This window comes from Orycteropus afer, unplaced genomic scaffold (genome assembly GCF_000298275.1).
Source record: "Orycteropus afer afer isolate SDZICR_OR568_19922 unplaced genomic scaffold, OryAfe1.0 scaffold00193, whole genome shotgun sequence".
In the NCBI taxonomy this organism is placed as follows: Eukaryota; Metazoa; Chordata; class Mammalia; order Tubulidentata; family Orycteropodidae; genus Orycteropus; species Orycteropus afer.
The window spans coordinates 544,854-611,459 of NW_006921780.1; the positions used below are offsets into that span (position 1 = coordinate 544,854).

At 39.5% G+C, this 66,606-nt stretch overlaps 1 protein-coding gene across 1 annotated transcript; it reads right to left on the reverse strand.

Moving 5' to 3' along the window:
• Positions 1 to 30,434: 30,434 nt before the first annotated feature.
• LOC103202742 (Fc receptor-like protein 1) lies at positions 30,435 to 45,019 on the reverse strand. Its single transcript, XM_042781901.1, has 11 exons — positions 44,989 to 45,019; positions 40,976 to 40,996; positions 38,780 to 39,052; positions 36,638 to 36,925; positions 36,195 to 36,473; positions 35,751 to 35,867; positions 34,318 to 34,345; positions 32,698 to 32,780; positions 32,402 to 32,473; positions 31,775 to 31,803; positions 30,435 to 30,506 (listed from the first exon to the last, which is right to left on the reverse strand). Exons 1-11 carry the CDS (start codon positions 45,017 to 45,019, stop codon positions 30,435 to 30,437), a joined length of 1,293 nt encoding a protein of 430 aa, XP_042637835.1.
• Positions 45,020 to 66,606: the final 21,587 nt, after the last annotated feature.

Consider the following 66,606-nt stretch of genomic DNA (forward strand, 5'->3'; position numbering starts at 1 on the left):
GTAGGCATTGCTTCATTATTTCAATAGCAAATTAAACCAAATGGAATCAAATACCTGGGGATTAAATAAAGAAATCTTCCTTGGATAAAGAAAGAAGACAAAAGGATATACAAGTTTAAAGAAAATGTAATAACTATTGATTGAGGAGACATATTACCTAAAAGAAGGAGAAAGAGGAAAGGAACAGGAAGAAGAAGGAAGAGGAGGGGGAGTGGAAGGAAAGGAGAAGAAGAGGAAGGAGAAAAGAAGGGGAAGGAGAAAGAGGAGGGAAAAAAACAGAGAAGTAATATAGCAAAAAAAAGTAATAAAACATGATAGAAGAAAATTCCTCTGGGCTGAAGAAATACTTGTATCTTCAGAATTAAAGGGCTTACCTCATTCCAGTAGTCATATTCTAGTAACTCCTATTTATATATATATTTTTTTCTTATAAGACAAGACTAAAACATGTCTGGAAACAAAAAGATGCAGAAAGTATGTCATCCAAATATTTTTATTGCAAACAAGCAAACAAACAAAAAGACAAACTTCACAGATATACTTCAGCAACCCAAGAAAATAAAATAAAAGAATAAGGAAGATGCAGGACATAGAAATCAGTATAACTTATAGAAAGTTCAAATAATTGTTGATAATGCAAGAAAGATGTTAAATATAATTGATAAGGAAAATATTTTTTAAATAGAGGTATAGAGGCAAGGGGAGTAAAAGCTACAATGCCATGCCTTTTTAAAGAAAGATTACAGATATTAATTCTTGATATTGATAGAAGTGTATCCATTTTAAAAAAATTATTGACACTCTTGAGTAAAATAGAAAGAAGACATAGAATTTCCATCTACTATGCAAAACCGAAATAGAATGAAGCAATAAATCAATCAAGTAAAATTCAGATTATTTTTAAAGAAAACATAGTAAAAATAACAAACTAGCCCAACAGAAAAAAGAAAAAGCAAACATTATTAACAACTTATCTCACTTGAATACGTCTATAAATAGCAGAAATTATTGGTTTAAAACACCCAAAAACACAAAATGCTTCATCAAAATGTAAAATTTGGGGGCATCAACAGAATTTATCAACAAAATTAAAACATAATCTAAAGACTGGCAGAAAATTGGAGCTCCTGGATAGAGTGGGAAGAAAAATGTGGAAGAAAATTCAAAACCACAATAATGACCAGAATTATTGGTTGGATGGAGTCTGGTGAGATCCCCCAAGAGTGTGGCCCTGGGATACACTTCAGGCCTGGGATAAGACTCACTTCCAAGGACTGGCTCTCAGCCCAACAATAGAAACACTTACATGTAAAACACCCAACCCGGGGCGATGTATCCACCTACTCTACAGAGATACACCCCTTGGAGCAATCGGCCATGAGGCACCACCAGAGGTGCAACGTTCACATGGAGGGAAAGCGGGACAGACAGGAGCACATAACTAAGAAAGGTACAGGGAGGGGGGGTCATAGGGAAGGGAGGGGAAAGAGTGGGTTAGGGTTGGGGATGGTAATCGGGGAGTGAAACCAAATGTACACAAATTGTTAAATGCAAAATAAATTCTGCTCTGTAAATTTGCACCCAAAGCACAATGGGGGTGGGGAGAAAGAAAGAATGGCAGAAAATATTTGGGAACCACATACCTGTGAGTGTTTAATATCCAGAATATGTGAAGTACTCTTACAACAAAACAATAATAAAAAAAAAGAATCTAATTTAAAAATAGACAAAGACTAAAATAGATCATCACCATCAAAGAAGATATGCAAATAGCCAATAAACAGATGAAAAAATGTTCAACATCATTAGTCATCAGGGAAATGCAAATCAAAATCACAACCACATACCACTTCATGCCTCCTCACACATTAGGCTGGCTGTAATAAGATAAACAAAATAACAAATTGGAACCCTCATCCATTGCTGGTGGGGTTGTAAAATGGTGCAGCTGCTGTGGACAAGAGAATGGTGGTTCCCAAAAAAGTTAAACATAAAACAGCCATAAAACCAAACCAGTTACCATTGAGTAATTCATGGTGTGTCAGAGTAGAACTGTGCTCAGTAGGGCTTTCAATGCTGATTTGTAAAAGTAGATCTTCAAGCTCTTCTTCTAAGGCACCATTGGCTGGGCTCAACTCACCAACATCTTGGTTAACAGAGAGCAAGTTAACCATTCATACCACCCAAGGACTCCAGAACTACCATGTTGTTGTTATGAGTCAGCAATTCCACTCTTAGGTATGTCGTTGTTGCTGTCAGGTGCCATCAAGTTGGCTCTGCCATAAAGTCATCTCTGACTCATAGTGACCCTACATACAAAAGAATGAAACATTGCCTGGTCATGCGCCACCCTTACAATCTCTGCTATATTAGAGTACACCGTTGCAGCCATTGTGTCAATCCATCTAATGGTCCCTTCTGACAACATGACCAAAGTAGGTGAGACAAAGTATGGCCATTCTTGCTTCCAACGAACATTCCAGCTGCACTTCTCCAGGACAGATTTGTTCATTCTTCTGAAAGTCCATGGTATTTTCAGTATTCTTTGGCAACACCATAACTCAAAAGCATCAACTCTTCTTCAGTCTTCATTATTCATTGTCCAGCTTCCACAAGTATATGAGGTGATTGAAAATGCCATGGCTTGGGTTAGGCGCATCTTAGTTTTCAAAGTGACATCTTTGCCCTTCAACACTTTAAAGAGGTCTTTTGCAATAGATTTGACCAGTGCAATATGACATCTGACTTCTTGACCACTACTTCCATGAGTGTTGATCATGGATCCAAGTAAAATGAAATTGCTGACAACTTCAATCTCTTCTCCATTTATTTTGATGTTCCTTACTGACCCAACTGTGAGGATTTTTGTTTTCTTTATGTTGAGGTATAATCCATACATCAGTAAGTGCTTCAAGCCATCTTCATTTTTAGCAAGCAAGTTTGTTCATCTGCATATTGCAGGTTGTTAATGAGTCTTCCTCCAATCCTGGTGCCAAGTTCTTCATATAGTTCAGCTTCTCAGATTTTTGCTCAGCATACAGATTGAATAAGTATGATGAAAGGACACAACACTGACACACACCCTTCCTGATTTTAAAACATGCAGTATCCCCTTGTTCTGTTTGAATGACAGTCTTTTGGTCTATGTACAGATTCCTAATGAACACAATGAAGTGTTCTGGAATTCCCATTCTTTGCAACGTTATCCATAATTTTTATGATCCACACAGTCAAATGCTTTTGCATAGTCAATAAAACACAGGTAAATATCCTTCTGGTATTCTTTTCTTTCAGCCAAATCCATCTGACATCAGCAATGATATCCCTTTTTCCACACCCTCATCTGAATCCGGTTTGAATTTCTGGCAGTTCCCTGTCAGTAAACTGCAGCAACCATTTTTTAATTATCTTCAGCAAAATTTTACTTGTTGTTGTTGTTGTTGTTATGTGCCGTCGAGTCGGCCCCGACTCATAGCGACCCCTCCTTGGGTTTCCGAGGCAGTATCACTACGGAAGTAGGAATGCCCAACCTTCCTTTACTTATGTGTAATATTAATGATACTGTTTGTTAATTTCCATATTCTATTGGTCATCTTTCTTTGGAATGGCCATAAATATAAATCTCTTTCAGTCAGTTGGCCAGGTAGCTGTCTCCCAAATTTCTTGGCATAGATAAGTAAGTGCCTCTAGTACAGCATCCATTTGTCAAAACATCTCAATCGGTATTCTGTCAATTCCTGGAGCCTTGTTTTTCACCAATTCCTTATGCGCAGCTTGGAATTCTCCTTTCAATGCCATTGGTACTTGATCATATGCTACCTCCTGAAATGGTTGAACATTAATTCTTTTTGGCACAGTGACTGTGTATTCCATCTTCTTTTGATGCTTCCTGCATTGTTCAATATTTTGCCCATAGAATCTTTCAATATTGCAATTAGAGACTTAAATTTTTTCTTCAATTCTTTCATCTTGAGAAATGCCTAGCTTGTTATTCCTTTTTGGTTTTCTAACTCCAGGTCTTTGCATATTTCATTATAATACTTCTCAAGCTGCCCTTTGAAGTCTTCTGTTCAGCTCTTTTATCTCATCATTTCTTCCATTCACTTTAGTTACTCTCCATTAAGAAGGAAGTTTCAGAGTCTCTTCTGTCATCCATTTTATTTTCTTCCTTTCTTGTCTTTTTAATGACTGTTTGCTTTCTTCATGTATGATGCTCTTGATGTCATCTTACAATTCATCTGGTTTTTAGTCATTGGTCTTAAATGGGTCAAATCTATTCTTCAGGTGGTCTCTAAATTCAAGAAGAATGTAATCAAGGTCATATTTTGGCTCTCATGGACTTTTAATTTTCTTCAACTTCATATTAAACTTGCATATGAACAATTGATGGTTTGTTCCACAGTTAACTCCTGGCCTTGTTTTTGCTGAAGATATTGAGCTTCTCCATCATCTCTCTCCACAGATGTAGTTGATCTGATTCCTGTGCATTCCATCTGGTGAGGTCCATGTGTATGGCCACTGTTTATGTTGTTGAAGAAAGGTACTTGCAATGAATAAGTCATTGGTCTTGCACAATTCTATCATGTGATCTCCAGCATCATTTCTATCACCAAGGCCATATTTTCCAACTACCAATGATTCTTCTTTCTTTGCAACTTTCACATTCCAATCATCAGTAATTATCAATTCATCTTGATTGCATATCTGATCAATTTCAGACTATAGAAGTTGGTAAAAATCTTCTATTTCTTCATCTTTGGCTTTAGTGGTTGGTGTGTAAATTTGAATAATAGTAGTATTAACTGGTCTTCCTTGTAGGCATATGGATATTATCTTATCATTGACAGCATTATACTTCAGGACAGATCTTGAAACATTGTTTGTGATTATGAATGCAACACTGTTCCTCTTCAATTTGTCATTCCTGGCATAGTAAGTCATATGATTGTCTGAGTCAAAATGGCCAAAACCAGTCCATTTCAGCTCACTGATGCTTAGAATATCAATTTTTTGTGTTTCATTTCATTTTTGACAACTTCCAATTTTCCAAGATTCATACTTTGTACATCCCACATTCCTATTATTAATTGAAAATGGAGGCTAAAACAGATACTTGTACATCAATGTTCATTGCAGCATTATTTACAATAGCCAAAAGGTAAAAACAACCCATGTGTTCACCAACAGATAAATGGATAAGTAAAATGTGGTATATCCTTACAATTAAATATTATTCACCCATAAAAAGAAACGAAGTTCTGATTTCTATTATGATATGGATGAAACTTGAAAACATTATGCTGAGATAAACCAGATGCAATAGGACAAATATGGTATCATCCCATTTATACGAAATATTCCAAGTAGATAAATGCAGAGAGACAGAAAGTAGATTAGTGTTTACCATGGTTGGAGGAAGGAGCTGTAAAATAAAATTTTAAATTTTGTTTCAGGAAAACAGAGAGGGTTCTCTTTCCCATGACACTAAAGGTCGTCTTATTAAGTGTTAGAAACCAATGTGTTGTATAATCATATGTATATAATTTTAAAGAAGCAGTCTGTCTAGTTTCACATAATTGTGCTTAGGTGATCAGGCTCACTGAAACACTTAAAACTTGTTCTTTCAAAAAACAATAAAAGATTAATGGATATGTCCTGTTTCTAAGACTCTAGAGCCCTCATGGCTTACTGATCTTGCAATTGTTTTAGCAAGATTTCTACTTTTCTTGCATTTAAAATGTTTGATTGTATATATTTATCTTACAACGGTCTTGTAAGATTTATAGTGCTCTGTCTTCCTCCTGAGGAGTGGCTATGTGTTTGAACTCACCCACCTTCTGGTTAGCAGTCAGATGCCTTAGGCACTATGCCACCAGAACTCCCAAGATTTATGTGTTCTGACACAATTGTCAACCAATCAAACATTTTTTTAAGTTTTTGATGAAATCATATATAAGTACCCTGAAAATCATAATTAATCAGAGCACTGATTTACTTGGTAATGATGTTCTATCTAGCTTTAAAGATGGCTATTAAACCTACATAGCAATATGGTAATGGTGTTATGAGTTGTTTATTTTTGATAGAGTACATAGAAAAATATTGCTTAATGGGTACAGAGTTTCTCTTTTGGGTGTTGAAAATATCTTGAAAACATGTGTAGAAATTGTTGAGTTGGTGGTTGTTTTATATTTTCAACAACAAAAGCAAATCATTAGAAAAGGACAGAGTGACAGGATTAGGGAAAATACACCAGGAAATAAAAATCAAACTAAAAGACTCAAAAAAAAAAAAATTTTTTTTTTGGAAATACATATAAAAAAAGTTTTGCACAACATAGTGAATGTAATTAATATCTCCAGATTGTCCACTTATAAATGGTTAAAATGGCAAATTTATGCTATACATGTATTTCATCATAAAAGAAAACAAGGACTGTGAAGTCCAGTGAATCTTGATTTCTTTTTGAACTTTTATTGTACATAACATATATGCACAAATATGTTATGTACCATACACACAAATCATAATGTACAGCTCAATGAATTTTCCACAAAGAGAATATATTCACAATCACCCATATAAATAGCCAGAATTAGTAGTACCCAGAAGTGCCTCCCATTTCCATTTCCAAAACTAACCACCCGAGGATAATCACCATTTTCATTTCTAAGACAATTTGTTATTTTTGCTTACTTTTGAATTTTATAAAATTAGAGTTATATAGCATGAACTCATTGTGTGGGGCATCTTTTGCATGAGTTAATTACATGTTGTTGTTTATGGTTATGGTTCCTTCATTGTCATTGCTATTTAATATTTCATTGTATGATTGTCTCCCAATTTATTTTTCTGTTTCACTGTTGATTGGCATTTGGAGACTTTCTGGTTTGGGGCTATCAGTGGCATCACCAGGGTAGGTGTCACCCATTGCAATACCTCATGGTATCAACTTCCACCCCACACCATGGACCTCCTCCCATAATAGACCATACAGATTCCTTAGTAATGTTTATTATAAATTTTAATCATTGAATAATATGTGGCAAATATAGTTGTAAATTGCTTAAATATAATATTTTCTAGATTATGTATATGAGTTCTAACAAAATTATTTTATAAAATCTTTCTACATTGAATTACATTACTGGTTGCAACATTATTCCTGATAGGAAGCCTCTTTGATTTTTCTCCTTTTAATAACTACTTCATTCTCAAAAAAGTTGCTGATGTAGGTTCACATACCTACATCATCACAAATACTACTTACCACGATATTGTAGTAACACATCTGAAAACTTGACAAAATAAGTGACTGTACAAATGCCGACAGCAAAAAAAATGCATGCTTGTAGCATGTGCTGATGGAACCACGTGATTCAGTGTCATTGTAATTGAGTAATAATGACAACTCTGACAAGAACATATTACCAACTCAAAAACCAAACTCACTGTGGTTGAGTCGATTCCCACTCATAGTGACCCCTTCTTGGGTTTCAGAGGCAGTATCTCTATGGAAGTAGATGGCCCAACTTTCCTTCCAAGGAGTGGCTGGTGGATTTGAACTGCGCCTTCTGGTTAGCTGTCTAATGCCTCAGGCACCATGCCACCAGAGCTCCCATTAGATGGTTCAAAAGTAAATTAGCATAGAGTTTTAGCCTTGTAGGTATATCCATGCATGTGAGCTGGGCTTACAAAGAATTTTGTTATAACTACAGTAATATTTTGTAAAAAAAAAAAAAAATAGTATATTTCTACTGAAACACTGCACAAAAATCATATAAACAGTTATTTTTGTGTCACTCTCTCTGACAATGCCACTGATGTGGTCTGTACCTCTCGCACTCCCTAGTGACAGCACTAGGGGGTATTACAAATAGTGCTGCTAAGAGTTTAGTTGTACATTTCTTCTAGTGAATTTAGTTATGCACTTGGCTGCTTACAGAAAGGTTGGAGGTTCAAGTTCACACAGAGGTGTCCCAGAGGAAATGCCTGGCAATCTACTTCTGAAAATTCAGCCATTAAAAACCCTATGGAGCACAGCTCTACTCTGATACATTGGGTTACCATGAGTTGGAGTTGACTTCACAGCAACTAGTTATATAACTAGGAGTGGAATTGATGTGCCAAACAGTACACATATTTTCATTTAAATAAGATCCTGCCAAAAATTTTCCAAAGATGTTGTTCCAGTTTATACTACCATCAGCAATAAGTGAGATTTTCCATCCTTTAAAGGTCAAACCTCAGGACTAGGGAGAAAGTTTCCTTCTTCAATATCCTGAACCCTCACTTCCTATTCTAGGATTTGCCTCTTTCTAGTGTGACTAATTACAGGTGTGTCTGTATCGTTCAGTGAAAACTCCATCTTCACTCAGAGGTGCTGGTCTTGGCCCATGTTCCTACAGAGACTCACTACTGATTGGCATCTCCACCTATCTCAAAGTTGGGGTTATATCATCACAAGTGGGAATCATTAGTTCAGCTAAAGCAGGTCTACACAAGTTCAGTGGAATTTTTTTGGTCTCTTCATATCATGAGTTCCAGAATACTTGGAGCTAATTCTTCTCAAGCACTCACTTATATATGTAATTATAGACACTTGCATAGAGCATTGCTTCCACACTCCAATCTTCTTGATTGTCCTCCTCAGAAGTTCAGGTGGACAATGATTATCTGACCATTGTGACTGCCTAGTGATGGCAGTGGGTAGGCACATTTACCATGCCCTTCATGTTCCAATACCTTCTATGTCTCCCAGGGTTAACAGCATAGTTGAGATTACCCCCACCTTGCAACTAACCCCATGGGGCATTCCAATTTTCAGTTCCTGATACTCAGAGCTTAGAAGTTAGAAGGTCATATCAAGGATGCTGTCCATTTAATTATACATGATCTTAGCCAAAAGGTTGAGGAGCAATATGTCCACTCAATTACTAGGTTGATCCTTCCTAGACACACTCATAGATATTTCCATTTATTTGGTTCCATCTACATAATATCTCATAGAATTCCTGTTTTCTGCATGTATGTACTGATCAGATTTCCCAAAATTTCTGTTTCTTTGGTCTTCTTAATGGTTATATGAGAAGAAATGAAATTTTGCATGAGGTTAAAAAATATCGCCATATGGATTTGTGGTATTTTCTTTATTATTTGTCAAATGTACATAAATGTCCTGTTTTCTGTTTTTGTTTTTTTTCTTTTCAACTGACTATTCTCAACTGTAATTCAACTGCAATTCTATTCCATTATTTTGGTCTGGAGTTCCTGGGTGGCAGACATGATTAACACACTTGGCTGCTAACCACAAGTTTACAGGTTCTACCCAGAGGTGCCTGGGAAGAAATGCCTAGGAGTGGAAATGGTGGGCCATACAGTACACATACTTCCAAAATGTCAGCCATTGAAAACCCTATGGAGCATGTTTCTATGGTGACACACATGGGGTCACCATGAGTCAGAGTCAACTTGAGGGTAACTGATGTGGTTTGTATTTTGGTCTATCTATTTCTGACCACTGGAGTCCCTGGTGGTGCAAATATTTAACCCATTCTGCTGTTAACTAAAAGGTTGGAAGTTTGAGTTCACTCAGAGGTGCCTTAGAAGAAAGGATTGGTGTTCTACTTCTCAAAGTTCATAGCCTTCCAAATGTTATGGAGTATAAGTCTACTATGACACACATGGGGTCACCATGAATCAAAATCAACTCAACAACAACTGTTGCTGGTTTTTCTTGGCAATTTTCATGCTGCTTTCATTTTGAGATTTCAAAATCTGTTACTATAGTATTATTTCATAGTTAAACCAATTCTGAGAAAAAAAAGAATAAAGGGGAAGGTTTTATTCTTCCTGATGTTAAAGATCACTACACGGCTGCAATAATTAAAACTGCATTACTAGTGGAGAAATACACACAAGACTGGTAGGGGGTGGAGTTGGGACATCATTCCAGGTAGTTGTCTCTAGAGGCCATATTCTTTTTTTTCTTTTTTCCTAATTGTGATTTGAGTGAAAGTTTATAGAGCAAATTGGTTTACCTTTCAACAGTCCATACACATTCTGTTTTGTGACATTTATTGCAATACCCACATTATAACAGTATTATTTCCTCTTCCTCCATGTGCCCATCCCTTCCCTTCTTCCTTCCTTCCTATCCTCTCCCCACTTCATAAGTCTATTCCTCGGCAAATGCTGTACTCTTGATCTCATATGCTTGATTGTATTAATGAGTACATAGCCTCCTGATATCACTGTTTACTGTATAGGTCTGTCTATCATTGGGTTGACAGTTGAATTACAGGAGTTATGTTCAGTTTCTATTTTGAAAAGTGTCTCGGGGTTCCACCAGTCTACCTTAGACAAGTAAGCCTGGTCATTTTTTTTTTTTTTTTAATGATTTTGAGTTTTGTTCTACATTTTCCCCACTCTATCCAGGATCTCTTATTGTGATTCCTTTCAGAACAGTCAGCAGTGATAGCTGGGCACCACCTAGTTCTTCTGGTCTCAGGGTCATGGAGGCTGGGGTTCATGTGCTCTATTAGTTCTTTGATATTCTTCACTCTTCTTTGCTCCAGATAGGGAGAGGCCAATAATTGCACCTTAGATGGCCACTCAGATGCTTTAAAGAGCCCGGTCACTACTCACCAAAGTAGAATGTAGAACTTTGTCTTTGTGGGCTATGTTATGTTAATTGACCTCAGTGTCATCTGAGACTGTGATCCTGAGCCTCCATACCCAGCAACTCATTCCCTCAAGGTGTTTGGTTATGACTGAGGCATTTTCTTAACTTTGTCCCCTGTATGCTCTACTACATTCATGTATATATTTGCAGCACTTATAAACACATAGGTAGAGATTAGAGGCTGTATTCTTAATCCTTCTCCTAAGCTGCCAAACCACGTGAGGACATTTTGCATCACAAAAATATATAGAGAAGACCTTGTTAATTTAAGTTGATGTAAACATACTAATACCTGGACAACATGACAAGCTAACTCAGGCTGCTGTTTCCTCCTTCAAATCCAACTGTAAAGTTCTCACAAAAGTAAGAGGGGGTACAATTCATTTCAGAAGATAGTTTTAAAACTTTAAGGTCTCTAGGGAAATGAAATATAACTGATTTTTTTTTTCACTTTTATTGTGGTGAAAACATATACAAACAAAGACATTCACCAACATAACAACTTCCCCATTTATAGTTCAGGGATAATATTGATGACTTTTTTTTCATGTTGTGCCATCATTACAGCTATCCTTTTCCAAAATATTCTACTACAATTATAATAAACTCAATTGCCCTTGCCCTTTCCCACCTCCCTCCTACCCTTGGTAGTCACTAATAATCTTTGGTTTCTCTCTATATATATATATCTTTCTTTTTATATATATTATTCAACCTATCTAGGAATTTAGCCTCCCCTCCTCTCACATCCCTGATAACCAACAGGGAAAGTTTACTTCTATGTATAAACTTTCCTTGATTTTTTATAATAGTGAACTAAGACAATACTTGCCTTCTGTGATTGACTTATTTCACTCAGTATAATGTCCTCCAAGTTCATCCATGTTTCGCAGATTCTACATTACTCTTCAGGGTTGCATAGTACTCCATTGTGTGTATGTACCACTGTTTGCCCATTCCTCTGTTAATGGGCACTTAGGTTTTTTCCATCTCTTTGGTATTATGAATAGTGCTGCAAAATGACTGATTCTCTGTGTGAGAGGAAAAAAGTAGCCCAGAAATGGATTCTGTTCTCATTACTTCAAAGTAGGTGATTACAGGTTCTTCTTCAATTCAGGGAATTCCTTCTGATTCAATACTCCTCCATCAACTTTAGATATTCTCTCTCTTGCCTGATTTCCCTTCTTTTGTCTTGTATCCCAAATTCTCTCCAATTTTCTAGTTACATCAAAATGGAGACTCAATTGACCATTTGCCTTTTTTTAAAAAAATTCAGCTTCTCTACAAGAACCTGCCTCCAGAAATCTCCTGTTCCTATTTAGACCCACAGATTTCACATCAAGGACAAGAGATGTGATGAAGTCTGTATTGCACACACAACACCACAGGACAGACAGCTTCCACTTTTCTGGGAAGAAGCATCTGACAGGAACCGTTTTGCAGTTTCTCACCTGAGCCTTCTGTCTCCTGGATATTCTATACCTGGCAATAAACTACATCCATATTTCCAGCATCCATTAGAGGGAGAAGACAAGAATTCACAGATGTCATGGCCAATGGCTCAAATTTCAAACATATCTAACCAGTTCTCTATTTCATAATTAATCTCTCAATCTAAACATGGTCCTGAAGAATTAACTGGGACTCCTGATGGTTGGGTGGCTAGGAAACCAATCTAAGGATCATTTCCCCTACTCCCTCTTCCCTCCCAGGCTAAGCCCAGAGTCCCTTCCAATGGGGAGACTGGCTGCAGCCCCTCCATAGCTGTGAGTGGGCTAGAGGAAGTATACTCTTGAGGTCCTGGGCTGAAAAGACTTCTGTGAAAAAGTCAAATGACTACATGATAATCCCAAGGACAATGAGTGAAAACAGAAATGAGAGAGACTTGGAAGAGAGGGTGTAAGAAGCCAGGTAGCATTCACTCTCCTTGGGTGATATTATGGCCGTTTATATGAACTATCAGTGTGTGGTTTCCATGGTCTCCCAAGATGACACCAAGGTGGTTGGTGTATTTTTTTTTTTTCTTGTAATGATAACTTTATTTTGTAAGATCATTTTTATTACATTTATTGTTAGTAGTAGTAGTAGTAATTTTATTTATTTTGTTGTTGTTAAACAAAGTGTTTTCTTAATGGGATAACTACTCTAGTTTAGCAGAAATTTTCTGTTCCTCCTCTTTGGCTTTTTCAAAAGCTATAAATAGGCAATGATATTGCCCCAGTGTTCTGGTTACCTAGTGCTGCTCTGACAGGAAAACACCACAAATGGGATGGCTTGAACAAACAGGAGTTTATTCTCTCACAGTTTGGAGTCTAGAAGTCCAAGTTCAAAGTGCCAGGCTCTAGGGGCTGGGTGAAAGCCCCTCAACCTTGGGCTTCAGCTCTGCCTCTTGCTCCTGGACCACTGAAACCACAAAAGTTTTCAATAAGGCATTTGGATATGCAGCATAAGAAGGTAAAGGTCAGTCATATGAGAGATGTGATGCCTCCTAAATAGCACTGCAGTGTCACAGGGTGAAGGCTTGTGGAATTTTGAATTACAATTTGTGGGATGATACAAGGTTTGCTGATTAAGACATTAATCCTAATACTCCTTTTCCCAAGTATCACCAACCCATTTATGACATTTAAGTGTTACCACTTGACTGTGCTGAGCCCCCAGGGTATTGTGGGTCTCAAAGGAATACATCCTAGAGAGGTCTGCTGTCAGAAGATGCCGAGCTGTTCCCCAGGGTGACATGTTTGTGATTGAACTGGTACAGGATTAGGGAAGAGCCTCTCTCTCACAGTAAAGCTCCACCACATTCCCCACTATAGCCTGGGCCCCAGGAACCCCAAGGGTAGGGATAGGGTAAAACAATGGAACTGAGAGATGCAAAGGGACTGTTAGAGAGGATTTCTGATGCTGCAATGGACTCATAAACCCCCATACTGGGGTCTTAGCAAAGGGCCTAGCCCTTTGATCATGCTGCATTCTTTCCATTCTCACTTCCCCATTAAAATAATCAGAGGTAATTTTCTCAGAGGTGTTTTAGGAACCCACAGGAGTACTGAGAGACTGCCTAGGACATGGCCATTTTTTGTTCTCATCTTATTTTTTTCTCATGCCAATCCAGACTTCTTTATGTTCCACAAAAAGAAAAACATCAGCAGTTTAACTTGCAAGGATCACTTATCCTCACATTGCTATTGGTTCTCCACAGCACTAATCCCTAGCACCTCCTGGAATTTTCTCCTGACTCTTACGTACCATGACTTCAGTTTTGGAATTTCCACCTGAGATGGATGAGAGTAAGGAGCTCTGGTAGCGTAGTGCCTAAGGCACTTGACTGCTAACCAGAAGGCTGGTGGTTCAAACCCACCAGTCACTCCTGGGAAGGAAGGTTGGGCAATCTACTTCTGTAGTGATATCACCTTGGAAACCCAAGGAAGGGTCACTGTAAGTCAGGTCCGACTCGATGGCACATAACAACAACAATGGATGACAGTGGAACTCACTTCTCACAGTGATGTTCACTTCACTCTGGATGGGATTGTGGCTCTTGTCAGCTCTAGTTATAGTTACCAGCCTCAGTCTTCTTCACAGCTGGGATCTCCAGTCTGCTGACAAGGAAGCTTGGGTCTTCTTTCCCAGACTGTTTTTTTTTTTTTTTTTCTTCCTCTCTTTACCAGGAGAATATGATGTTTCCTGTGACCTCCAACACAGCAGGGGAAGACCAGCTTCCCTCCTTCAATCCCTGCCCCCTAAGGGGTTGGATCTCTAAACTTCGTATAGAGACTGGTGTCCTGAGTAGATATAAGATAATATGTGAAAACCCTGACTAGGAAAACTCTGGGATCAGGGCAAAGACTGATTCCACTCCCTACTGCAAGGAGTGACAATATAGGAGTATACATGTAACACATTATAAGTATTCCTACAAATATGTGGAATCCATTGTAATTAGTCTTGAAGAATGTGGGTACAGATACTTGCATGTCCCAACTTTGATTCTGGCTAATTTTGTGGCGGAGATCACTAAAGAATTTGTGGTGAACCATCTACTCCATAAGACAGGAAACTTTTTTCGGTTGAGTCACTGTGCCGGTTGGTGCCCTTTACATAGAATGAAGAGGGACACTGGCAGCATCAGCCCCACCTTGGAAAATACATTATTCCTGATAACAATCCCAATAACAATTCTTCCTTCATTTGCAACTTCAAGGCTCAACCCCAGTCACAACCCCTTCATCCCAAAATGTTCTCTGACCATTCAAATCCACTCTGGTTTCTTCTTTTCCTATACTTCCTTTAGTCCCATACACTGTAGCATTGTATTGCCTTCTAATAAGTCAAAGCATGTGGCAATCCCAGCAGTTCAGCCATTTGGTCACAGGAACCTTGCCTTTCTAAGTTGCTGGCCCACTACTAAGTGCCATGTACACAGTCAGTGATCAATGAATATTTGATTATTTGACTGATAAAGAAAAGACTGATTACAGGGAGCTGAATCCATTTCTGATTCTTACAAATAAAGATGCCAACAGCAATTTGGAAAGCTTCTCCAACTTAGTTCCCACTTTCCACAGGACAGAAGTTGCAGAAAGAAACAAAAAGACAAGTAGCCCCAGCTGAAGCTACAGCATACCTCTCTTGTCTTCCCAGAATCAGCTCTACTGATACTTACTCTGCACAATAATATGAGATCAGAGGTGCTGCTTTTCTACCCTGTAAGTCAATGTCTGTTCCTCACACAGTAAGACCCTGAGTCTTGCCTCCACACAGTGGAGATCTGGAGCTCTGGGGACTTGCATCAGCCTGCACCCAGGCCCTGGCTTTCTCTGAAGAAGCAAAATCGAAGCTTAATGTCTGACCTCTGCGGAGGAAGCCAGTCCTCACAGGTCAGAGTCACCGGGATCCCTTGGTGGTGTAGGAGGGGCTGGCTATCAGCACAGGAAGTGGAAATAAGTCTAGAGAGAAGGGTCACACCAATCTCCAGAGCAGTGAGATTCAGAGTTCCTGCAGAAAAGGACCAGGTGCATCCACTTGGAAGTGGACATATCTAGGAGATCCTTGATGGAGAGAGGGAACAAAACTCAAAATCATTTGGAGCAAAAAAGGGGGGGTGCCAGGTTTGCTGGTCTTATAGAGCCTGGTGGAACCGCTGAGACTATGGCCCCTAGCTGCCCCTTCAGGTCTGGAATTGAACCCATGCCTGTGGTTTCCAGCCAAACAAAGTACAGGCATGGGAGTTAAACATTTACCTCAAGTAGACACACGCCCTGGAAAGAACAATCATGGGAGAAGGAAGGGCTGCTTATGCACAGGGAGATAGCTCAGGGGGCAGGAGAGTATGGAGGGATGAACACTGGGAAGAGGTAACTATGGGGAGGAAGTGGGAGGGGAGCTGTTGCATTGTGGTAAACTGTGGTCAATGTCATGAGACAAAGTGTATGTGAACTGCTGTATGGAAAGTGAATTTGCTCTGTAAATCTTCACCCAAATCACAATAAAAAAGAAGAAGAAGAAGAAGAAGAAGAAAAAGAAAAGGACCTGGTGAGAAGCAATCCACCAAACAGGACACTCAGAGCAAGAGTCATCTTCCTCGTATGATCAAACCACCAACATTCCAGCTCATGCTTGGTCCATGGGTGGCTTTCCCCAGCCAAGTACCCACTCCTGCTCTACTGCCACAGATTCCTGCCCAGCCCACAGGAGTGAAGATTTTACCTTGCACTTTGATCACTATTCCTTTTAAAATCTTTTCCCAATGCAAAGAATACTTTCCAGAAAGAGTACAGTAGTACTGGGCACTATCACTGAAAACTGCACTTTGGATAAGGAAGCTTGAGACACTATTTAATAAAAATAGCTTTCTTCCATCCTTGTAGTAAGTTATGCTTTTGATTTTCTCATCCTGTTTTACCTGGCATCTCAGAAACACACTATCTCTTTCAAAGTCAGAAGAGGGGACCAGAAAAGAGAGAGGAAGAGAAATTGGATTTACTTTTTCTTCAGAGAACTCAAGTATCTGACCTGCTCCCTTGCTGATGAGTGGTGAGATAGTGTCAATAATTGCCTCCATACCTTTAGATGAGACAGAAGTTCTAACCCATGTCTTAATTACTCGAGGTTATATCCAATTTTTCCAAAAAGGAAAGGGAATACTAACATAACCATAACTTTTTACATAGATGAGAGAGTGTTCTGCTAAAGATCCTACCTTTACCTCTCTCCACTAGTGACATCACACAGGAGGCCACCTTCCCTAATGCGGACACTTTTCCCATCCCCCATGCATTCATCCATCAGTTGAAATAAACTTGACAGTAACTAACAACAACATGCTCTCATCCAGCTCTCAACATCCAAAATAGTGGACTTCAAGTCTGTGAGATTGGTGAACTGGGGCACCAGAGGATATGATAATAAAATCAAAACCCTTGGGAACAATGACCTAGGGAGTAGACATAAATAGTCCACAGCTTCTACTAGAGAACCCCAAAAAGTCAGTATAGATGTTATTGTGAAGAAGGTAGGAAGCCTCCAAGGTTGCAATCTGCGTAACAAAAACTGGTTGCTGCTGAGTCAGTTCTAATTCATGGTGACTTCATCTGTGTCAGAGTAGAACTATGCTCTGCAGAGTTTTCAAATGGCTGATTTTTCAGAAGATCGCCAAGTCTTTCTTCCAATGTGCCTCTGGGTGAACTCAAACCTCTAACCTTTCAGTTAGCAGTTGAGCACATTAACTGCTTTTACCACCCATGGGCTCCAATCTGTATCCAACATCTCTTAATCTTCCAAAAGGAATCATAGATTCTAGAACAGCAAAGAGAAGAAGCTTTAATACTGATTAATTTATCTTCAAGCCCCCTCAAAAAAAAAAAAAAAAAATTACCTTTGAGTCTATTCTGCCTGTCTTCAGGGAGTTCCAAATCCTCTTAGAACTAGCTTTGATCGAGAAAAGCCAAAGAGAGAGAGGCAGGTTGAAGCAGGCACCTACAAAGTCACCTAAAGACATTCCTCTGAACTCAGAGAATAAAGAAGAGATTGTACTGAGAAGGCTATGGTAAAAGACAGGGAAAATATTGGTTGTGAAAGGAGGAATTTGGTGGTGGGGCAAATAAAAAGGACCATGGGAAACAAGAAAGAAAACTGCCGTGAGGAAAGGGTGGAGAGAGAAAGATATTTTCAGGTACTACTAAGTAAGTAGCATTTCACACTGTGCAGGGGAGTGCAATCTTCTTCATATAAGACTTTTCACTGGAGATAAAATGGAGGTTCTGGGAGGCCAAGTGACTGCTCAGGTTACAGAGCTGGAATATAGCAAAGCCAGGATTTAAATCTGGTCATTCATCCCATAGAGCTACTGCTGAGTCCATGAGTGCTGCTCATCTACTAACCAAAAGTTGGAGGTTTCTGTCCACCTAGAGTTGTTCCAAAAAATAAGCTTGATGATCTGCTTCTGAAAAATCAGCCATAGAAAGCTCTGTGTAGCCCAGTTCTACTCAGACATACGTGGAGTCCCCATGAGTTAGAATCAACTAGATGGTGAGTTGTTCTTTTCGCTAGATCATGCTGAACAGAATTTCCTTTTACCTATTCTTTTTTGAAGGGAAAAATCTCGAAGTCCTGAGAAGCCATTCAGTTTACTGAGAAGCTCTTGATCAGGGAAGGAAAAGAGTATAATAACATGGCTATTGCCCTGTTCTCTGAATGGTTGTGGGTAAGTCATTACATGGAATGAATGTGCCTGTTAATCACTGTGAGACTGAGCAATAGAGTGGATACCATTTATGGCCAGAAACCACCTGGGTTGACTGAAGTTTCCTCTAATTTCCACCTAAACAGAAAGTGAGTGATGAGTATCACAGAGTAGGCACAGAGACCACACATGGACCAGAATAAACACAAGAGATGAGAATTGCTCTGAACAAGCTCCAGGCCAGGATCTCCATAGGTGTTCCTGGACATAACTGGTCCATTAGGGTGAGATAAGTATCTTCTTAGACAAGCAAAGTTCCTTAGAGCACAAAGACCTCTGTCCCACTTGGCAATTAGCATTGAATAGACAATGAAGTAAGCCTCTCATTAGATTTAGTCTTAGCTTTTGTGGAGATTCTGTATATAGAGTGAATTATTTTTCTCTTTACTTCCTTGGTTGAGTACAGCTGGAAGTCAGGAATAGTGAGATGGAATTAGTTCTAGTCACATAACTTTAGTAAAGTAACACGTGTATAAAAAAATTGCAAGTAAATAATGGGACAGCCCCCAGGTGACAGGGAGCAGTGGCAGACAGGGCTGGCAGGAACAGGTAGAGGGTAGTCCAGGAGGTGAGCAGAGTAGTTGGAACAACTAAAGGAGATGAACTTTTCTGTAGGTTTATTGTACTGTGGTGGCTTGGGTGTTGCTGTGAGGCAAGAGGCTGTGCCAGCAGGGGTGTCTATGGTGGACCTGTTTTGGTGGAGCTTCCAGACTGAGACAGACTGGGAAGGAGGAAGAGGCGATCATCCACTTCTCAAAGAATTGGCCAGTGAAAACTTTATGAATAATAGTGAAACACTGTCTGATGTATTACTGTAAAGTTTTATGAATAGCCCTGAAACATTATCCAATACAGTGCCTGAAGATGAGTCTCTCAGGTTGGAAGGCACTCAAAATATGACTGGGAAAGAGCTGCCTCATCAGAGTAGAGCCTACCTTAATGATATGGATAAAGTAGAACTTTTGGGCCCTCCATTTGCTGAAGTGGAATGACTCAATATGAGAAGAAACAGCTGCAAACATCCATTGGCAATCGGAACATGGAATGTACGAAGTATGAATCTAGGGAGATTGGAAGTTCTCAAAAATGAAATGGGACACATAAATATTGATATCCTAGGCATTACTGAGCTGAAATGGACCAGTTTTGGCCATTTTGAATCAGAGAACCATATGATCTACTATGCCAGGAATGACAAATTGAAGAGGAATGGTGTGGTATTATTCATCATCACAAAGAATGTTTCAAGATCTGTCCTGAAGTACAATGCTGTCAGTGATAGAATAATATCCATACACCTACAAGGAAAGCTAGTTAATACTACTATTATTCAAATTTATGCTCCAATCACCAAAGCCAAAGAAGAGGAAATTGCAGATTATTACCAACCTCTGCACTCTGAAATTGACCAAACATGCAATCAAGATGTGCTGATTATCACTGATGACTGGAATGCAAAAGTTAGAAACAAAGAAGAATCACTAGTAGCTGGAAAATTTGGCCTTAGAGATAGAAAAAACACTGGAGATTACATGATAGAATTTTGCAAGACAAACGACTTATTCATTGTAAATACCTCTTTTCAACAACACAAATGGCAGCTATACAGGTGGACTTTGCCAGGTGGAGTACACAGGAATCAGATTGATTAAATCTGTGGCAAAAGGCAATGGAAAAGCTCAATATCTTCAGCTAAAACAAGACCAGGAGCTGATTGTGGAATAGACCATCAACTGCTCATATGCAAATTCAACTTGAAGTTGAAGACAATTAACACAAGTCCATGAGAGCCAAAATACAACCTTGAATATATCCCTCCTGAATTTAGAGACCATTTAAAGAATAGATTTGATGCATTGAACACCAATGACCAAAAACCAGAGGAATTGTGGGATGACATCAAGAACATCATCCATGAAGAAAGCAAAAGGTCATTAAAAAGACAGGAACAGAAGAAAAGACCAAAATGGATGTCAGAAGAGACTCTGAAACTTGCCCTTGAATGGAGAGTAGTTAAAGCAAATGGAAGTTATGACAAGACAAAAGAACTAAACTGAGATTCCAAAGAGCAACTCAAGAAGGCAAAGACAATTATTATAATGAAATGGGCAAAGACATGGAATTGGAAAAACAAAAGGGAAGAACATGCTTGGCATTTCTCAAGCTGAAAAAACTGAAGAGGAAATTTAAGACTTGAGTTGCAATATTGAAAGATTCTATGGGCAATATATTGAATGATGCAGGAAACATCAAAAGAAGATGGAAGGAATACACAGAGTCACTGTACCAAAAAGAATTGGTTGATGTTCATCCATTTCAGGAGGTAGCATATGATCAAGAAACAATGGTATTGAAGGAAGAAGTCAAAGTTGCACTGAGGGAAGTGGCAAAAAACAAGGCTCCAGGAATTGGAGGGATACCCATTGAGATGTTTCAATAAATGGATGCCACACTAGAGGCACTCACTCTGCTACACCAGGAGATTTTGAAGAAAACTACCTGGCCAATGACTGGAAAAGATCTGTACTTGTACCCATTCCAAAGAAAGGTGATCCCACAGAATGTGGAAATTATTGAACAATATCATTAACATCTCATGCAAGTAAAATCTTCCTGAAGATAATTAAAACATGATTACAGCTGTATATTGACAGAGAACTTCCAGAAATGCAAGTGGGATTCAGAAGAGGATGTGGAACAAGGGATACATTGTTGATGTCAGATGGAGCTTGGCTCAAAGCAAAGAATATCAGAAAGATGTTTACTTGTGTTTTATTGACTATTCAAAGACATTTGATTGTGTAGATCATAATAAATTATGGATAACATTGAGAACAATGGGAATTCCAGAACACTTAATTGTGCTCATGAGGAACTTGTACATAGACCAGGAGGCTATCATTCGAACAGAAGAAGGGGACACTGCATGGTTTAAAATCAAGAAGGAAATATGTCAAGATTGAATCTTTTCACCATACTTACTCAATCTGTGTGTGAACAAATAATCCAAGAAGTTGGACTATATGAAGAAGAATGTGGCATCAGGATTAGAAGAAGAATCATTAACAACCTGCATTATGTGGACAACACAACTTTGCTTGCTGAAAATGAAGATGACTTGAAACACTTACTGATGAAGACTGAAGACTACAGTCTGCAGTGTGGATTACACTCAATATAAAGAAAACAAAAATCTTTACAACTGGACCAATAAGCAGCATCCTGATAAATGGAGAAAAGATTGAAATTGTCAAAGACTTCATATTACTTGGTTCTACAATCGACACCAATGGAAGCAGCAGTCAAGATATCAGATGTTGTACAGCATTGGGCAAATCTGCTGCAAAGGACCTCTTTCAAGTGCTGAAGAGCAAAGATGTTTCCTTGAAGACTAAGGTGGGATTGACACAAACCATGCTATTTTCAGTCACCTCATATGCATGTGAGGGCTGGATAATGAATAAGGAAGACTGAAGAAGAGTCGATGCTTTTTGAGTTGTGGTGTTGGTGGAGAATGCTGAAAGTACCATGGATTGCTAAAAGAACTAACAGATCTGTCCTGGAATAAGACCAGCCAGAATGCTCCTTGGAAGTGAGAATGGCCAGACTTTGTCTCATATACTTTGGTCATGTTGTCAGAAGGGACCATTCTCTGGAGAAGGATATCATGCTTGGCAAAGTGGAGGGACAATGAAAAAGGGGAAAGCCGTCAATGAGATGGATTGACACAGTGACTGCACCAATGGGGTCAGGTGTGGCAAGGATCATGGGGCTGGCACAGGATCGGGGAGTGTTTCGTTCTGCTGTACACGAGGTCACTATGAGTCAGAGATGACTTGATGGAACCTAACAACAATAACAGGAGCTCTGGTAGCATAGTGCCTAAGGTACTTGACTGCTCACCAGAAGACTGGCAGTTCAAACCCACCAACCACTCCTCGGAAGAAAGGTTGGGCAATCCTACTTCCGTAGTGATACTGCCTCGGAAACCCAAGGAGGGGTCTCTATGAGTTGGGGCCAACTCAACGGCAAACAACAACAACAACAACAATAACAATATCCTGATGGGAATTACTGTCCAGCATCAGGATACTAACATGAAAAAGGAAAAGCACTCCTGTGTCATGTGCTGTAGTGGAGTTCTGTACAGCATTAAAATAGTACACTGAAGAATGAGGAATGGTGAGGAAAGAATTCCAGAAGAAATGAATCTTGAGAGATGTGCAGGTTTTCATCAAATAAATAAGAGGAAAAGTGGGAGGGGGGGACTCCAGGACTAGTGAGCAGCATGAGCAATGTAAGAAGGCAGGGACCAGCTAGGGCTACTCAAGGATCCACAGACTTTAGAATGGTAGACACGCAGCTTCAAAGAGGAGCATCACAAGATATAATGCCCAAAGATAGGCAGGCAAGATCAGGGAGCATATTTTATGCCATGCTAAAAATCTGGGGAGAATACTTATTTAATCCACCCCTCACATTTTCATGGAATGGAGGAGACATCTTCTCTGTTCCCCAAGAATGAATAGTATTAGATAAAACACTCTGGTCCTTTTACCACTGCTCCCTCATCCCTAACACTTGTTCCTCTTCACGGGAGCAGAGGCTTTCCTGATTGGTGACTTGGGGTGATGGTTCCAGCTCATGGCCCCTTGCTCTCTATGCTTCACTTGTCCTCAAGGAGAGATTGGTCCTTTCTGCTCTCCCTCCCATGTAGAATTATTTCAGTGAACTTTCAGAGGAGCCCAGATCCTTTGTTTGCTAGCTGGATCCCTTAACAGATGTGTCCCAAAATCTATTGAGAGAAAACTAGAGACAGCTCCCACTTGGCCCAAATCCAAGCCACGTAATCCAATCTGGTTTTCCTACTAAAAATTTCATATTTTGTCTCTGTAACATAGTGTCAGGATCTGTCTATATTCAGGAGAAGAGATGAGAATTAGGGTTGGTACAAAGCTAATTCCATTGAGGTGGAAGTCAGATATACCTCCAAATCTGCAACTTTTTCACCATCTCTGCCACCAGCTCTCCCTACTGCCTCATGCCATGCATTATCTACTTTTCTGTTGGGTTTGATCATTCAATGCAATTGCCACACAGAACTCTCAGAGTATACTCACAATTATGTGGTTTATTAAAGTAACAAGATACAACTTGGGATCAGGATCTACTTGGAAGTGACAGAATACAATTTAGGAGCCAGAATCCACTTCATCAATCATACAGTTTCCAACCAGGACAACTATCAGCTCCTTCACCACCGTGCCCACTAGCTGGGCCCTTCTCTCAGCCTCTGCCTTACTCGGGCAAGTGTTACAGATCTTTAGCTCCACCAGCAAGCTTGAAGATACTCAGCTTTCTTTCTCGCCATAGGCAGACAAGTCCACTGCATCCCCCTCTCACTGTGGGCTGGCAAGCCCACTGTACTATCTCACATCACTCTCCTGGTTCCCACCGCTGGTAGTGTTACCACCGCTTCTCTGTCACTGAGCTCTGCTGTGCTTGCTGCCATTTCTCACTGTCTCATGAAACTTCAACGTTACAACTGTCTGCTCTGAGTCTATGATATTCTCCAGACACTTTTTGATGGTAATGAGGTCCCTACTCAACATTTTTGGGAATTGGTCCTTATATAAGCCTAGTAGGATGACAAAACTAACCAATGCCTAAGTTGGAACACAAGGTAGTCAATTCTACTGAGTGGTTTCATGCACCCTATTTGCATAGTAAATCAACAAATCCCTGAAAGTTGTGTAAATTAGACCAATCACAGGACAGACTGTGGCCAAACCAATCATTTTTGGCATAATTGTAAACCCAAGACCAGAAAAGCCATATTTAAGGAGAAACTCATTGCATTGCATTCTCCCATGTGACTTTTATTTCTCAACTTAGTTCAGAATATAGAGGGAAGATGTGGAGTTGGAAGTACCCATAAACCCCTAAATAGTCCAAGACAAATGAGAGCATTTTAACCACGATTGTAACTCATTTTGCATTTTGAGAGCAGAGGATATGGTGGACTGGAGGAGGTACAATCCAAGAGAGGAGAACAGGTGAGTGGCCACTGATAAAGTACAGGCTGGAAAAGATAAAGGCTTGAATTAAGGCAGTGGCAGTGGAAATGGAGAGGACAGAATAAATACAAGAGAAGACAGAAAGTCAATATCTATAGACTTAGTAACTGATGAGATGTGGGGAGTGAGAAGAAAGGTAGAATCCAGGCATCTTCTCAGGTTTCTGGATTTTTTTTTTTACTGAGTTACTAATATGCTTTGCCTTTATTTAAGGCAGCTTACTCTGCCTCCCTTGATTGAGGTAGTTTTTGTTTGTTTGTTTGTTTTTCATTTTCTTCACCCCCTACATTCTGTTTCTATTATTTCCTCATTAGGCAGGGAGTCCAGAGTTGAAACCAGGAGAAACCAAAGGATAGGATATTGGGTGAGTTCTAGAGCTCCCATCTAACCTTTTCATAGTCTCTGCATAATTGAAATTAGTGTTTCCCTGTAGTGTTTTCTGGTTAATTAAATATTCTTCTCTTTAATGTGTCATCACCAGAAGGCTGGCAGTTCAAACCCACCAGCCACTCCTCCAAAGGAAGGTTGGGCAATCTACTTCCATAGTGATACTGCCTCAGAAACCCAAGGAGGGGTCGCTATCAGTCAGGTCGGACTCAACGGCACATAACAACAACAACAACAAGGAGAAAAAGAAGATACAAAATATGACTATGGGATTACTAGAAACAGTACTGGAAGGGTGGTAAAAGTTTAGCTGCAAGAAAAATACAATCATAGAATTATAAAACCCTAGGAATACAGAGAATTTTGGGGGTCATCAATATTGTCAGAAAGTTTCTGTCCACAGCCACCAGTATTCTTAGAGTTACTGTTATGTTAAATATGATATGCATGTTTTCCATTAGAAAAGTAATTAACAATACAAAATGGTCAACTGAGCACTGGTATTTAAATGTCCTTACTCTCAAAATCCTATTAAAATAATAGAAACATTTAAAAATCAAAATAAAATCACACTCCCATTGAAGCGGGAAAATTCACGTTGGCAAGTGCAATAGACTTAAAAATCTAAAACTTCTCCCATTATAAATACTTATAAATGCTAGATGAATAGTATAACTTTTTAAATGTACAACTAAACGTGAAAGAAAGAGGGGAAATTCTTTTTCACAAAAAAGGGAAATGAAAATGGTATTGTTAAAATTGTTTCAGCCCTTGCTGATCCCCTGGTGAAAGGTGATGAAGTAAACAGAACACTGTAACATTTCAATAAGCTTGGCATTTAGAGCCCTTGGTGGAGCTAGGAAATAAGACTTTGTGCCTACAACTGTGACAGAGATTTGAATCTTAAACCCCTGCATAAATTTGGACCCTCAAGAGACTTCCCTTTTAATAAATGTGCTGTTGGTGGGGAAAAACAAAATATACCCACCAGCTTAGACAGATCACTGAGAAACATTTTTTTTGGTATCTGCTCTGGAAGAATTGGAAAGTTTCCCTGAAATAACAAAACCCCAGGACCATGTCACACTTTTTTCTCTTGAAAACCTCAAATAAGGGATTACTATAAAAATAGGCCCTCTGACCAGTGACACCTCCAATGTTTGGAAGAAACAATGTAAAATTGCTTCTGAAGAACACAGTTAGAAGCTGAGGCACATGGAATTTCCATACTACAAAGAAACTGCTCAGCCTAAAATCACAAACATCTACCAAACAATCTACCATAAGCAAGATTCGAAATAGTTTGTTATTTTTGTGCAGCTAAATTTCTCAATTTTTTTCTTCTTGGCTTTTGAGTTTCTTGGCTTTCTGCTATCATCTTTCTTTCAGACCATATCATAAAAGTATCCTGCTATGTTTTCTGATCATGCTTTCATAGTTTTGTTTTATATTCACTCAATATACATATATTTGGTGAGAAGTAGGAATCTAACTTTTGCTGTTTTGATTTCTATATTTATTTTTTGGAATTTTTTAGTTATGTGAGGTAGAGTTGTACCTTTCTTTTTAAAAACAGATATAAATTGTCTACTTTTACTTATTAAATAAAGGAGCCCTGATAGCACATATGGTTAAGCACTTGCCTGCTAACTGTTGGTGGTTCAAAGTCACCCAGACAGAAGAAGACCTGGAAATTTTCTTCTATAAAGATTATAGCCAAGAAACCCTATGAGGGAGTTCTACCTTGTCACATGTGGTCTCTGAGTCAAAATTGACTTGATGGCACCTAAAAACAACAATAAAATTTATTAAACAGTCTATTCTTTCTCTTTCTGTTTTAATGCTACTTTTATCTCATCTAAATTAAATATAAGTCTGGCTTTGGACTCTGTATTTAATACTCCAGATTTCCCTACCACTCTTCCCTTATATAGTTCACTTCAACTATGTTAGCATTGGTGTTTCTCGGATACATCAAATACAGAACCACCTCAGGACCTCTCAACTTGCTATTTCCTATACCTTGAATGTTCTGCTTCCTGATATCCTTGTTCTATTTCCTTCAGTCACAATTTCAATTTAAATGTTTTTAATTAATTTTCTGTGCCTGGCCCATGGAAAAAATTATTTTAGGACAACCGTTTATATTTTGTTTGCCACCAGTATATTTGGAACTCAGGGAGAACCTCAAAGGATGAAATTGAATCACCATGTTAACCAGAAGTTTGAATTTCTTTGTATGATCATTATTCTTCTATGGTATTAGTACAATGATAGATAAACAGACCAGTGGAATAGAATCAAAAACTCAGAAATAGACCCATCTATCTATGGACAGCTGCTATTTGACAAAAGGCCAAAACCCATTAAATGGGGGAGATAGATACTTTAACAATTGTGCAGGCAAAATTGGTTTTGATTCTGTTCCACTGGTCTATTTTTCTATCATTGTACCAATACCATGCTGTTTTGACTACTGTGGCTGCATAGTAGATTTTGAGTTACAGGAGTGTGAGACCTTCTACTTTGTTTTTCTTCTTCAGCAATGTTTTCTTATCAGAGGTCTCTTTCTTTTCCATTTGAAATTAGTGATTGGTTTTCCCATGTCCTAAAGAATACTGGGGATTATAATTGGGGTCATGAAATCAGATGAGCATGAACTGTTGAATGTAAACCAAATCTGCCTTGTAAATTTGCACCCAAAGTACAATTAAAAAAAAAAAAATGAGCATGTGATTGTTTGAAAATTAAAATGTTGCTGCTAGGTGCCGTCCGGTTGTCTTCAACTCATAGCGACCCTATGTACAACAGAATGAAACACTATCTGGTCCTGTGCCAGCCTCACAGCCCTTCTTATACTTAAGCCCGTCATTTCAGCTCCTGCATCAATCCATTTTGTTGAGGGCCATCTCCTCTTTCATTGACCCTCCACTTTACCAAGCATGATATACATCTCCAGTGAATGGTACCTTCTGACAACATGACCAAAATAGGTGAGATCAAGTCTGGTATCCTTGCTTCCAAGGAGCATTCTGGGTTCTTTTAGCATTCCATGGTACTTTTAGCATTCTTTGCCAGCACCACAACTCGAAAACATCAACTTTTCTTCTGTCTTCCTTATTCATTGTCCAGTTCTCACATTCATAAGAGGTGATTGAAAATGTCATTGCTTGTGTTAGGTGCACCTTAGTCTTCAAGGAGACATCTTTGCTCTTCAACACTTGAAAGAGATCTTTTGCAGCAGAAGACTCCAAATCATATTGCACATTTTCAATAAATTTATGAATGAAAGAAAAAAAATGTATTCATAAACCTTCTTCTACAGGTTGCAATAGACACAGAATTTTGGATATGGTAGAATATATGGGGATTATTTCTCATAAATATCAGGGCATTTAGATCAACCTGGAAAATGCATCACTAAAATTGCATGTAACCACAATAACTCCTTATTTAACTTTGTTTTAGTTCTAGTTTGGTAACAAGACCCAAAATGCAGTGGATAGCATATTTTAAGCAGAAACAGGATGATTAAGTGCCATTGGGTAAATGTGCTGCAGAATACCTCCTTAAAATGTTAAAAAGCAAGGAGTTACCTTGAGGACTAAGGTGCACTTGACCCAAGCCATGGTCTTTTCAATTGCCTCATATGCATGTGAAAGCTGGACCATGAGTAAGGAAGAATGAAAGAAAATTGATGTCTTTGAATTATGGTGTTGACAAAGAATATTAAATAGAATGTGGACTGCCAGATGAATGAACAAACCACTCTTAGAAGTACAGCTAGAATGCTCCTTAGAAGAAAGGGTAGTAAGACTTCATCTTGCTTACTTTAGATGTGTTGTCAAGAGGGACTTGTCATGACAACGTGTCCAAATGAATTCATTTTGGTGGCTTCCAGCCAAACAATAGACAGGCCTAGAAGGTGAACATATACACCAGGTAGATAAACTTATTAGAATGATCAATTATGGGAGAACAAAAGAGCAGTATTTGCCAAGGGAGATTTCTCAGGGGGCAGGAACGTATAGGAAAGAAGGACACTGGGAAAATGTAACTATAAGGAGGGGGTGAGAAGAGAGCTATTACATTGTGGGGATTGCAGTCAATGTCATGAAACAAAACATGTATGAATTGCTGTATGGAAAATGAATTTGCTCTGTAAACCTTCATCAAAATCAAAATAAATTTTATTTTAAATGTATTAACAACATTATTATCCATTAAAAAAAAAATAGAAGGACCATTCCCTGGAAGGACATCATGCTTGGTAAAGTGAGGGTCAGTGCAAAAGAGGAGGACCCTTAACAAGATGGATTGACACAGTGGCTGCAACAATGGGCTGAAACTGCAATGATTTTGAGGATGGCACAGGACCTGTCAGTGTATTGTCCTGTTGTGCATGGAGTCTCTGAGTCAGAATTGACTCAGTGGCACCTAACAACAACATAAGTGTCAGGGCAAGGATTCTGGACAGTCTGTGCAGAGAAAGTGTTTGGACAAAATAATGGACCCAGGTCTCTTCATGGAGCAGTTCTACAAAACCACAAACCCTACCAAAATTAATGGAAACAATCAGTCCTAGCGACTGGTACACCATCCAATCTGCAACCTATACAACTATGAGATCAGAAGAACTAGATGGTGCCCAGCTACCACTGCCATCCACTTGGAAGGGATGTAGGAGATCCTGCATAGAGAGGGAGAACAAGGTGGAACAAAACTAAAAATCATTTGGAGGCAAAAAAAAAAAGAAGAAGAAGGTGGGGATGAGGTTTGCTGGTCCAATAGAGCCTGGTGGAACCACTGAGACTATGGCCCCTAGCTGCCCTTCAGGTCTGGAATTGAACCCACACCTGTGGTTTCCAGCCAAACAGTACAGGCATGTGAGTTAAACATTTACCTCAAGTAGACACACGCCCTGGAGAGAACAATCATGGGAGAAGGAAGGGCTGCTTATGCACAGGGAGATAGCTTAGGGTGCAGAAGAGTATGAAGGGATGGACACTGGGAGGAGGTAACTATGGGGAGGAAGTGGGAGGGAAGCTGCTGCATTGTAAATTTTGGTCAATGACATGAGACAAAGTATATGTGAACTGCTGTATGAAAAGTGAACTTACTCTGTAAATCTTCACCCAAATCCTAATAAAAATTAAAAATAAAATTAAAAAAAAACACAAATCCTGAGTCTGTGTGCTCTAAGCTTGCCTGTTTCTCCACCCAGAGAGCCCAAGCCACTTTATTCCACCATTTCCTCTTGAGAAAAGAATTTAGAGCACATTTTAACCCACCCCAGAGGAATCAGCAGGAAACAGCCTCTTCTGTAACACTGTCCTCCCCACTTCCATGTTTGCTCTCCTGGATGGTCTCTTCAGGGCTTGTAATGACTTCCCTTCACAGCAGGTGAAGGAATAGGCTTATGGAGCAAAGTACCATGGTGAGCTGTACCAGAAAGCTGGCTCCCATAGGCTCTCTGACACATGTTTTGGATCTGGGACTCAGAGTTATGGTTGGTTTACAAAGAGCAGAATATTCCATAGTTTTACACTGCATCATCATAGTCCATATCTATAACAGTAATCTTCTTCAATTTAGAATAGATGGGTAAGGAGACCTGGAAGCAAAATATCATAGATATTCAATCAGAGCAGAGACTGTAATAGAACACACATCAAACTGAGCCTCTTCCCCATTAGCCTGGATGCATCCTCTCATGGCTTACCATACGACACATAAATTAAAGCCTCTTTGAAGACTGTGGCCCAAGGTAGCATTTTCACAGGGTCTGCATCATGCTAGTGGACCACAGAAGGGTTCCTGATGACCTGCAAACTGACTCAAATCCTCAAGGTCTGCCCTTATGTTTTATGAGTCATTGTCAGGCAACTCCATGAGCTATCATTTATTAAAGGATATCAGAATTTTGTATTTGTAAACTAAATTTAGTGCATTACTGGAATTCATCAAGGGCTTGAATTCTGTCTAGTTATGGCATAATATTTGTTAAAATCCTAACCCTTATACCAATGGATATACTCCTATTAAGAACTAGGGTTTAATTTATGTCATGAGGCTAGAACATTGTAGGGTGTGTCCTAAACCTAATCACTTCTGAGCTATAAGAAGAGAAGATTGGACACAGGTAAGTTAGATAGCACATGAAGATCACCAAGGAACTGAGGAATACTGGGGCTACAGAAGCTGAGACAAAGATCTTCCTCCAGAGCCTTCTCCCATAGCTGGTGCCCTGAATTCAGACATCTAGCTTCCAGAACTAGAAATTATGTAATTTAAAGCCACTCACTTGTGGTATTTCTGTTACAGTAACACTATGAAACTAAATAATGTCCTGAGACATCTTGCCATACCACACTAGACAAAACATCTATTATTTTTGCACATAAGCACAGAGTTGGAATCCTGCAATTTTCAGAAACTATTTTTGCAACATCAGCAAAGTCTTGAGTTGTTCAAGGTTTACAAATCATTGCTTTTTAATGACACCAATCACTATTAGCATAACTTTGTTCAATTATTAGTTTAGTTTGATATAGATTGTTTTGTTAACCTTATACCACAGTGTTATGCACTTCAACAGTATTTTGGGATACAAATTTTCAAGTAAATAGGCTTTTTAGACTATATATGCACTATGGCTTAACTACATGTTAAATGTCCATGTAGGCCTCCAGATTGTTACTTATACAGAGATACTCTGTGGTTATAATTAATTTGTTACCCTCATTTGTAGGGAGATAGAGGAGGAAGTAAACCATGAAATCTTTTACTTTTCCTAAGTGACCATAATTTTAAGTTTGAGAACCAGTGCCCGGAGGAAAGAGCAAGAGCATGGAGAAAAGAAAAACAGGGCCTTTAACTTACCTTATCCTTACTAAGGGTCCTTGGGGGTTCTAAAATGGAGAAAAAGGTGAGTGCAGTAAGACTCCACTTATATTTAAAGTCCTTTCTTAACTTGGTATTAATATAGGCTTCTTCTAGTCCCATTTGTTTCCCATGGATTGATTTCTATTAATATTTTTGGCTTGCTTTTCTACCTATTACGAATATGATTTTCTTACTATATAGAGAAATATTGGTGGGAATAGTGGGGTGAGAAGTAAATATGCCCTTCCTGTTATTGAAGGGGTCTTTATACCATTGAGATTTGCTGATACCTCCATGTGTAGTATGGGTAGCAGCAAATAACTAAGCAGCTGTGATGAGCTGCTAAGGGGAACTGTGGAGCTGCTCAGAGAGGGCTTGCAGAAGCCATGATCTCATATGCTGACATACGACTGGGGAGTGAGATATTATATAGGCCAAGTTAACATCAGCACTGGGATCTACTGAAGGCAGCTTCCGGAACAAAGATCAGTTTTTAGATAGGAACAGCAAAGTTCATAGTCAGCTCTAAAAGGAGAAGTAGTGGCTCTGCTGTGCTCAGCCACTGGTTCTCCTCTTAGTCCAAGAAAGACAGAAGTCAGACATAAATTCACTCCTGTGTCTCACCTGCTGGTGATTCCTGTTCCAGCTGGGTAGAGTATACCAGTGAATAAATATCATCCCCACTTAAAGTATTGACTGAAAGAGAACAAAGAAGGCATCATAGCACAGTTCCTTCTTGCCATTCAACTTACTCCACACCTATCCACCCATCAGAGCAAAGAACACAGATGAGATGAGTCATTCATTTCCAAAAGTGGCTGGAGCACAACAGAGACAGGTTATGCTAGTAGATGTTACTCCATGACTTCTTCCCCAGCTCGTTCTACACATTTTGGCCTAGATCATTTGGGAAATCTCACCATTTCCATACACAGGCTGCAGTGGCACTGGAGTGGGTGAGTTGAGATAGGTGGAGTCTTGGGGAAGTGGGCTGGAAGTGCTCCTGCAAACACAGAAACACATGATTTTATTTGGGATAGTGAGAGAAACATTGAAGGAGAGAAACCTGTTAGAAAGCTGCTTGAGCGGAACATTCATTCATGGACAAATAGGTATCTGGATGGCACAGTTGTATGGGACAAGCCTCCATCTTGTATACCGGTTGAGTGGGCCATTTCAAAGTATGCTTCTTGTTGCTGTTAGTTGCTATCAAGTTAGCTCTGATTCATAGTTGACTGTGTATAGTCAATTATACTCATTGGCTGACTGTGTATAACAGTACAGAATGTTGCCCAGTCCTGTGCCATATTCATGATCTTTGATATGTTTAAGCTCATTGTTGTGGCTATTGTGTCGATCCATCTCATTGAGCATTTCCCTCATTGCCATGGATCCTCCACTTTACCAACATAATGTCTTTTTCTAGTGATTGGCCTTTCTTGATTATGTTTCCAAAGTAAGTGAGCTAAAGTCTTACTATTCTCAGTTATAAGGGACATTCCTCCTCAGAGTATGTACTCAGGTCCATGAATATAAGATTCTTATCTGACTGTCTCCCTGTGGTATCACCCACATTCAGAATGGTGCCATTCACATAACAAGTGCTCAGTAAATATTGAATGAAGAATATGAACTCACCTTAGATAGAAAACTGATAGCTGGGCAGAACAAAGAGCTTAAGGAAGGGCCAGAAGAGAGTGGCTATGTGTATACATGTGCCACTAAAAGTACTTGGGAAGAAACAACTGTTTATTGTTGGAATAAACAATAACACACTATAATAATATAACTACTAAATAGTGGTATCTCCAGATAAAACTATTTTTAAAATCTTTTATTCTTCTAAATTTGCAAATAACTTCATCATTTTTTTCAATACATTGATCTTTCCCTGTCTTGCATTACAGAAATGTGTCTATATCTTCCTCTTGTTGTTGGGTACTGTCAAGTTGTTTCTGATCCATAGCAACCCAGTGAAGCACTGGCTGGTCCTGCACCATCCTCAAAATCATTGTTATGTTTGAGCCTATTATTGCAGCCACTGTGTCAATACATCTCAATGACGGTCTTCTTTTTGGTTGACCCTCTACTTGACCAAGTATGATGTCCTTATCCAAGGACTGGAGTAGCATCCTGGTCTATATATTATCTACTTTAAAATACTTTAAAACTCTCAAGATTTTTCCTATATTCCTGCCTCTTGGCACTTAGCAGAATGATTTACAGACCTTCTGATATTGGTTGACTGATTGAATGAATACATGGCTCCAGTCAAAGCCATATACCTTTCTTATTTTTGAAGATACAATGAAGGAGATAATTTAGGAATAATGATGAAAGTATTTAAATTAATTAGTCAATATATGAAATCTAACAAAAGAGGAATAGAAATTGAATGTTCTAAGTTATCAGTGGAAGAACTCAAGTGACAATGTTGGATATAATAAGATATAGACAAAATTTATGAAAGAGGACAATTCAAAATTTTAAAAATTGGTTTTCTGCATTATCATCACACAAAGAGATAGCAGAGGCCTCACCTGAGTGACTCCCTGGCTGATCGTCTTCCTGCAAGTCAAACAAAGAAGCATACATGTGAATGGGGGGATCCCTCTCTCTCAGTGTTTTCAAACAGCCCCTATCAGGGAAAGATGGCTTGTGCCAGAGACTCATCTGTGGCTGGATCCCAGTGTGAGCCCAGGGGACCGCCTAATGATCATTAGGCAGAGATTTCATCTCACAGATCTCTTCAAATTTGGTTCTAAAATAAGTAAATAAGTTCAAAGCCAAAAAGCCCATTTTTACAGAGCTACAATTTGAACTAAGCCTCCAAGCCATCAAATCTACTACAATTTTTGTTTCTGTTTTTGCAGTCACATCATTCAATCTTATCATGAAAAGAATACTTGGAAGTAGGTGCTGCCACAACCCTATTACAGATGGAATGAGGTGTCCAGAGGTCTAAAAAAGCTTGAAATTTAAATGCAAATCTCACATCTTCCTCTCTTGCCCAGTTTCCAGTTTACTTATTGGAGAACAGGAGACCAAAGTTTAAGATACAAATGAATATATCACTACCATTTTTATCTGGAAGGAAGGTTGGGCAATCTACTTCCATAGTGATACTGCCTCAGAAACCCAAGGAGGGGGTCGCTATGAGTTGGATCTGACTCAATGGCACATAACAACAACAACAACAAACCATCTTTATCAATAGTAGTAGAACATGAAGTTAAAGATTGTTACTCTGGTGAAGAATAATGCAAGAGAACAAGTGTAGAGTTAGTGGCTAGATGAAACCTCTTTGAGAAAATGGCATTTAAGCTGAAGTGAGTAGAACATGTGGATGTGTAGACAAGCATGTCAGGGGGAAGGAAAACATGAGTAAGAATTCGTACACTGACTAGAACTAGAAGATGGTCAGTATAGCTGGAACTCTTAACTGTACTTCTGTCATTATTGTTGTTAATTGCCATGGAGTCGATTTCAACTCTTGGTGACTCCACTTGTGCAGAGTAAAACTGCTCTGCATAAGGCTTTCAATGACTGTAACCTTTCAGAAGCAGTTTGCCAGGCCTGTCTTCCAAGTCAACTCTGGGTGGTTTGAACCACCAACCTTTCAATTAGTACTACAGGACTTAACAGTTTGCCCCTCCCAGGGAACTACCTCTCTTCTAAGGACTATATAATTATTTTTTAGTTATTTTCTATATAAAAAATAAAATCACAGAAGTGCAAGGTATCAATTGAAACTTGATTGATAGTACATGGGAGATAGAGAACAATCTGAAAACTTTACATTATTTTAATAGATGCCATTTCTACTTACTAGGTGGTTTTGAGACAATTCATAGGCAGAGTGGTTAGCAGGACATAGTAATCCTTCCTTTGCAATATACACATCACAGACAGAGTCTACTTCAGTGAAAATAAATGTTGCAGTAACAGATTCTCAATTTCTATAAATACTAACCTATTTTTCTCTTGAGACAGTAGCAAAATAGTAGAACAAAAGTGGTGGGACCAAGGATGCCAAGCAGCCCCTCAATGACTCCTGAAGTAAGAAGGTCCCTTCTGTTCTCTGTAGGCACTGAAAGGAGAGATCTGCATGTGAACTTGGGGTTTGGAGAACAGAGATCTTGGGTGTGGGCTGTAGCCAAGGTCTGTCTGCTCTTCCCAAGAGGTATTCACTTTTTTACTAGAGACTTGCAGCGTATCATGCTGATGGAAGGAGAAGAGAAGCACCCAGCATTTTGGTCCTCCACACCCGCCAGATACATTGCCCAGAACAGCCCTACCTGCAGAATTCCCATTTTTGGTAGCACCACACCAGAACCACTGTGGCAGCATCAGAAAAACTTCCTCAGAAAGCTAAGAAGGGACAGAGACCAAGACAATTCTATATCCTGTGTTATACCTGTGATGATGAGTGGCACAGCCTCACTGTGCTGGGCCTCCAGGCCATTGCTGGCCTCGCAGGAGTAATTTCCAGAACGTTCTGCAGTCAGCGAGAGGTTGAAGGATGCTCCTCCTGTAGAAGAGGCCCAGCTGCTCCCCAAGGTGACATCCTTGAGATAAAACTGGTACAGGACTGGAGGAGAGCCTCTTTGGGCCTCACAGTGAAGTTCCACCATGTCCCCCACCACAGCCTGAGCCCCAGTGGTCCTGAGGGTAAGGACTGGGCGAGACACTGGAACTGATAGAGATTGTTAGCTGTCAGAGGGGTCTCTGATGATGGGACAGAGTCATAATCCCTGCCCCCAGAGGCTCAGCCCTATTTGAACTTCTTCAGGGTGCCCTGGGGGAACATGGACCTCAGCTTGAGGCCTACTGATTAAGACGAAGATTGGTGGAACTTACTTCTGACAGTGATGCTCACCAGCCCACTGAGACTGAGGCCAAAGCCATTGTTAGCTGCACAGTAATATTGCTCAGTATCATTCTCCCTCGCCGTAAGGATCTCAAACTCTGCAGTTAGGGCATGCTTGGTCTTTGTGCCCAGTTTTAAGCCCATGGCCCCTTTGTACCAGAGGAAGGTGATGTTTCCTGTGCCTTTAGCGACGGAGCAGACAAGGACCAGCTTCTTTCCCTCTGTCACGTGTCCCCCTGGGGGCTGTGTCTCCAAGCTCACATCAGAGACAGGAACCCCTGCATGAACAGAAGATGATACAGGAGCAATCTGAGAAGGAAGGATTTCAGGGACAGGAAGTAGGCATGACAGTGCTGAAAACAAAGGCCTCAGGTAAAGTCAGTGATTTATATGATTTAAAAGAAAATAAAAGGGTGCGGGGGTGGTCTCTGATCTGGAATTGATGGTGGTAGTATAAGAAAGACACCGTAATATTACCATGAAGGGTACAGCATCATCACCTCCCTCCCTAGATCAGTGTGACTCCCAGGTAAAGAAATATGTTCAGGTACACCTCTAGACTAGTCCCTATCACTGTAGGAGCAGAATACAGGGATGACCAGCTCAGACAAGGCCATCTCTGAGTTTCCAAACCCTCAATTTTCAAGGTAGAGTATATGGTGGTTACAAGTCCTGGTTGCAAATCAAACTGCCTATTTTTGAATGCTGGTTCCAACTCTTACTCGCTGTGTGTCCTTGATCAAATTACTTAACTTCTTTGAGACTCTGTTTCTTATCTGCAAAACAGAGACAATAATGATAGTTATCTCCTACAGTTGTGAGTATTCAATTCAACAACATATGTGAAGTATAAGAACAGGGTCTGCTGCACATTAACTGTGCATGAAGACAGCTATGATGTTTTTGTTCTGGTCTGTTTTCACCAGTGTTGAGTGTTTAAACAAGTTTAGGAAAGCCCAGACTTTCAGAAGTAGCAGACATGTGCTTTATGGCACAGTGCATATAGTATTGTCTGAGAATGGGAGAAGATGTTGGAAGGGTCCACCCTGAAATGCAATAACATGGTTCAAAATCATAAACACCCTCTTTTCTATTTATCTTTAAAATCAGTCTCCAACTTCTCTTCCATAATAGCTTATTCTCTCCAACAGGTTATTCCATACACTTCTTCCATAAAATACCTCACCACCTCAGTCACATTTGTCCCTTCTCTGCAGCTCCTCTAATAGTCAATCCTATACAATAAAGTACCACAGAGTTTACCCTGGGTATTCAGTGTGCTGGTTGAAACTCAACCTTCTTGTAGTCTCGGACATGTATTATGCAACAATTTCCCCCCATGCCCTCCAGCACAGTGACATGTTTCTGTAATATTCTGGTTTGCCTGAATAGGAGGAACAAGGATAAGGGAACATCTTTTAAGGATTCTATTATGGATTTGGGAGCTCTGGCAGCATAGTGACTAAGACACTTGCCTGCTAACCAGACGGCGGGTGGTTCAAACCCACCAGCCACTCCTCGGAAGGAAGGTTGGGCAATCCTACTTCTGTAGTGATACTGCCTTGGAAACCCAAGGAGGGGTCGCTATGAGTCGGGGCCGACTCGACGGCACATAACAATTATGGATTTAATTGTGTCCCCAAAAAATATGTGTGAGAGTCCTTATTCCTATACCTGTGGCTGAAATCCCTTTTGAGAATAGGGTTCTCTGTTATGGTGATGAGGCTATGTATGTAGACTATGTCCTAAACCTACTCTTTTCTGAATGATGTAAGAAACAGCCTAAACACAGAGGCAAGCAAGCATAAATGCAGCAAGATAGATGCCAAGTGTAAATTGCCAAGGGATCAAGGAATCTGGAAGAGACAAGGATCTTCCTTCAAGAGGCTCATCTTGAATTTGGACTTCTAGCTTCCTGAACTCTGAGGAAATTAATTTCTGTTTTCTAATGACATGTGCTTATGGTATTTGTGTTACAGCAGAACTAGGAAACTAAAATCTGATAGAGAGGTTAGGTACATCTTTAGACTAGCTCCTGTTGCAGTGCGAGCAGAATATAGCAGACAGGGATGACCAGCTTTGTGCCACTTCCCCTTTCAGTCCACCCTAGCAGACTGGCTACTGGTACTCACTCTGTACTTGTATCCATAACCTCCTGCTCCTTATTGTAGTGGTGGCTTTCGCTGTCTTTGCCTCACACCAGTAAGATCCTGAGTCTTTAGTCCACATGGCGAGAATCCGAAGCTCTGGGGAGCTATTCCAGCCCGATTTCAGAGCCCCATTATCCTTGAAGAAGCAGAACTGAAGCTGGGCTTTTGATGTCTGTAGACGAGGCTGGATCTCACAGGTCAGGGTCATTGAGTTTCCCTCTATGGTCTGGGAGGGACTGGGTTTCAGAAACAACTCTAGAGAGAAAAATAAAACACAGTGGAGCAATGGGGAATGGGGTTCAGAGTTCCTTGTTAGAGACACTTTGTATTCTCAGCACTTGCAAACAGGACTCAAAGAACCAGCCAGTTGGACACACATACCAATCTATCACATGACCCTTTCACAGTGGCCCATAGACTTTCCTTTGCCATTAGTCCACTCTGCTCACCCTCCACCCATCCTGTCCCAATGCAACAGCATCTCTTTCTAGAAGACATCCTTTACCTTTGACTTGATCTTTTCTCTTCATGGAATGTCTGCCACTGAATGGCACAAATAGTTAAGTACTAAGCTACTAAATGAAAGGTTAACAGTTTGAATCCACCCAGAGGCATCATGGAAGAAAGGCCTGGCAACCTATTTCTGAAAGAGTACAGCCTTGAAAACCTTATGGAGCAGCTCTGCTCTGACACATACAGGGCTGCCATGAGTTGGAGTGAACTCCACAGTAATTTTTGTTTTGTTTTGTTTTAACCTCCCTCTCTAAATGGAGTTTAAGCAGGGGGAAATAAGAAACAAGACAGGGCTGGCTGCAAGGATCTGAAGTTCAGCCTTCCAGCTCAGAGCTTGTTTCGGATCATTCCCAAGCTGCAGAGACTACCTGGAATGTATTTGGTGACAGAAACTCTGTTTCCTCATCTGCAATGCAGCTTTTGATTCCTGCTTTACATCAGGATTCAAAAAATAAAATAAAAAATAAAAACTCACTGCTGTCGAGTCAGATCCAACTCATAGTGGCCCCTCCTTGGATTTCTGAAGTGGTATCACTATGGAAGTATATTGCCCAACCTTCCTTCTGAGGAGTGGCTGGTGGGTTTGAACCATCAGCCTTCTGCTTATCAGTCAAATGCCTTAGGCACCATGCCCATGTGGTATTATGGAATAACAGCAGAGCCAGAAGAAACACACAAGGCACGATTTAGACACGGATAAACATCAGGTGAGGAACTCAGAAGACTAGATTTGTTCTGAAACTCTTTTTTGGTAAAACACCAAACTCATTGCTGTCAACTTGTTTCTGACTCATAGAGACCCCTTCTCAGGTTTCCAAGACAGTATCTCTACGGAAGCAGATTGCCCAATATTCCTTTGGAGGAGTGGCTGGTGGGTTTGAACCGCCAGCCTTCTGGTTAGCTGTCAAATGCCTTAGATTCCTATCTTGCATTCCCTAGTTCTTGAGGTTGTAGGATTACCTCTTTTAACCCCATGGTATTACATGCATAAAAGAACAATTCACACATTCATTCAGTGCAAACATGCTTTAGTGAAAGATGAGGAAACTTGTCCTTCTCTCCTCATAGCGGTAAGGTAGGACTTTGAATCAGAATCAGAGAAACATTAATTTACATAAATGGGAGTCTAAGAGAGAAAACTTGCTGGTGTATGTAGCAGCTTGAGCTGCAGGGCAGGGCTAGATATGGAAGGAGGCAGGGCTTATACTTCATTTATTGAGTAGACTGAAGATTGACTGTAAGGTTGTTCTGTGGGTGTCCAGTATTTCTTCCATCATCCCTGGTGGAGTACACAGGAACCTTAGTGCCACTGAAACTGATAGGACAGAGATTCTCTAGCATAGATCTTCAGCATCATCTGCCTTCTTTGTGCAAGTGCTATTTCCCTCCCCATACTGGACTTTTCAAAAATAAGACTGTGGTCTTGAGAAGGTCAGAGCAAGACCTGCTCACCAGCTGAGTAGGCACATGTCAGGAGCAGAGACTGGTATGAACAGAACAGCCCAGGCTCAAGAGAGCCACTGATGTTTGTACACCTCAGCAGCGTCACCAGTGTATGTCTTGGATGAGCACAGACTGCTCAGACAACCATCCATGGGTTTCCTGTGCTGATTCGAGTGACAAGGTGCTCACAGACCTTGAAGAAGAAAGGGAAGTGCAACTCACCGGTTGGTTCACAGAGTGGTGCTGGGAGAGAACAGAGCAGAGATCAGTAGAGAGTAGCAAATCCCAAACATACACAAAGTGTAACTCAACAATCTACCTTCCCGTCCTCTTGTCCTCCTCTGTCTCTACCTTCCTTCTTCCTTAACTCTCTTTCCCCCCTCCTCTTCTTCCCTCTCTCTCTTAATCTTCTACCCCTTCCTTTCTTCCTTTGTTCTCTCTTTCCCTCTTTTTTTCCCCCACATTCAACATTATCCACAAAACATATCCCCATAAATTGACACGTGGCTCTTTTTAAAGCATCATAAAGTAACTTATGATTACTTTTCTCAGCTGTGATTAGGAAATGGTGCCTTTGCTTTTAACTACTCAACAACTCCTTTCTTCAAGCCCCTCACTTCCAATCCTGCCTTTCAGAAGTCTTCATGATCCAACGTAAGACTCACTGCTCATGGTAACAACAGAGTTAGACAAGAAGAGTGGAGTGGCTCATCCTCAAGGTAATGGCATCTCTTTATTTACCAAATTCAGAATAGGCTTACAGACCAGATTAGGAATTCAGATTTCTTCAAAGATGCTCTCAAGGATTGGACCACAATATTTGGGTATGATGATCAAGAGGAGGAAATTCTGGGGAGAACGCAGGCTTTATAGCCAGATGGTGTAGACTTAAATGCTGGTTCTTTGTCTTACAAGCTGTGTGATCCTGGGAAAAATGCTTCAACCTCTCTGCTTTAGTTTCCTTTTCTTCAAAATGGAGATAATAATAGTGCTTGCCTCACAGAGTTTTTGTGAAGATTAAATAAGTTAATACCTATAAAGTTCTTGGAAATAGTGCCTTAGATTTAGTTGACACCCAATTAATATTGCTTACTATCATTAATATCTTTTAGTTCATCTTTAGAGATGCCTAATGTTTCAGACTAAATGTTTAAGTCAGCAATTCATTCCTCAGGTAGAGAGGAGGCAGCAGTGATAACTAGCATAAAAATCACATTTTGCTTGTTCATGTATTCAACAATTATTTTTGAGTGCTAGGCATTGTGCATGGCATTGGGATTACAGGTGTGAACATGAATGGCAGTGTGCCACCAAGGAATTTACATTAAAGTAAATTCAACAAATTTACTGTAATGCAAATAATATTTATCTGTTGAGCCAATCAATAAATAAATACATAATATGATTTCAGAAAGTGGTCAGTGCTAGGAGAAAAATAAAGCAGAGAAAAAAGTTAAAATATCTGAGGACAGTCGTAACTATTTATGTAGATACCAATTGACTAAAAACCTGAATGAAACCAGGGAGTGAGTCTTCTAAATATTCAGGAAAGAGCATCTTTGGTAGAGCTAATAGCAAATGCAAAGACCTTGAGGAGGGGATAAGCTTGTTCGAGAAGGAGTAAGAGGAAGGAAGTGTGTCATGGGAGGTTTTGTGGACTTGGTAAGAGTTGGATTTCATTCTAGATGTTATGGGGAGGCCTGGACAATTCTGATTTAATTTACATTCGTGTGAGATCAGTCTTATTCTGTGAAAAGAACAGATTACAGTAATTCAAGAGAAGCAAGACAAACATTAATGGGGCAGTTAATCTAGAAAAGAGAGAAGGATGGCTCAGATTAGGTGCTATTCAATGGTCAGATTCAGTACAATTTTGGAAGGTAAAATCAGTAGGGATTACTTATGTGTCACATAGAAAGTATGAACAAAAGACAAGAGTTATGTATGACTTCTAAATTTTTAATAACAGTAACTGAATAAATGGTGTTAACATTTAGTGAATTGGAGAAGAAATGGGGAGAAATAGTTTTAAGTTCTGGGGTAGTGGAGATACACATGTATGGTTAAGAGATCTGTTGGGATATGTTGAGTTTAAAATACTTTTTAGACTCCTGAATGACAGTTGACTCTATTAAAGGTGTTCAAAGGAGAGGTCAAAGCTGGAGAAATAAATATAAATTTAAACTTAAAGTGAAGAGATGGTGTCACTTGGACATGTATATATGGATAGAAAAGTTTATGTACCAACCTTGGAGAAGTCCAACATTTTGATTCAGTAAAAGGAGAATTCAGCAAAGGTGACTGGAAACCAGCAGATATTGAGTTAAAAAGAAAATCAACAGAGTGTTCCAGAAACCAGGTGAAAATATGTGTCAATAAAAGGGAGTTCTCAACTCTGTCAAATGCCCCAAGAGGTTTAGTGAAATGAGAAATGAAACTTGATTTCTGTATGGGGCAACACTGAGGTGGTTAATAATATTAGCAAGAGCAATTTCAATGGTGTGGTGGGAATAAAGTATTGATCAGAATGGATTCAAGAAAGAATGCGGGGGGGGGAACTATAGGGACTTGAAACAGTTCAGTAGTTGTCAGAGGTTAGTGATGCAGACAAAATCAAATGAAGACATGAGGGGATTTTTGAAGTGGCGGAAATGTTCTGTATTTTTATTGTTGTGGTGGTTACATGGTTCTAAATATTTGCCAAAATTCATAAAAGATATATCAAAAAAGACAATTTTCTAATAATGTAAATTTAAAATGAATTTTTAAAAAGAAAGATGGAAAGATATGAAATAAAGTCCATAACTCACTGAAAATTTTGTAAAGAGAGATAGAGAATTGATGCAGTAGATGGAAGAGACCATTAGGTCATATTTCCATCTGTTCAAATAGAAGATATTGTAGCATATTTGTATACTCCTAAAATAATCTAGAATGGAGAAACATTTTGATCATGGAGTAAAGTTTTTAAGAAAGCAAGAGGACCTGGGTCCCAGTGCACAGTAGAGAATCTTGTCTTAGATAGTAGGAAAAACAGTATAATCATGGTAGAGGGAAGGAAGGCAGGGTATGTGAGTAAAGATATGCCTGGGGTGGTAAATACATCAGTGAGAAGATGAGGAAATCTTCCTCTGATTGCTTCTATTTTCCAGTGACGTATGAAGTAAAGTCATAAACTGAGAGTGAGAGAGTTTGAGGAGAAAAGAGACATGGAGAAAGGAGACATGGAAAGGAGGCATGGAAGAGTTATCTTCAAGAGTAAGAGAGTATGGGTTATGAAAATACAGCAGGGTTGCCTAACACTGACAATGGCCCACTTAAAATTTGGTGTCCTCTGGTAGTGTAGTGCCTAAGGCACTTGACTGCTAATCAGAAGGCTGGCAGTTCAAACCCACCAGCCAGCCACTCCTCAGAAGAAAGGTTGGGCAATCTACTTCCGTAGTGATACTGCCTCGGCAACCCAAGGAGGGGTTGCTATGAGTCGGGTCTGACTTGACGGCACATAACAACAACAACACATTTAAAGGAGATAAGTCAGCAGGATTACACCTTTTGTCTAAAGTCACATTCAGCTTCTTAGGCACAAATGTGAAGCATACAGAAAAGTGTGTCAATCAGGTAAGTGCTGTGGAGGAAGAGAGATGAGGGGGTATCCAAAGGAGTGTTGTGGAGATGGAAAACAAAATCTAAGCCAATTACTGTGAGAAGTGAGAACACTATGGGGAGGGATTTACAAAGAAAGAGTGACCTTAGGGAGCTGAAGATACAGTGAATATTGAGTGCTAGAGAGAGTGAGTAGGTGTGGGAGGGTAGGGAATGCTGAATACCAAGAATTTGGAAGCTGGGCGGTTGTTAGTGATGATGACTTTTAGAATTTGACAATAGTAGCAGGGTGCAAGGAGGAGTAAATGGAAATAATATTGATAGCAAGACAGGCAACTAACTGAACAGCCAATTTGTGCATGAATTATATCTGTAACTGTTAAAGCAAGAAGAGAAGACAGGATCACTGAACAATTCATATGTGAGAAAAACTGAATAGAGAATTTTCTTCAAAAATTTAGCTTTCCAGTGTCTTCCTGCCTGACTCTGAACCTCCAGTTGGAAGTGGAGCCCTAAGCATCCCTGAGCATCCCTGGGCAGAACCTTAACCCTGAGAAGTCCTCACAACTCTTCAGGAAGTGGAGACCCAGTGTGATGGGATCGCATACTCTGCTCCGCATTGTCCTACTCACCACAGATCAACAGCAGAAGCCTCAGCAGCATGGGGAACAGGTCGGGAATTGTAAGTGAAGATGTCCTCTCATCAAAAAGAAAATTCACCTCAGAGTCAAGAGGCAACAGCTTGTCAAAGGTTTGAGGAAGTCAGGATCGGAAGTTACCCTTCAGCACAAGTTCACAAAAATAGAAGGCGGAAGAGAGGTATATGCATGGTGTATGTAAAAGCATAGTATTAACACCTGGGTTTATAAGATTCCACACTTCTCACTTAGAAATGGAGAAATGGCCAATGGCCAGGTTTCTGTTTCTCTCCTGTGGAGGTTTAGAAAATAAAAAATGCTCCTTTCTATAGTTTGGTTGGATTTCCATGGATTGGGGGTTGTTATGTTGCTGTTGGGTGCCATCAAGTCATTTCTGACTCATAGCGACCCTATGCGTAACAGAACAAAACACTGCCCAGTCTGTGCCACCCTCACAATCACTTGTTTCAGCCCATTGTTGCAACCACTACGTCAATCCGTCTTGTTAAGTCTTCCTCTTTTCCACTGATCCTTGACTTGAACAAGGATGATATCCTTCTCCAGTGACTGGTCTCTCCAGGTAACATATCCAAAGCACATGAGCCAAAGTTTTCCATTCTCTCTTCTAAGGAATATTCTGGCTGTGCTTCTTCCAAGATGTATTTGTTCACTCTTCTGGCAGTCCATGATATATTTAATAGAGTTTGACAACACTATCGTTTAAAAGCATTTATTCTTCATGAATAAAGTATATTTTCATTATTCATTGTCTAGCTTTCACATGCAAATGAGGTGATTGAAAATACCACAGCCTGCATCAGGCACACCTTAGTCCTCGAGGTGACATCTTTGCTTTTTAACCCTTGAAAGAAGTCTTTTGCAGCAATGTAATACATCATTGATTTCTTGACTGCTGCTTTCATGGGTGTTAATTGTGTATACAAGTAAAATGAAATCCTTGAAAAATTCAATCTCTGTTTATCATGATGTTGCTTATCAGTCTACTTGTGAAGATTTTTATTTGCTTTATGTTTAAGTGTAATCCATTTACTGGAGGCTGCAGTCTTTGATCTTCATCAGCAAGTGCTTCAAGTCCTCTTCGCTTCAGCAAGAAAGGTTGTGTCATCTGCATATTGGAAGCTTTCTCCAATCCTGATGCCGCATTCCTCTTCAGTCAAGCTTCTCAGGTTATTTGCTCAGCATGCAGATTGAATAAATACGTGAAAGGATATTTGGCTGAGGTACACATTTCTTTATTTTAAACCACACAGTATCCCCTTGTTATGTTCGAACCACTGCTTCTTGGTCCACGTACAGGTTTCACGTAGCATATTTAAGTGTTTTGGAATTCCCGTTCTTCACAATGTTATCCATAATTTGTTATGATCCACACCACTAAATGTTTCTCTACAGTCTATAAAACACAGTAAAACATCTTTCTGGTATTCTCAGCTTTCAGCAAAGATTCATCTGGCACTAGTAATGATATCCCTCATTCCATGTTCTATTCTGAATCTGGTGAGAATTTCTGTCAGTTCCCTGTTGATGTACTGCTGTAACCATTTTTAAATTATCTTTAGCATAATTTTAGTTACATGTGATATTAATTATATTGTTTGATAATTTCCACATTCCATTGGATCACCTCTCTTTGGACAGACACATATATGGATCTCTTTCAGTTGGTTGGCCAGGTAGCTGTCTTTCAAATTTCTTGGAATAGACAGGTGAGCATTTTCAGTATTGCACCTGTTTGTTGAAATATCTTAGTTGGCATTTTGTCAATTCCTGGAGCCTTGTTTTGTGCCAACGTCTTCAGTGCAGCTTGGGTTTACTTCATTATTATGGGTTCTTGATCGTATGCTACCTCCTGAAATGATTGAATGTTGACCAACTCTTTTGGTGCAGTGACCGTGTATTCCTTCCATCTTCTTTTGATGCTTCCTGCATCATTCAATATTTTGCTCACATATTGAATATTTCAGTATTTCAATATTCAATATTGAGGCTTAAATTTTTTTTTAATTTTTTCTCTTCAGTTCCTTCCACTTGAGAAATGCCAAGCATGTTTTTTCCCTTTTGGTTCTCTAACTCCAAGTCTTTGCACATTTCATTAAAATACTTTATTTTGTCTCCTTGAGCCATCCTTTGAAATTTTCTTTTCAGCTCTTTTACTTCATCATGTATTCCTTTTTCTTTAGCTACTCTACATTCAAGAGCAAGTTTCAGAATCTCTTCAGGTGCCCTTTTTCTTTTTTTTTTTTTTTCTTTCCTGTCTTTTTAATGATCATTTCTTTTCTTCATGGATGATATCCTTGTTGTCATCCCATAACTTGTCTGATCTTTGGTAACTAGTGTTCAATGCATCAAATCTATTAATGAGATGATATCTAAATTCAAGTGGAATATACTCATGATCATACTTTGGCTTTCATGGACTTGTTTCAATTTCAATATCATTATTGAACTTCTCCATCATCTCTTTCCACAGATGTACTCAATTTGATTCCTGTGTATTTCATCTGGTGAGGTATATGTATAAAGCTGTGCTTTACGTTGTTGAAAAAAAAAAAGTGTATCTCCAATGAATAGGTGTTGGTCTTGAAAAATTTTATCATGTTTCTGTTCTGAAACCCATATTTTCCAACTACTGATCTTTTTTCATTTCCAACTTTTGCATTCCAGTCACCAGTAATTATCAATGCATGTTGATGCATGATCAATTTCAAACTGCTGAAATTGGTAAAAATCTTCAATTTCTTCATCTCTGACATGAGTGGTTGGTGCATAAGTTTAAATAATATGGGTTTTCCACACTATCTGAAACTGGATTGTTCCTATGAAATATTTCATAAGGCCAAATGTGGTAAAGGGAAGAAGCAATTACCATTAATTTAAATGGGAAAAATATATGAGTTTTCACAGATCAAAAAATAAATAAATTAATTAATTAAAATAAAAATAGCCTACCAAATCATACCAAAGAACACATAAAACCTAAAATAATGATAATGTATAGTAAAAGCAGGAATGATATGAAAAATACATAGCTTATATAAAGTGGGAATAATTTATATATAGTATAGTTTCCCCAAAAGAAGATTGACAACACTATTCTTGCTAGTGGAGTGTGTGCTCGCTCTTTAATGGCTCACTGCAGAACAAATGCTGAATGCTAGTTTCACTTTTCACCTTTTCTCATAAAAGTGGAAATCCTCTTGGGATTTATTTTGGTTATAGAAAATAAATATTAATGTAGGTCTTTTGTAAAAGTTAAATGACATAAAATAAATCTTTGAAAAGTGAGAGATACCTGTTGTCATATTAATTGTAAATATACAGATATGTTTACACTGACAACTGACAGTGTTGTATTTCAGGATAGACTTTGAAATGTCCTTTTTGGTGATGATCATTCCTCTTTAATTTGTCATTCCTGGAATAGTAAACTATGTGATTATCTGATTCAATATGGCCAATACCAGTCCATTTCAACTCACTAATGCCCTGGATATTGATCTTCAAGCCTTCCATTTCATTTTTGACAGCTTCCAATTTTCCTTGATTCTTATTTCATAGGTTACACATTCTGATTATAAATGAATGGTTGCAGCTGCTTCTTCATTTTGAGTCATGTCACTCCAGCAAATAAAGGTCTTGTCTTAGTTATCTAGTGCTTTTATAACACAAATACCATCTATAGGTGGCTTTGACAAACAGAAATTTATTTTCTCACGTTAGGAGGCTGGAAGTCTGAATTCAGGGTGCCAGGTTTAGGGGAAGGCTTTCTCTCTCTGTTAGCTGCGGAGGAAGAGCTTTGTCTCTTTGAGTTTCTGCGCCTGTGGCTTCATGTGCTTCATGTGGCTTGGCATATCTCTTCTACTATCTCTGCTTCCTTCCTCACTTGTTTAATCTCTTTTATATCTCAAAAGAGATTCACTTAAAATACACACTACACTAATCCTGCCTCACTAACATAACAAAGACAACCCATCTCCAAATGGGATTCTAGCCACAGATACAGAGGTTAGGATTTATAACACATAGTTTGGGGGGTGCAATTCTATTCATAACAGTCTCAAAAAATTTACTTCATCCATACCATTAAGTTTGAGTCTATTTTGAGGTGGCAGTCCTTCCCCAGCCATATTTTGAATGCCTTCCAACCTGAGGTGCTCATCTTCTGGCACTGTATCAGAAAATATTCCACTACTATCCATAAACTTTTCTCTTGGCCAATTTTTTTCAGAAGTAGATAACCAGTTCCTTCTTCTCAATCTGTTTTAGTCAGAAAGCTCCACTGAAACTTGTCAATCATGGGTGATCCTGCTGGCATTTGAGACACTGCTGGCATAGCTCCCAGTATCACAGCAACACACAAGCCACTACAGGGCAACAAACTGACAGATGAGTGGTGGAAATTGAGGGTGATGCACTTTAATATACTAGGGCCTTCTCCAAAGATTCAGGTATTTCAAAGGAATTTTCCAAATGTAATTTCTGACTTGGATAAGATTCCATCAAAGTCTGATCCTGCTGAAATTTAAGTGTCATGCTTTTGTTCTTTGATGTCTTTTCCCATGTCTCATTGGTCCATTCTTTTGTTCTTCGCCAGCCTCTAATGTGGTCTTACTCTGCAAACATGTCATTAAGCCAGAATATGGATTAGAGGGAAATAAACTAACTTAATTTTCAACATATTTTTGAATCTTTGAGTATCTAGAAGTAAGAAGAGCCAGCAAGGAAAGATGAGAGCTAGTAATGAAATGCAAGTTCAGGTATCAAGTTCAAAGGGGAAGATTAAGGAAAAAACAAGTAGTCAGTGATATTCAGAACTCAAATTAAAAAAGAGCAATGTTAGGACTCAGGCTGAAGACCCACAGGAAACTGCTGAAGACAAGAGAGGTCAGCCCAGCTTTGCTTATTGTCTAGGGAAAGCTTGTGTGTGTGTGTGTGTGTGTGTGGTGAGTTTCTCCAGTTTAAAATTGCCCTACCAAGGCAGAGAATTCTCAGTGAGATATATAGAGTCCTCTAAACCCAGAATGTAAAATTATACCTTTGCGTACACTGTGAGGTTTCACACCTCTATGCCTGGGCTTATGTTATGTCCTGCTGCTGTGCCCTCACAATCTTGTCAGATCAAAATACCTCACCTCTTCTTCTCCTTTGGTGTTTTGGTTATCTAGTGCCACTATAACAGAAATACCACAAGTGGATGGCTTGAACAGAGATTCATTCCCTTACAGTTTGGGAGACTAGAAGTCCAAGCTCAAGTGCCAGCTCTAGGAGGTGGGTAAAGGCCCCTTGACCTTGGGCTTCAACTCTGCTTCCTGCTCCTGGCCCTTTGGAGCTGGAGGTGTCTCTTAACTCAGGCAGCTACTGGCTGCTGAGGCTGACAAACTCAAGTTCGACAATTAAAATGACACAGTTCCATGAAAAGCAATATGGTAGGCCACTAGTCCCAAACAGTTTAGTCCCAAAACAATCCCAAGATTGCCAGTGACATGGCAGGCTGCTGAATGAAGACTCGGCTATATGCAGGGTCTAAGCATGTAAAAAAATTCATAGACCTTTTTCAAAGCTTCTCTTTATATATTGGAAGGACACCTCATCCCTAAGGCAGCTACTCAGCTCCTCTAGTAGACTCCACCATGGAGTTGATTACCAGTCTCATCATGGGGAATAACTACATCCAGCTGCCCAGTCACTCAAAACCAGGCCCAGCCAAGTTGACACTTAACCATAACTACCACAATTGGTTTAAATGTTATTATTTATCTTTTTCAGGTTTTTTTAATGCAATATTTATGTATACAAAATAATATGTGTAAAATAAACGTAAATTATAAAATAATATAATGAAATGACAAGTCATGAACTTACCCACCATTCAGTTGAGAAACTAAAACATAACTAATAACACTGCATATAATTGTGTACCTTCCCTAATCCATTCCCCATATAATCCCACCAATCCTGATTACAAAAAGGGTGTGGGGGCAGCATCCTCCTCTGACCTCCTCTAAATTCACAAGGGAGAGACAGAATCACCAACAGCATCAACACCACAAGGCTGGTTTCCTATGAGGCCAGACATGCTCCCACCTTCCAAACTTTTTGTCAATTCTAACACTAACCATCCCTCCCACAGCACTCACTACTTCTCAGCTGGGTTTGGAAATTAGTTGCAATGACCACACAGAACTCACAGACAACACTCATGATTATAGGGTTTATTAGGGAAGTAACAGGTTACAATTTAGGTTCAGAAACACTCAGAATACAATTCTTCGATTAGGACAGTCTGCTATGCCTGTAGACACAAGCCCTTGGCCTCTTGGCCTGGCCTCTGCCCTGTTCAGGTGTTACAAAACTCTTTCAGCTCTGCTGATAGGTACACGTAGGTGCATCCCACTCTGTTAGCAAGCTTCCTGCCCAAAGGCACTCAGCTTTCTTGCTCCATATGCCAGCAAGCCCACTGCTCTGCTCATGCTAGTCTCTTGGCTCTGCTGTCACTGTCTCTCTGCCATATCCTCAGCTCAGGGATCTCAAGTGCAAGGATGCACTCCACTCCTTGCTGCTGTTTCTGGGTGGGAGTTAGATCCCCCATTTCTGTCTCTGGGGCAGCCTTGTGGGATGACAAAACTGACCAATTCTCACATTAGGGTTCCATAGTCCCACCCCCACAAGAGTGTCATGTATCTCATTTACATTACTAGTAAGCTATCCAATTCCCTTGGTAGACCACAAGCACCTTACATTTGCATTGTTCCACCCAGCCATCTGATGGACGCCACAAACACCATGGTTAGAAGAGCCATAGTAATTCATTGCACCACAAAGATGTTTGTTTTCTCTTGTGTTTTAAAAAGTTGAGCTTATCGAGGTACAGTAAATATACCATGAAGTGAACCCATTATAAGTGTACAATTCAACAGCTTTTGACAAATGTATACAGCAGTATAAATACAGCCACAATCAAGATACAGAATGTTCCATCATTTCAGAAAGTTTCCTTATGCTTTTTCCCAGTCACCCCAAAACCACCATCCCTAGGTAGCTATTCTGCTTTTTGTCAATACAGGCCAACCAAACCTAGCATTGCCCAGACATATGTCATTTCATTTAGACATGACATATATATATATACATACACACATATTGTTGGATTTGATTTATTAATATTGTGTTAATGGTTTTTAAACATCTTTTTATAAAGGATCTTGATCTGTAGTTTTCTTAAAATGCTTTTCTCTGGCCTTTGTTATCAAAATGGAGCTCAAAGTAATGGCCTAGAGGACTAGAGTATGTCCTAGCAAGAATAGAACAAGTAAGTAGGCAATTTAACAAGAAAGTGTCAAGGAGGAACTATATTTTTCCTGATAACCCAAGCCCATCCAAAGAATGTGAATCCACTGACCCTATAAGGGATGCATCAAAGACAAAAACCAGCCAAGTGTGATACATTATAATGTGACTGTCATGCTAGAAAAGAAAGGAACAGCTTATTTACTGTGGCTTTCAGAGAGGATGAAAGATTGCTAGAGAAAATAAAATAAATTATACAGAAAGGAAACTAGAGAGTTGAAGATTCTATGAGGTAAATATGAATAAAATCAAATTCAGGAGGTGGTAAATGAAAGGATGCACCAGAGGGGAGGAGCGGAACATGGAAAGGGATTTATCACTGTGGCTCTAAAGTAAGGATAAGAATTTTCACAAGGGGATGGATCTGGAACTTGGACAGGGAAAACAGCACCTTTTGTTCCATGGAGCAGCGATGAGGACACAGATTTGAACTGAGGTGTGAGAATCTGGAGAATGAAGTACCGTGACACGGAGGCAAAAAAGAGATTGGCAATGCTCACTGTCCATACCTGTTCTGGTTACCTAGTGCCACTCTGACAAGAATATACCACAAATGGGATGGCTTGAACAAACAGGAGTTTATTCTCTTATAGTTCGGGAGGCTAGACGTCCAAGTTCAAAGTGCCAGGCACTAGGGGCTGTGTGAAAGCCCCTCAACCTTGGGCTTCAGCTCTGCCTCTTACTCTCAGCCCATTGAAGTTAGAGGCATCTCTTCACTCAAGCAGCTACTGGCTGTTGAGGCTAACAAGCCCAAGGCTGACCAATAAAATGGCACAGTTCTGATGTTATACCAAACCACATAGCAGGCTATTAATTCAAGTCCATTGAAAGTACCAAGGTCGACAGAGCATGGCAGGCTGCTGAACAACAAACGACATGGCTACACGCAGGGTTCAAGCATACCATAAGCTAGAGACCATTCCCAAAGCTGTTTCTTATATACGGAAAGCAGACCATATTCTTAAAGCAGCTACTCAGCTGCTTGTGGTAGGTTCCACCATGGAGCTGATTACCAGTCTCATCATGGGGAATAACTACTACCAGCTAGCTGCCCAGCCACTCAACCAGGCCCAGCCAAGTAGACACACAAACTTAACCACCACAATACCTAACATGCCAAGGGCTGCCTTCTGTAGGGAAAGCTAATGAAAGGACTTTAGGGAAGGGGATCTTCATTCCAGTATTTTTGAATAAGGGAAAAATGCCCCAAGGAGAAGGAACTTGTTTCAAGTCACTGTAGTAGATTCAATCACTGCTCCCAACTATTGACTCCCTTCCTATAAGAAAATTATACATGCCTGCCCATTGTCAGGTGACTTGCCCAAGTATCCTTTGAGAGAAATTTATGTTTCTGGCTCATTGACTTTTAGCTTGGTATGCTTTGGTCAAAGGAATGTAAGTTCACAAGGCATTTTCTGCATCCAAGCAGTCACTTAAATGCAATTGTATGGTTGGCTTGCTACTCCTTTGACCCAGGGCCCAGAGTGAGAAGATAGTTGGAGGAAACTTGAACAGAGCCCACAGCCTTGAGCTCAGCAAAGAATCAGCTGACCTGCAGCCCTCAGTGACCCTGGGCAAGAAATAAAGTTTTGTGTTATAAACCATGAGATATTCTGTTTGTTTGTTTGTTACTACAACAAAAGCTGACTAATCTGGTTACATAACAGAATAGTAGCTGCATGCTTTACATACATCTCTTTGATTTCATCTTCAAATTAATATTAGTCATTTAGTTATTGGACTTTTGTTATTTACTGTTAGGGAGTACATATTCTCTTCTCTTCATGTTTGCATAAAAGAGACAGAATTTCCTCTCCATGACTCAGGAAGAAAATTATGATGGGGACGTGTCTTATTTGATTGGGGGATTTGGGAGAAACAACTGAGTGTACTTGTGATACCATATAAGTTATATCTTGAAGTTACCAGGCAAGTCTTCACACTCTCTAATCTGCCATTGCCCACACAAAAGGACCATTCCCAAAGCTGTTTCTTATATACAGAAAGCAGACCACATCCTTAAAGCAGCTACTCAGCTGCTTGTGGTAGGTCCCACCATGGAGTTGATTACCAGTCTCATCAAGGGGAATAACTACCACCAGCTAGCTGCCCAGCCACTCAACCAGGTCCAGCCAAGTTGACACACAAACTTGCTGCAGAGGCCCACGACTGTATAAACTGCCTATCATCAAGATGGTAAAGCTGCCTACTTTAGCACTGAAGTATCAGAGAACCCACTGAGGTCACATAACTAAAATACTTCCTCCAAAGAAATTTTTATTGGTAAGAAAGTTGAGATTTTGCACTATTCCTGGGACTCTTTTTTTTTTTTTTTAACTTGGATGAGTAAGACAGGGGTGTTGTTTGTTGTTCTTTGAAAAGGGCTATGTACCATGCACTATAGACTCCTTGTTATTATTGTTGTTAGGTGCCATCAGGTTGGCTCTGACTCGTAGCGATCCTGTGTACAACAGAACAAAACACTGCCCAGTCCTGCGCCTTCCTCATGACCCTTCCTTTGCTTGAATCCATCATTGTAGTCACTGTGTCAATCCACCTTGTTGAGAGTCTTCCTCTTTTTCTTTGACACTCTGTTTTACCAAGCATGATATCCTTCTCCAGGGACTAGTCTCTTTTGCCAACATGACTAAAATATGTGAGACTAAGTCTGGCCCCTCTTGCTTCAAAGGAGCATTCCAGCTGTGCTTCTTCCAAGACAAATTTGTTCATTCTTCGGGTAGACCATAGTATTTTCAGTATTCTTCACCAACACCACAATTCGAATGCATCAATTCTTCTTTGATGTTGTTAGGTGCCATCAGGTCGGACCTGACTCATAGAGACCCCCCTTTGGGTTTCCAAGGCAGTAGCACAACGGAAGTAGATTGCCCAACCTTCCTTCCGAGGAGTGGCTGGTGGGGTTGAACCGCCAGCCTTCTGGTTAGCTGTCAAGTGCCTTAGGCACTATGCTACCAGAACTCCTATTTTACCCATAGAATCTTGCAATATTGCAACTCAAGGCTTAAATTTTTCCCTCAGTTCTTTCAGCTTGAGAAATGTTGAGCATGTTCTTCCCTTTTGGTTTTCTAACTCCAGGTCTTTGCACATTTCATTATAGTAAATGGCTTTGTTTCCTTAAGCTGCTCTTTGAAATCTTCTGTTCAGATCTTTTATCTTGTCATTTTTTCCATTTGCTTTAGCTACTCTTCACTCAAGGGCAAGTTTCAGAGTCTCTTCTAACATCCATTTTGGTGTTTTCTTTCTTTCTCATATTTTTAATGACCTCTTGCTTTCTTCATGGATGATACTCTAGATGTCATCGCACAATTCTTCTGGTTTTTGGTAATTGGTGTATAATACATCAAATCTATTCTTTAGATGGTCTCTAAATTCAGGAGGGATATATTCAAGATCATATTTTGGCTCTCATGGACTTGTTTTAATTGTTTCAACTTTAAGTTGAATTTGCATATGAGCAGTTGATGGTCCACAATCAACTCCTGGCCTTGTTTTGGCTGAAGATATTGAGCTTTTCCATCACCTCTTGCCACAGATGTAGTCAATCTGATTCCTGTGTGCTCTATCTGGTGAAGTCCATGTGTATAGCCACCATTTGTGTTGTTGAAAAAGGTGTTTGCAATGAATATGTCATTGGTCTTGCAAAATTCTATCATGCAATCTCCAACATTATTTCTGTCACCAAGGCCAAATTTTCCAACTACTGGTGATGCTTTTTTGTTTCCAACTTTTGCATTCCAGTCACCAGTGATAATTAACACATCTTAATTGGACGTTTGGTCAATTTCAGACTGCAAAAGTTGATAAAAAATCTTCAATTTCCTCATCTCTGGCTTTGGTGGTTGGTGCATAAATTTGAATAAGAGTCTTCCTTGTAGGCATATGGATATTATTCTATCATTGACAGCATTGTACTTCAGGACAGATCTTTTAACATCCTTTGTGATGATGAATGCCATGCCATTCCTCTTTAAATTGTCATTCCCAGCATAGTAGATCATATAGTTGTCTGATTCAAAATGGCCAAAACCAGTCCATTTTAGCTCACTAATGCCTAGGATATCAATCTTTATGCATTCCATCTCATTTTTGACAACTTCCAATGTTTCTAAACTCATACTTCATACATTCCATGTTCCTATTATTAATGGATGTTTGCAGCTGCTTCTCCTCAATTTGAGTCATGCCACGTCAGCAAATGGAGGTCTCAAAAGCTATACTCCATCCATATCAGTAAGGTTAGCCATACTCTGATGCTGCAGCTCTTTCCTAGTCATATTTTAGAAGCCTTCTGACCAAAGGGGCTTGTCCCCCTGCACTGTATCAGATAATGTTTCCAGGCTCTTCATAAAGTTGCACAGAAATGTATCAGACAGTATTTTTCTGCTATTCATAAGGTTTCCCTGGCCAATGCTTTGAGAAGTGGATGACCTCTTCCTTCTTCCTAGTCTGTCTTAGTCTGTAAGCTGCATTGAAACCTGTGCACCATGTGCAACCCTGCCAGCACTTGAAACACCAGTGGCACAGCCTCAGGCCTCACAGCAACATGCAAGCCACAATAGTACAACAAACTGACAGACAAGTTTGTCTTGTTTAGCTGTTTGAAACCTCTCCACCCTCCCCTTACCTTATCTCTGGCACTGCTCTGCTCTGTCCTCACCTCTGGCTTCTCTTTCTCCCACTTTCCTGGCTGGTGGGGGTATGGCCTGGGTCCCTCCCTCCCCTTACCTGGCTGCCTGGCTGCTGCTCTGCTCTGTCATTGCCTCTGCCTTCTCTTTCCCTCGCTTACCTGGCTGGTGGGGATGGATCCTGGGTCCCTCCCTCCCCTTACCTGGATGCCTGGCTGCTGCTCTGCTTCTGAGCTTATTCTAGGAGAAATGCTACTGTTTTGATCTTATATGGTTGACTGTTCTAAAAATCCTTTATCTCCCTAGTGTTATTGTTCACCTTACAGGCCTGTCTATTGTTTGGCTGAAAGTTGAAGCATGGGGGTGAGTTCAGTTCCAGGCTTGAAAGGTGACTAAGCACCATAATCTGGGGGTTCCACCAATCATCATCAGACTAGTAAACCTGGTCTTTTTATTATTTTTAATTTTGTTCCATATTTTTCTCCCACTCTACCCAAGAACTTCTATATTGATCCATTTCAGAGTGATTAGCAATGGCAGCCAAAAAAACCAAACTCACTGCCCTCAAGTCAATTTCAACTGGTAGTGACCTCCAAGGTGCTATCTCTATGGAAGTAGATTGCCCAATCTATCTTCTGAGGAGTGGTTGGTGTATTTGAACCACCAACCTTCTGATTTAGCAGTCAAATGCCTTAGGCACTATGCGACCAGAGCCTCCTCTGTTCTCAGGATTGTTGAGGTTTTAGGTCCAAGTTAGGAACTCTGGTGGTGTGGTGCAGTTAGCAGTCACTTGACTGCTAACCAGAAGGTCAGGGTTCAAATCTGCCAGCTGCTCAGCAAAAGAAAGACAAAGAGATCTACTTCTGTAAAGATTTATAGCCTCAGAAACCCAACGGGGGTCACCATTAGTCAGAAAATGACTTGATGGCAGTGAGTTTGGTTTTTTGGTTTTGGTAGGTTCAAGTGATCAATTAGTCCTTTAGACTAATTATTGTCATGTGTCTTTGATTTTCTTCAATCTTCTTTGCTCTGAATGGGGAGAGACCAATACATGTACCTTAGATGTGCAGTAGTAAGCTTTAAAACCCCAATAACTACTCACCAAAATAGGATGTAGAACATTGCCCAATGACTTTATTTTTCTCTTAGACCTACCCTGTCCAATATGATAGCCATTAGTCACATTAATCACTTGAAATGTGGCTAGTCCAATTGAGATGTCCTGTAAGTGTAAGTTACACACCAGATTTTGAAAACTTACTAAAAAATAAAATAATGTAAAGTACTTCATTAAAATTTTTCATGATTATATGTTAGATGTATATATTTTGGATATATTGGGTTAAATAAATGTTAATGGTAACATTAATTTCACTTGTTTCTTTTTAGTTTTTACAATGTGGCTACTAGAAAATTTAAGATATATATGCTTCATATGACATGTCTTTTTGATAGATCTTCCCCAGATCATGGCCCTCAGTGATAAGATGCATTCTAACCCAGCAAACAGCTATTATATTGAGAACATCCAACTTTGGGATATTACATAGACCTTACCTGTAACAGTACAACAAGCCTCCATAATATGTGATGCTTTTACCTCTGAGTAGAAGAAACTAACTACTAAGTGGGGAAACATGGGTGATGGGGATGGTAAAAAGGACATTTTCTGGTTTTGCAAGAATCACTGAGGAGCATTCTGGGTCTGGGCCCTGCATCAAGAGCAAGTCATGAGATCAGGACATTCTCACAACTTTCAGAATCATCTTCATAAATTTGGATTATTCTGTGGTCCATTCTTATTGAATAGTCAAGATCTAGGTCATCTTCCCTTCTGAACAGATTATTTGGTAGTCCTGATGAATAACTATAAAGGGAAAGAGGGAAACTATAAAGAGAAAGAGAAGAGGAGCAAGGAGAAAAGGAAACCAAGCAATAAGACTCAGTATATCCTTCTTCTTAGTCCTTTGAGTATTTTCTCTTGGTGGGACATAGGGAGGGAATAAGTATTAGGCTGTGAGCATTAATATCCTGCTTTCCATATGTCATCATCTTTTTTAATGTGGTTCTCAAATATTAACTATCTTTTCATGCTAAAGGAACACAAAATGTATCATCCATGCTAGGATACTTTTGAGAGTGAAAGTGCTCAATAAAAAACTATTAACAAAGATTAACTGACTCTCAACAGGCATAAACCAGGACTTCCCTGGGCAAACTGAAACCAAATCTCTTTAAGAGTTCATCAATTCATATAGTCTTTCCCTAAACACATGTTTTCAGCCACATTCCCCCACCCCCATCAGATACCTAGGAGTTACCTTTGAATTTTTCCTTTTTGTTTTTCTTACTTAGTCAGAGGTCACCTCCTGTGTCTCTGGGTTAACTTCTTGTAAGTAAGCTTTGTCTTTACAAGAGACAAGGTTAATAAATAAGTCCCAAATCATGTAGCAGTTTTTCACAGAGACAACTTACAGCAAGAAAATTATTGTAGTTTCCCTCTCTCCCTCTCTGTCTCTCTACATATTACCTACAATGAAAGCCTGGACTATCACCAGAACAGAAAGCTGGTGTCACTTAGGCCTGTTGGCCTAAGAGTGGGTATAACTTGCATAGGGAATGGCTGAGAGAGTAGCTTGGACAAGAAGTGTTGGAGTGACATCAGCTTCAGGCTATTCTAAAGGCAGCTGTAAGCAGGAATTAAAGGTTAATCCTCTGGGGTGCATAGCCACCTACACTGTTGGCACCACCTCTGAAGGACTCTGATATGTACAGCAGATAAAAGCAGAGTCAGAATTATTTCCCAGTATTCACCTACTTCTTCCAGTCCCTGGTGACTTCTCCAGACTGGAGAGTAAACCTCATCTTCAGCTAATAAATTTACAAATAGACTTATGTTGAAAGATCTTTCTTTCAATGTATCTGTTAGATATTTACCTTTTCAGGCCCACTGCTGAGTGAGTCACTTACATATTGGAAATGTTTTGGCTTCAGAATACCTGGAAATGAATACTAGAATGAAAATCCTTCTAGTTCACAGTCTGTGATCCATTCCTAAGTGCCATTCCTTCCCTGGATCAGCCTTGGTCCTTGTCCAACAAAGACTTCTCACTATTGGTTACATAATGCTGACTGCAGCTCTGCTGGGGTGATTAGTTGTATAAGGTGGGCTCTTGAGAACCTGAACTGTGAAGGTCCCTGTGAGATAGAAAGCCCCCTGATATTCTCTGAGAAAATAAATGAGACATAGAGTGAGACAGGGCTGGGAGATAGAGTATAAAACCCATGGTCTATGGATTTCAGAGTAATTATTAAAGGAGAAGAAGATGATCAAGACATACCCCAAACTGAAGAACTTGGATAGATAACATAAGATGAGGTCAGAGACAATATTCATTTAGTTGCAAAGTCCCATGAGTAGAGTAGTTAAAAGGGCAATTATTACAGCCAGTTCATCATCACAACTTTATTATCTCTTTCTGACAGTTCAGTCTTTTCTTAAATCATTACCATTTGGCTTTTGCCTCAGCCACTCCACTAAATAACTCAAGTTAGACTCCCAGAGAGGTTGGAAGAGAACGTAAATGAGTATAAGAAAGAGGGTGATAAATTCTACAAGACCAGGGAAGGGAGTGGCTTTGGGTCCTATATGAAGAGCAACCTGAGTCCCATGTTCTTACAAACCCTAAGGAGACAGCAAGACCTCAGAGGGAAATATTTATATAATGTATCTAGAGATTGTGGATCTAGGTACTATTCCAATTAAGATGAGTCTCCCATCATGCCTCCAAAATTTCTTTTAGTATGGCCAATGTGTTCCATGGTGTCAAATCAAGAAGTCAAAGCTCATTTTCTTACCTGACCTGTCAGCACAGCAAATGAATAATCTCTTTCCTGAAATACTGTCTTCACATGACTTTCACAATATTACAGCCTCATGTTTACTTCTACTTCATTGTCTCTAACAGCTGTTGTGGACAGTTTTCATGCATATTGATGATTTCCAATCTCAAGTGTTCACACCTCTGGGCTTTTCTACCGGAGGTTTTCACTGTTGTTCAGGAGCTTTCTCAGTTCATATACAGAGCTTAACATCAACAGGAGCAAACTTTAATCCATGGGAGGTAGGAGTAGGTGGATAAATACCCCAGCTTTCTTTTTCCTTGGTGAGTTGATTTTGAGGTTCATTCTACACAGTCCCTCAGAAGGTCCCCAGGGGGATAGTGACCCAGTTGCCCATTATAGTAACCAACTCATTCATTCTCATTTTATTAGATTCTCTCCTTTTCTGTCTCTCTTTCCCAAGTATCTCACTAGTATTTCCTGAGATTGCCACCTAATAGGGTACTTGCAACAAGCCCCTGTTTCAGGTGAGTACAAAATTTGTTGTGAATCTAACATTTGTTGTCCCCAAGGTTCAGTCTTTGGATCTCTTCTTTTCTCAGTCTTCACTCATTTTTCTGGTGATCCATGTCCTCCAGTCTTGTGGTTTAAAATACAATGTATATGCTGATGATTTCCCAGGTTGTATTTCCAAGCTCAGACCTCTCTTCTAAACTCCTTAATGAACATCTCCACATAGAGTTCTTATAGGCATCTTAGACTCATCATGTCTAAAACAAAGCATGTAATTAGTCAGAAATACTCATAGACCACATTACCAATTGCTTTGATTGGGACTATGAAGGTTGTGGACAGAGTGGGACAAAAAATGTAACAACAAAATTCAAAATCGTAAAAAAAACAGACTTGCTGAACTAATGGAGACAGATGGAAGCCCCAAGACTGTATCCCTTAGACATCCTTCAAACTTGAAACTGAACCCACCTCTGGGGATCATCTTTCAGCAAACAACATAAAATGAACAACAACCCCCATGAGGAATGTACTCCTCAGAACAACTAATCATATGAGATCAGAAGGGCTGCATTTACCCCAAAACAAAGCTCAGAAGGCAGGAAGAAGAAGGAAAGAAGGAAGAATGGATAAGGGGAACTCAGGGAGGTAGTGGCCAGAGCGGTGTTAAGGTAGCCTTCTCATAAGATGGCAGAATAGGCAGACAAGCTACACAGACCCTCTTCAACAAAGAAAAGAGAAACCAATTGACAGAGATACAGAAGATAATCCCGGAGTCCTGAGCTTTGAAAGGAAGTATACAGAAGTGGATTTGGCACCAACTAGTGGAAAAACTTGAATGAAAACAGTGAGTACACAGACAGAGCAGCAGACTATCTGCTACTCTGACATGACCAACAGCCTGAATATTTCCAAGTTGTATTGGGACCTGAGAATTGACCTAAAGATCAGCCCTGGTCACCAAAGCCTGCAGGGATGACTGCACTGGTGCCCTATGACTAGGAAGGGAAAAAGTAAGGAGGGAGACAACCTGAGCTGTGGACTTTCACCTGTCTGGAGTGCACAACCATTTTGATTGTTTACAAGTGGCAGCCATTTTGAATATTTAAAGTGACCAAGGGCACAGTAATTTTGATTGCTTACAAGGGGTAGCCATTTTGGATTTTAAAGTGACACGTTCTCATTCAGATTCTAGGGACCTAAGTATAGGCTCTGTTTGTCAAGGATGGCAGGGGCATATGAGAAGCTGACAATGGGAAAAGAGACAGGTGGTGAGTGTGTGTTTCCAACTAGCAAATAGAGGAGTACAGCACAGTACCCTGCTTATGTAGATAGCATACAAAGAAAATGAGAATCATGGGAAAGTCACTCCAACATACAATCACCAATTAAATATAAACACAAAAACATCACAATGTCTCAGAGACAACAGAGCATCACAATCCACACAAAGAAGCTAAATAAACCTGGAGAAACAAGGGACCAGGATACAGACCCAAACAAATCCCTGAAGAAGATGCAGCATTGGAATTCCCTGATAAAGAATTCAAAAGAATTATATTTAGGTACCTTCAATGAATTGAGAGACAGAGCAAGGAAAACACTGACAAATTGGAGGAAAACACAGAGAAAACCCTAGAACAATTTTGAAAGACAATACAAGAACAAAGTGACAAAATAAATGAAAAAGTAGAAATGATACAAAATCTACAGACAGAAATCCAGCAGCTTAATACCAAATTTTCAGAAATAGTAACATTGAACAGGCAAAGGAGTAGAATTGACTCAATGGAAGACAGAATGAGTGAGATTGAAGGCAAATACCTCAATACTTCTTTGGAAAGGGTCCAATCAGAAAAAAAAAAAAAAGATCAAAACAAAATGAAGAAAGCCTAAGGTCATGTAGGATACGATCAAAAGGAAAAACCTAAATGTAATCAGAATTCTAGAACAGTAAGAGACAAATAAAACCATAGAAAAAAATTGTCGAAGATTTGTGGGAAGAGAATTTTCCTGGTATGATGAAAGATGAGAATATATCCATTCAAGAAGTTCAATGAACCCCAAATAGGATAGAACCCCAAAAGAAAATCACCAAGACATATCACCATCAAACTCACCAAAACCAAAGACAAAGAAAGAATCCTGAAAATGGCATGGGAAAAATGGAAAATTACCTACAAAAGGCAACCAATAAGACTAAGCTCAGATTTCTCAGCAGAAACCATGCTGAGAAAAATTTCCAACCAAGAATTATATACCCAGCAAAACAGTCCTTCAAATATGATGGTGATGTTAGGAGATTTCCAGATAAGCAGAAACTAAGGGAATTTGTTAAAACCAGACCAACCTTACAAAAGATGGTAAAAGGAATCCTTTGGACAAAGAACCAACAACAGCAAACAACAACCAACCATTAACACACATGATGACATAACCTAGAAACCAACCCTGTTATAGAAGTATCCAGAGTAAGCCTACAAGATTGTAAACAGAGAACCAGAGATATCAATTAACAAATGAGGACAACTACAAACCAAAAAGAAGGAAAAATGTGTAGTTACAGAACTTCTAAATACTAAGGAAGTCAAGACAACTGAATGATAGAACAGACTGTTCTAAACTTGAGAAGATAATTATAAATCACAGGGTAACCTCAAAGAAAAATGATAAACCTTCACATCAAAATAAAAAAGAGGACCAGCACAAATACCTAGCAAATACTAAAATGATAGCAACAAAGGAAGCGATAACACGATTCATAAACAAAACGAGCTCAGCACAGAAAATTATATGGAACAACGAAATCAACACCACGAAAAAGCACATAACACAATGACAACAACAAATTCATACTTGTCAACAATTACATACCTCACAAGGGAGTTATCTCTAAAATTTATAGAAAACTCCAACACCTCAACAACAAAAAGATTAACAATCCAATTTAAAAATGGGCAGAAGACATGAATGGACACTTCACCAAAGAGGATATCTGGGTGGCCATCAAATACATGAAGAAATGCTGACAATCATTAGCCTCAGAGAACTGCAAATCAAAACAACAATGAGATACCATCTCACACCAGCACTAATGGCAAAGTTCAACAAGACAGAAAATAACAAATGCTGGCAGGGTTGTGGAGAGATTGGGGCTCTCATCCACTGCTAGTGGGACTGTAAAATGATACAACCACTATGGAAAACAGTATGGTGATTCCTTAAAAAGCTGAAATTAGAAATAGCATTTGACCCAGCAACCCCATTACTAGGTATACATCCTAAAGAAGTGAGAGCCAGGACAAGAACAGATATATGCACACTGATGTTCATCGCAGCACTACTTACAAAAACAAAAAGATGGAAACAACCTATATGCCAGTCAACAGAAGAATGGATAACCAAATTATGGTACATACACACAATGGAATACTACGCAACATTAAAGAATAATGTAGAATCTACATAACATGGATGAACTTGGAGGATATTATGCTGAATGAAATAAGTCAATCACAGAAAAACAAATATAGTACTAGTTCATTATTGTAAAAAGTTAAGGAAAGGTTTATATATGGAAGGAAACTTTCTTTGTTAGTTACCAGTGGTAGGAGGGGAGGGGAGGAAACACTGCAAAAAAAAAAAAAAAATACATTAACCTATGTCACTTTACTTTTGTGTATTTCACTATGTTGTTGTTGTTATGTGCCGTCAAGTCAGACCCGACTCATAGCAACCGCTCTTTGGGTTTCCGAGGCAGTATCACTACAGAAGTAGATTGCCCCATCTTCCTTCTGAGGAGTGGCTGGTGGGTACATAGTTATGTTTCAATAAAAAGCATTCAAAATTAATTAATTAATTAATTGGATGTGTACAAATTTGGGGAAAAAAGGAGTGGTGTTACGTTGATGGAATTTCAGCTAATGTCATGAAACAAAATGTATATGCATTGGTTAAATAGAAAACTAATTTACTCTGTAAAGTTTTACCCAAACCACTATTAAAACAGAAAAAAAGAAACCTTAAAAAAATTAAAAACCTGCTTCTCTGACAGACTTCTCCAAGTTCAGTGAAAGTGGTATGTTTTAAGAAAGGCATAGAAGGCCACGTGGGTGGAATGTGCTGTTACAGGAAGAGAGTAGCATGAGTTTGTAGATACAGATGGGGGCCAAATCACACACTTTAGGAAAAGTAAGTTCACATTTACCTTGTGTGAAATGAGATATCAAAAGCCTTTGAATAATATTGTGATCTGATTTAAATTACATTTAATGAGAAAAATGTACTTTAAAGAATTATTAAAATTCCACCAGGTTGAAAAGCTGAAGAAGAGCTTTCCAATAAAGCAAACAGAAAGTATGATAGGTGTCATTGCTGAGTTATGTTATAACCCTTTACAATCCACCCTCATTGGGTCTTCAATTGATTTGTGTTTTAATAAGAAGGGCATGAGATATAAAAGTCATCTGGGTAAAACAGGTTGATTGGGCATTTGGATTGTACTTCTGTTATAGGTACTGTTTCTTACCTTTTCAGACCAGTAAACTGAAATTTATAAATACAGTGAAATTCAACTTGTGGTTAATAAATTCAATTATCTAACCAGCCTTAAAATTTAAAATGAGTGAATTGGTTAAGGGTTTTTGGTTGAAAATACAAAAGCCAATATGAGATAACTCAAGCAAAAAGAAAAATAATTTATTATAAGAATACGACAGTTTCTCACACAACCCAAGGCCAGTAATGCAGTTGGACCCCAAGAAGAGACAAGAACTAGAAATTGAAAATTTTGTCTGGGTTCTCCCTGTGTCTCTTATCTCTGCTCATCCCTGAGCATCTGTTTCATTCTTATCCATTTATCTCTGTGGAAGTTCTTCTTCTGGTTCTCTGATCCATACGTTGTGTGAAGAATGGCCAGCTACTGATTCTGAAATAGCATATTGTGAGTTCAGCTACTTGGAGAAACTAACTTTACTTTTGGTCACAATTCCTAACTCCTGAGAAGGGCTGATTGCTCTAGTTTGAGACAGATACCAACTTTGACCAGTAGCACAAGATTGTTTTGTTTAAAAGTGAATACAAGGGAGAGGCGGGGCAAGATGGCGGACTAGGCAGAAGGATTGCACAGACCCTCTTCAACAAAGAAAAGGGAAACCAGTTAACACAGACACAGAAGATAATCTTGGACCCCTGAGCCTTGAAGGAAAGGATGCAGATTTGGACTAAACCCCAACTAGCAGAA

Bases quoted from the DNA above. Each gene is read 5' to 3' on its own strand.
- LOC103202742 (XM_042781901.1), bottom strand. From the start codon at position 45,019: ATGCTGCTGAGGCTTCTGCTGTTGATCTGTG. The intron at 36,926-38,779 runs GTGAGTACCAGT...CTGTTCATGCAG, and splicing joins GTTATGGATACAAGTACAGA to GGGTTCCTGTCTCTGATGTG. The intron at 36,474-36,637 runs GTAAGTTCCACC...AATCTCTATCAG, and splicing joins GGTGAGCATCACTGTCAGAA to TTCCAGTGTCTCGCCCAGTC.